Below are 54,633 nucleotides of genomic sequence, written 5' to 3' on the forward strand. Positions count from 1 at the left end.
TCCCTGGAGTGAGTTGTGCAAGAGCTACTGAGTGCAACACCAGGAACCCAGGTTGGAGAAAGCTGTTAGAAAAACAGTTGAAGAACAGTGCAAGACAGAAAGATATGAAATTATAAACAAGCTATGTACCAAGCCATGGTCAGTCCTATTTAGAAATAGCTACCTACCTACTAAGCACTTTTGGGGCCCCACAGCCACACCACTTCCTCTGAACTCCCCTCACCTGCCTAAAGACAGATGCTCCAAAAGGAACTCAGTTGTCAGAAATCCCCTCCTCAGGAGTTTCACTAACCAAGGAAGACTGACTCTTACCATAGGAGAAGAGACTACAAGTGGACAAACTGTCACTATCACATCTCCCATCTATGGGCTCCTCTAAGGGCCCGTTTATCATTCCTAAAAAATCTAAGAGGCCTACATTCCCCCCTTCCCATTCCCTATTAAGATGGTATCTCATCCCAAGTTCTAAGCCACCTTGGGGAGCTATTCATCTTCCCCTGGGAATCTCCCATGTATACATGATATATACATGTCAATAAACTTGTTTGTTTTCCAGTTGTTAATATGTCTTTTATTACAGAAGTTTCAGCTAAGAACTCAGAAGAATACTTAGGGGGAAAGTATTTTTCCTCCCCTATATGATAGTAATTTAGTAAGAGGGTTTCCAGAATTCTGAGGCACTCAGTGGAAATACTGAGTGCTCATGGAGGCTCTGCAGGAAGCTGGATATCAGCACACCAGAACCTTTTCCTTGGGGCCCACAGAGCTCTGAGAGGCAGAAATCCTGACATGCATGGTGCAGGGAGCGGGCGGAGGCAGCACAGTGTCTAAGCGCCTAGTCCTTTACCTGTGTGGCTACTTTGTGAGCAAGACACATGCCCCCACTCCAGTTGAGGAACCTGAGCCAAGTTGCCTGGAATCTTCTCTTTGCACAAGTGCTCAAATATTAGTCACTCATCAATGCAGCCTTAGCTCATGCTAGTCCTTCTGCTGGGAAATGCTTCTCCTCATTAGACTCTGCCTATAAAAATTCTACCTGTCCTCCAAAGTGCAGCTCAAAGGAGGCCTTCTTATTCACTTATCCAAAAATATTTTCTGAATGCCTACTTATTTGAAACAGACCTTTTTCTGGGGATACCGAGAGGTATAAGGAGTGCAAGCAGTCAGGCAAATAAACAAATATTGAAATTCAGTGAGATGGAAGCTACAGTAGAGGCATTTACAAAGTATAGAGGGGTCTTAAAGTACTCACCCTGCAGGGAAGGCAACTGACCACAATTAAATGAATAAACTAATTTTGAGAAAAGCGTTAGGAAGAAAATAAAGTTGGCTAATGCGAACGAAAGTGGCTGGAAGGTTGGGTGTCAGAGAAGGCCTCTCTGAAGTGGCACTGAGCCAAGAGTGGAATGGTGAGGAGAGCTCAGTCACGGTGGGAGCAGCGAATGCAAAAGCCTGAAGAGTGGGACTGACGTTGGTTTTGAGGAACAGAAAGAATGTCATGTGTCTGGAATGCAGTGAGAGGGGAGCCAAGATGAGATTATATGTTATACTCTGCCTTTTTCACTCACTGTTACAATGTAAGAATGTTCTTGCTTATGAAAAATGACTTGCAAACATTTTTAATGACTATTAAAACATTTTTTAATGGCTGTATTAAAAAATCATATTTTTAAAAAGTTACTTTCTGCTTTAAAAAAGTCATCACATGAGGTACGTTCCTGATACAGAGACAGCAGAAGTCAGTGGGCAGAAGGGCATTTGGGGATCAGGCACCACCTGCGGGTGTCCTCACTGCCACTTCTGGGGCCCTGTGGTCAAGGCTCAAGCGAAAGCCCCCCTGACCAAACCCTGGAGACTGTTGATGTGTACTTTCCCAACAGAGTGTCTGAGCTCCAGAAACTTCTCTCCAGCCTCCTTGCCCCCTCCTTTGTATTGTTCATTCTGCTGTAACTCATGGCTTGAGGAGAAACTCTGTAAGTTCCCCTGCTAGAGACCACTTCTTGTCTCCCATTTGCAAGGAACAGGCAATGCTGACAAAGCCCTCCTCCAGAAGCTTGCTCTCCTTTCTCCTCTCTTATCCTAGCTTTTGGCTTCTGGCTTCTCTGGAAAGCCAAAGGACTCCTCTAGCTTCTCTCTGCCAACATTTTAATCTTCAGGGCTTGAACTGCAGGGTCTACGGAATTCCTGTCCATACTCGTGTATCCACTTGTTGGCCACTGGGGGAGAATGGGGATGAAGAAGAGCAGGCTCAGCAGAGCAGAGGGCAATGCTCACACACACAGTGGTTACATTTCACACCCTCGGCAACTCATTTACCTCACCCTGGTCCCAGCCCTGCTATGGACTACAGGATGTTGCTTCAGCAGCAGTAAATAGCAAAAAGGACAGTGGCCCCTAGAAGAAGTCCCTGACAGGTCCTGTCTACTACAGATTTTTCAAACCCATGGGTACTGTGGTCACTTACCTGTCATGTAGCTCCTAAAAGCCTACCTCCCCCGAGGTTCCATTCCAGGGTAATGAGAGAAAAGGGATGGATTCTCCTGGCAAAGTCCACCTCAGCACAAGAGTCCCTCTTCTACTTCTTTTTCTGTCTTCAGAGCTAAGTGCTCTTAGACACATATATGACATAAACACATCCCCTGCTTATTTATCTCTTCTTTGACCATCTCCTCGTGGGAAAGCATCTGATGGTTCTTTCTTTGGGATAGAGGACTGGGACTTAGCACCATATTCTTCCTTAGCTGTGCTCCAATCTGGTCAGGCCAATAAACTTTGACTGACACCTGCTCTATGACAAAATACATTGGGAGCCTTTATGGGCTCCCAATGTATTGGTGGCAACTAATCCAGAATCTGATCACCTCAATACAATGTGGCACTGTTACGAAGCCTTTGGATTGAAGAGGCTATGTTGTTTTCCATCCACCCTCTATTTCACTTTACCCCTCACCCCTCACCCAGTTCCCACGCCCAGCAAGGCAGGCCTTACCCCACTTATCTCCTATCAGGACAGGACAGCCAGCATGAAGTGTGTCACCATCCCCTTCACCACTCCTATGTAGGTTCCACCAGAATAGTGCTGCATTCTGAAAACAAGCAGACCCCACCCCAGGGAAGGTCAGCTCAGAATCTCAGTCCTTAGGAAGCACTTGACTGATGACAGATGCATGCATGTCATTAAAGAAGAAAACTGTCCATGCAGACTGGGGGCAAGGCATGCACAAAACGGCACAAAATGGTATAAGCTGCCATTTCCTCATTCACTCAGGCATTGCTTATTGAGGGCCTGCTCTACTCTAGGCCCTGAGGATGCAGAGACAAATCATGTCCAGTTCCCTCAGGGAGCTCATAGTCTTCTGGGAGAGACAGACATAAAAGCAGAGCAGGATGAGGCAGTGTGACAAGTGCTAGGGGAAAGGTGAGCACAGGGTGTCATTGGATCACTGAGGAGAGGCACTCGACAAAAAGCACAAGGTGGAACAAAATATTCCTCACACAACTAAGAACTTAATTCAGCCGCTTCCCCTTCCTTAGGCACTGCCTAATAACACCGCCAGCAAGCAGGCATCGACATCATCCCCACCTCCTCAGCAAGGAAGTTGAGACTTAGGGGCTTTAAATAATGCAACTAAGAAGTAGCAACGTAAGGACTCAAACCAAACCCACGTGTTCTGACTCCAAATCTCACATGTTCTTTCCGCCCCCACCCACCCCCCACCCCATACCCAGCCTTTCTTCCTATACGCTTACTTTAACCTTGGCCAACCCCCTGAGTTTTGACAGATACCCAGCATTTACTCACTGAATGCTTAGGATGCTGGGTACTGTGCTAAGTGCTATGAGACATGATCTCAATTATTTGTCTTCATTTCATTTCTGAAGTAAGGGCTGCCATCCCTGATTGATTGATTGATTGATCTGAAATTTGGGGGAGTATTCATTCATTAAACAAACCTCTTACCACATTGGCCCTCCTCTATGCCTTGCTTGACTTTATAGCTCCTACTGCAGTACTGCCTATTAACTTCTCTGTGAGCTCCTGGAGGCAAGAACTATGAGTTTTCCTCTGTACTCTCAGTGCCTCCAGCCCCCAACATTTACTAAACGAATGACTGAAGGGATCAGTTGCTGTCAAGGATCCGAAGGGGAATAAAACAGAGTTCTCACCTTTGAGGAGTTCTATTGTAATGGGAAGGCAGACATATAAACATCTACTTGTAATATATGTGTAAATAGAATAAAAAATAGAAGCACAAGTAAATGCAGTAGTCGAAATTGAGGGATTATCTTTGATTCTGGTTATCAGGGGAAACCTCTTTCTATCCCATCTCCCAGGAATAAGCTTGCAAGCACAGGCAGCATGAAAGCTGGGGTGTTAGTTCTGCACTCCTAAAACCATCTGTCAGGATCAGACCCCCACTCACCTTGACCACAGGCACGCTAAAGTTGCCGTAGATGAAGGCTGTGGCTCCTCCAGCTTCCACCGAGCTCAGCTACAAGGCCAGAGGAAGAGCCAGAGTTGAAACAGACCAACTGCCCTACTCTTCCTCATGTGACATCTGATCTCATCTTTCCATATATTCCCTCCTGTGTGCCCCTATTTCAATTCTGAGAGAAATACTTGTGGAAAGACAGTCACCCAATTCAGGAATAGAGAGCGCCTACTCAGGGGCATCAGTATTTGCCTGCAGGGCCACAAGAGGACAACGTTTAGAAATCCCCCCTTTCTTTACCCTTCCAGCTAACATCCTTACTGAGGGTTACCATAAGTAGTTCAAATTCTGAGATCCTCAGGAAGAAATACAGTTTATGTCACAACCCAAGACACACAGACACGTCGCTGAAGTAAGCTTCATAAAACATTCTTACTGCATCAGATACCCTCTTATTTTCCACTTTACTCTGTTCTAGTTCAGATTTCTTAAATGCTGACCAGATCCACTAAATGGATTTCACAGCCCACTAATGGATCATGACCAGTGGCGTACAGAACACTGTTTAGATGACGACTATTTTTGAAACATATGCAAATGTTTAATACTTTAGATATTTACTACTAAATTATTTTCTCACCAACAGCATGACACAGCATGCCAGTCTTACCTGGCTAACTGTCTACCAGAATATTCACAGATCCCACCATAGTCACCTGTGTTACAGAGCAAGGGCTATGAAAGTTAGGATGTTAGCATTTTGTTAGAGGAAACTAGACTGACGTGGTGATTCAGAACCTGGAAAAGGCAGATTTTTTAGCACATCTTGGCTCCCCCTGTAACCCTCTGGGAACAGCGATGAGAGCAACAATTTTGTTCCTTGTGTTCAAGTAACTAACAAACTGGACGATTCTGTTCAAACCCTGTTGTCAGCCACTGTGGGTGTAAGCAAGATACAAGGGAGGGAACCTGGACTTTCCTGCCTTCCTCTACCTGTGGCTTCATAGCACAGTGGGAAGGAATGACTTACCCAACAAACTGAAAAGAGAATCGGATCTGTGTGCTGTGAAGCTCATGAGCAGGGCATGGATTGTGAGATAGGTGGAGGGGAGGGAAATCTTCCACTGTAAACCTTCCACTGTTTTGTACTGGGACTGCTCTTATGCTCAGTCTGAGCAGAAAATCACTAACTTGATTTCAACTCAATCCTCCACTTCTTAAAGATTATTTTCTCCCTACAATATTACTCTTATGTTCCCCAGAAACCTTATCTCTTGTCTTCAGAAATGTTTATAATGGTCTTAACCCCTCCCTGAAGATGAAAGGACTGGGCATAACCTAGCACTTCCTGGGACCCACAGTCCCACTTATGGGTTCCTATACTTGCTTTTTGGGATACAACAATAGAAACATACTGTATGAAACTTCACAGAGAGATATCCCCTTACATTATTACATCAGATTCTCATGACAGCTCTGTGAGGAGGCGCAGAGCAAGAAAAGAAGCTCAAAGAATTGATGTCATTTGTGCTGAGGCCACATGTTAAGTGGCAGAAACAGAATTAGACCAACTGACTCCAAACCCAAAATGCATTCCATTCCACTGTGTATCAAAGGCTTAAAATCCAAACACATACACACTTTTTTTGCATTTGCCTCTTAAAATTGCTGGGCTCTTGCATCCATGCTATCCTTACCATAGTAACTGGGCCTCTGTACTCAGTGAGTCAGCTTCAGAAGATACTACGGGGATAAAGAACAGAGAGATATTGGCTCCTAGGTGTCCTATTCTTTGGTTGATATCAATGTACTTCACTGCCTGTGACCTCCCGTGCCAGCTTGAGCCATCCACCAGAGATGCAGCAGTTGCTGATGCAAGCCGTGTCCCTGCCCAGAGAGCTGACGTCAGCCATCCCTCTGCCTGTCAGAATGTTCAGAATGACCACGAGAGGCCAGACATCATTGGCAGTGGCAGCCTTTCCAGTTCTGCATAAAGTGAAAACTGAGCCACGTGAAGGAACACGTTGGGATTGCGAGCATTAAGACTATAGAGTGCTGGCCTCTGCTTGTCCTTTCTTGGCTGCACTGTGGAGACCACATACAGCACTAAGGAAAGAGGGAATGCTAGGGTGGGGGTGTCTGCTATTTTAATGAGCCTGAAACCAGGCCTTCATCTTAGGGTGTTAGGTAGAGCGCTTATATTTGGCATGCTTATTCCTTCATTTAACAGTAATACACCTCTTATAATTTAAGTGACAGATAACTGAAATTATGACTTGTCCATAGAGAAAGAGGTAAACCCACATGATCTGAAGGGAAGCGGATAGGTGAGATAATAAAGACTGGGTCTGAATTCTATAGGATCAGGTCAGAAACTAGGAGAGGAGGCCAATTTATTTCAGGGGGTGTAATACAGACTGTACTGAAGAATTTATGAGGAGATAAGGAAGCAAATTTTCACTACATGTGAGAGAGCCACACTTACTGAGTTTCTCTGTGGGGATCTCTGCTCTTTCCTCTCATAATCTCAACTGCTTCATTTCTCTTCTCTTTCCCCTCACAGTTCCACAACTTCATCTATATGTCCATGCTATTCAACACCAACTAGTCTATGGGACCTCAAAGAGAGAGACTCTCACATCCCCTTCCTGTGTTGTTCAGGTCCCAGGATCTCTTGCCTTCAGTGTAACCCCACTTCCATCCTAATCACTGCCGATGACAAGGTCACATTTAGGTCTACACGCTCTTTGAGGGCAGGAGCTGACTTGTATTTCTTTATATCTCTAACAGTGCCTAACAAGAATGCTATATGAAATTCACAAACATCCTAGATATTTTTCTTCTGTGAATGTCAGATAAAATCAGTATCTGATATTGCTTTGAAAAACCATAAAATAAAAGAGATATAAATCGTCATTAAGTAAACAGCCCTGGTCCCTCCAGAGCAAGACTCACATAGATCATAAATGTTGCGACTCGGTTCCCAGAGTTCATTCTGTACAGTGGGCTGGTTGGTGACTGAAACAAAAATAGAACATATCATTAACTTATTCAGATGGCACCAGAGTGACAGCCAGGATTCCACCATAATACAGGGAGGAGAAAAATGAGGGAGTCACAGATGGGATATAGCCTTGAGCTATACCTGTCAAGTATGTGCCCATCTTTGCTGGCAGGTACTCAATATACTTTTTTTTCTTTTATCAACTTATTAGATACTCATATAAGTGAATTGTAATCAAACAAAATTGCTTGTTAGTAGTGGAAGTATTATGTGAGGGGTTAACTGCACCTTCAGGGGACTTCCCTGGTGGCGTAGTGGTTAAGAATCCGCCTGCCAATGCAGGGGAGATGGGTTCAATTGCTGGTCCCTGAAGATCCCACATGCCACAGAGCAACTAAGCCCGCGTGCTACAACTACTGAGCCCATGCACCACAACTACTGAGCCCATGTGCTGCAACTACTGAAGCCCGAGTGCCTAGAGCCTATGCTCTGCAACAAGAGAAGCCACCACAATGAGAAGCCCGCACGCTGCAAAGAAGAGTAGCCCCCAGTTCACCACAACTAGAGAAAAGCCCCCGTGCGGCAACAAAGACCCAACACAGCCAAAAAAAAAAAAATTGCACCTTTGGGTTCTTGCTGAAATAAATTAATACATAAAATATTACAGATAATTATTCTATAAAAATACTAAGTCATAAGACTGTAGTCCCAATTATTTGCCAAAGAGACACACTCTTCTGTCATAGAAGAGTTTGATATAATTTGTCATAAAATTCAGTCATTTTAAGAATGTTTTTCAATGAGTTTTAGTAAAAAGAAGAGTCAACAACAATCAGCTTGAAACTAAGGCTTTCAGATCTACCTAGAACAAGAACCTTTGTTCTAAGATATCATTTAGTATTCCCCGGGGGCCCTATCAGAGCTCTGCCTCAGAGAAATAAATAACACCCTCATTCCCTACCCCAGGAGATTGGTGACCGACCCCATAGTTACCGTAGCATGGTCAAAGTGAGGCTCATAGTGCCCTCCAATTCCATAGTTTACCACCTGGAGATACTCTGCGTAGGGAGGCTGGACATCAAGGCCTGTGAGGGCAGCAATGCGATGGTCAAGGGTCACCAGCATTGGGTCAACGGTATCCTTCAGCCAGGCACTAAAACACACCACAGGTTGCAGCATCAGTGATCTGATGCCAGAAATGACTAAATATCTGTGAGTGAATGAATGAATGAATGATGTCAACTGCCAGAAGGAAGGAAGGCAGGCAGGCAGGCAGGCAGGGAGGACAGGAAGATAGACATGAATACCTAATTACCTGCTCACTCCTCCTGTTAAGTCAGCTCAGTCCATTTTGTGCTCTATCTTAACATTCATACGTTCATTCAGCAAACATTCTCTGAGGCCTACTGTAAACCAGACCCTGTGCCAGGTGCTGTGAAGAGTGACGGTTCACATCACCAGGCACTGGGATGCAAAGAGAAAGAATACAAAACCCTGTCTTTAAAAATGCTATGTTTAGCAACATAATGGAAGAAGCTGGGTGCAATGGGAAAACCTTTGGATTCAGAGTAGTAAGACCAGTCCCGGATCCTCTGCTTGACCCTATGTCAGGTTAACCTTTAACCTCTCTAAGGTTCAGTGTATTCATATATAAAATGGGGATAATAATAACATCTACTACACAGACTTACGAAGATTGTGACAGACAATGCTTATGAAGATGCTTTATAAGCTGTACACTGGTGATTGCTGCAAAACACAGAAAAATCTCTGCTCTTCTGCTCTACTCCAAGACAAACCAAGATAGGTCAAAGACCAAAGAGCAAAGTTCGTTCTCTTTTCCTGTATGTCTTGTTGAGGTTCTAATAAAGTGGAGGATTTGGGATCAGAATGTAGGTCCCTGGGAAGTGGGGAAGTGCTCCCCAAACAAAGCTAGTGAGCTCCTAGGGAGATGATGAAGGCTCTTAAGGGAAGCACCTTGGCATGTCTGGGAAGACCACTTCTTTGGTCTATAAAGGATGGATTAATTTGTTCATTCTTTTGTATGGAGTGCATGCATAGTGCTATGCTGTGGGCTCTAAGGTTTACAAAGATACCCAAGACAAAGCTAATGTGTTCAAAGAGCTCATGAGAGGAGACACACATATACAAAAATACACCTGAATACAAATCAAGGTAGAGTGAAAAACAAGAACCAGCCTTTAAAGTAGAGGTCTGGGGAGCATAGAGGAAGGAGATGTTAATTCTGACTGGGGCACTGAGGTAAGATAGACATGTGGCCAAATTTTGAAGGGTGCATAAAATTTTAAAAGATGGAAAAGACACAGGGGTATTCCAGACTGAAGAAACAGCATAAGCATAGGTGTGGTGGGCTGACATAATATAGTGTGTATCAACCTGAAAGCATTTGGTCTACAAGAGAAGTAACAGGAAATAAGGCTAGAAAAGCAGGCTCAGGGCATGTTGTAGGAAGCTAAAGCACTGTGGTTGGGAACCTGGTCTTTGTGGACAACAAAGAGTCAGTGTAGGTTTGTGGGCAGGAAAAGAATTTAGTGATTAGGAGTTCACTGGTGACCTCTAAAGGACCAGTTCCAGTGAAGTTGTGAGGACAGAACCAAAATTCAAATGGGTGTAATGTGTTGGGGGGGGGGGGGGGGCGGCGGGTAGTGAGAGGAGGCAATGAGGGTCTCAGTTTCTTTACCTGAAAAGTAAAGAGAATATCACCTACTACTCTAAAAGCAGTGAATCTAAACAGAAGGTTGAATTTTCTCCTTGACAACACCATGTCAGAAAGGTAAAGCAATGAAGCTGAGGTTATATGGACCTTTCAAAACTTAGAAAATAACTTCCTAACGTAAAAGGTCCCAAAATGTACCAGACCAAATAAGTTAGGCCAGATGATTCTGAATCAAAGCTTTCATCACTCTTCCCAGACAACAAAATCATCCACCCAGCCTGAGGTCTGGCCTCTCCCCAAGGATGCTGTCACCATCTCCCTTGGCTCCAGTGGGGACCCTCCTCTTACTGTATCATCCATCCTGTCCTTACAGCACAAACTAAGGGCTATAGTGGGGGTTACCAGGGATGGGGGGGCGGGGGGAGGAATACACCTCAGCTCTCACAGCTGAATCTGCCCCTCTAGAGAAGGCATCAGATCCAGAGGTTCTGGCCATCCCTCTTGCCTGAGTGATGGTAAGTCATACTTTGAATATGAGTCAGGAGGTGGGGCTGGAATCTTGTAAAGTCAAATTCCGAATAGAGACAGGACTTTTTCTCTGGAAAAGCAATCCTGGTTAGGAGAACAACTACACACTTATTTTTTGGTGTAGGGCATAGGAACTTTTTCGAGTCTTTCCCTAATGGCCTCCTAGTTAAGTTCTCAGACCATGTAACAACCTGTGAAAGGCCCACGGGTGAGGGGAGTGGAAATTGCTCCTTCTCAATAAGAATGTACAGATAAAAAGGTGAACTACAGGTTCTCCAGTGGCATCTCTGACAGCACCTGAATAGCTGTTGCTGACCTTCAGTCACCTGTGTCACAGGCCCAAGGGTGGCCAGCAGGCATGACCAGAGTCCCTGCCAAGGAGGGATCCCTCTTACCTTTTGCTGATGCGGTACTCCACTGGTAACTGCTTTTCGCCTGATGCCACCACGGATCTCTGTAGCTAGTGTGAAGGATGTAAGAGAAAGTCCAAGTAGTTACGATGCAAAGGGAAGGGCTCTCATTTCCATAGACAAGACCCTCTCTTAGCATAAACCTAACAATCACCCATTTCTCCTTAATTAAAGGATACTTTGCACATGCTACTAATTTAGTGATAGCTATTAATCTTGAAAATAAAAAATAATGTGACATAAAAGCTCAGCGTTGAAAATAACCTTTAGCTTCATATCTGGTAAATAGTAAATGCTCAAAAAAGTCTGTTGAACTGCAATAAAAGTGATATTGAATCCCTTTTGCATCTGCAAGGCTGTGAGTTCTATAAGAATAAGGGCTGTTTCTTATTCATCTTTACATCCCACTGTCTGAGGCAGGACCTGACTGATGGTAAGCTAAGCTCTGACTTAGTGTTTGTCAAATTAAATGAACACTTCCAATGACAGGACACTTTCTGCCCTCAGAGGCAGCCTGCTCCTTCTGAACAATTCTGATAAAAGCCCTTCCTAACAGAGAATCACAATCTGTTTTGCTTGCAGCCGCCTTGGTTTGGGGAAAAAACAACCAAACAGGTTTGAAGTCACTAATCTAACTGAATGTATCTATTTTGTTCTGAATGTCGATATAATTTTAAATTATTTTTAAATAAAGTGGTCTGTAATTGTGAAAGTATTGTACCAAGGATAGAAAGAGAAATATTATTTATTTACATAAAGATGTCTACTTCTGCATCTGTCATTAGATTGTCAGCTCCATGAGGGCAAGGACTTGGTCCTCTTTCAGTACTGTATCCCCAGGGTGCAGAGAAGGCCTGGAAGGGAGTGGGTGCTCAATATGGTGAAATGTACCCAGGAGTGAATGAACCAGAGTCCTGTGCCTAAAGACGCAGCCCTGGCACATCACACGCAGTCAGAGTAAAACAGAGCAACAAAGGGCACGTGACAGAAACCCTTTCCCTTCTCGAAGGCTTTACAATATTATTGTTCCTGCTGCTAAATCGGGTAGACAGCCTTGGAAAAGGCTCTTCCCTTCCTTGGACCCGTTTCCCCAGCTATAAAATGCAGCATGGGAACAACATGTTCCTGGAGTCCTTCTCAGCCTCTCCCTCTACAATACTAGGATGCAGGGAATCAGTAAGTGACTGATACTGTCTCTAGTCCTCTAGCCAGCATCCTCTCCTGAGCCTTGACAGAGGAGCGAGGAGAGATTCATAGAGAGATAGTCCCTTCTGTTCTTTCAGGACAACATCAATGGTTTAAAAACAAATCCTAGGGAATCTCCCCTCCACCCTGCCCACTCCCTCCCTTAAGGAGCCAAACTGCATTTAATTCCTTTAACAGTTATTTATTGTGGACCTACAAGTCATTCATTTGGAGGGACAATACTTATTGGTTGTCCTCTGTGCTAAGCATTGTAACTACAACATAGGAAACCAGATATAAGTCATCCCATGGGGCCCTAATGGGCAAGTACAGGGTGATATGGAAATACAGAGAAGGAGCATCTCACCCATTCTCATGACGGACAGGAAGGTCTCCCAGGATACCCAAAAGACAACTGGAATCACACAGGTGAAACGAGGCCAAGGGAAGAGTATTTCAGGCAGAGAGAAGAGCATGTGGGGAGCCAGCGAGAGCACTGCCTGTTCATGGAGATGCAAGTTGTTTAGTGCGGCTGGGATGTCAGTATAACGGGGACATGCTGAAGAGTGGGTGGCAGCAGCCAGGCCAAGGAGCTTTGTAATCATTTGAGAGTAAAATGACCCATTAAAGAGTTTAAGCAAGGGCTTGACTCAGTTGGATGCGACCCCTTGTAGACTACTCTGGCATAATACGCGGCCAGGCATTTCAAGGACAACGTATGACCCCTGCTAGTTTACAGTCTCGTTGGGGGGGCGGGATGCTAACACATGAAACTGTTAGTGACTCCAGACAACACGTAAATGGCAGAATAAGTGAAAGTACTAAACAACTGGAGATAAAAAACCCGAGTTCAGAGGAGGGAGGTTATTGTATGTGGCCCCAAAAAGTGCTCTGAAAAAAATGTTCCTACTGAAAGAATCTATGAAAGTGGGCCAAAGTGGTCAGGGCTAGGGGGCCAAGAGAGGCGCAGGGTTTCAACTGAGTCTTCAAGGATGAGTCGGTTGCAGATGGGGGAGGAGTAATGAAAGAGCAGAGAAATTCTTCGTTGAGAAACAGACAGTGAACAGGAGCAGACAAATTCAACACAAGCCACTGAGGTGGCTCGATTCCAGGAGGCAGCCACTACCACATACATCCAGGGCTTAGTCCTGGGTGAGCCAAAGACCAGACAGGGATCAGAAACCCCAGCAAGAGGCTTCTGGGGAAAGGGAGTGCGGCAAGGTCTATGCGTGCCAGATGACCTGGCCACGAGGGATTAAATGGACATCTCTGAGTGGGCCGCCTGTCCTGTTACCACAGCAACAGAGTTGTCCTGAGGAAAAAGAAGCTGCCAACCAAACGCTGCCACCGGCTCACTGAGAAACCTAAGCTACTGAAAATACATCATTCCAATTCACCAGGGGAGCTTAAACACTTCAAAAACCTTCTGTACAAAGATTCCAGATTTCTCTGAGGGGCTTTTAGATGAAATTATTATTGCTACTCTTCTCCCTCCAATCCACGTCTGCTGTCAGAATCTTCTTCAAAATCTGCAGGCCTGATCAGGGCACTCTCCTGTTTCAAACTGTCCCACTGCTCCCCCGCTGCCTTTGGGATAAAATCCAAACTCCCCAGCATGGTACTTCTGGGGCTTCTAATTGTGTCTCATGGGACTTCCCTGGTGGCGCAGTGGTTAAGAATCCACCTGCCAGTGCAGGGGACAGGGGTTCAAGCCCTGGTCCAGGAAGATCCCACATGCCACGGATCAACTAAGCCTGTGTGCCACAACTACTGAGCCCACGTGCTGCAACTACTGAAGCCTGCACTCCTAGAGGCTGTGTTCCACAACAAGAGAAGTCACTGCAATGAGAAGCCTGTGCACAGCAACAAAAAGTGGCCCCCACTCGCCACAACTAGAGAAAACCTACACACAGCAACAAAGACCCAACGCAGCCTAAAATAAGTAAATGAATAAATAAATAAATAAATAAATTTAATTATGTCTCATGTTACAGCTCATCTCTTATCACTTCCCACCCCCTACCTTGTACACCTCAGCCCCCGAGCTTCCCCCTACGCTCTGGACGCACCACACAGCAGGCCCATGCACAGACTGTCTTCCTGGAATACCCTTTGCCACCTTTCACTCTGATGAATCTCACATCCACAGGCAAGCCATCTCTGTTTCTTCCTCTTCCCATCTGCTCTTTACCCAACTGCCTTTCCCACAGAGGAAGGCTCCCTTCTTTATGCTGCCATAGCACAACTCTCACACACCTCTATTACAGCACGTATCACAGTACATTGTAAATATCTTTTTCCCCCATTCTGCAGGAAACTCCCAAATGGGAGTGAGTAATACTTAACCTCCTTGTAACAGTCCAGCACCTGGTACAGTGTCAGGTGCACAGCAGGCTCTGTTCTGCTAATGAGTGACGGACTGCCTGCCGTGTGAACAGCACACTATGAAAGGCACAATGCCTGCTTTGACACAGTAGTTCTGAGACTCTTAACATGCCTTTTGTAAAGAGGCAACATGCTTATAGTGGCAACATCGACTGCATGATTTTTCTCAATGTTTGCCACACTTCCTGGAGGACTAAACTCCCCTCCCCATCAACATCAAGCTTGGCGCGGTGACTGCAGAGCCTTCCTCATGTAGAATTAGATATACTCTCCCTGTTGACTGCAGTGTTGGCTGCATGCTTTGCCTTAACCGGGAAAACGTGGATGGAAGTAATGCCTGGCAGTTCCAGGAAGAAGCTTTAAAAGCCAGCTAGTAGTTTGCCATCTCTGCCTTTTTCCTCTCCCATGAGACAGCAATGTTCCAAACAGAGGCTGCTCTGTCGGGCTGGGTCCCAGAATGAAAACAGCGTAGGGTGGAGCTGCAGCCAGCCCAAGACACACAACATGAGGATGAAGCTGACCTCCACTGGTGTTGTCCTCCCTGAGATTTGGGGGCTGCTTGTTACCAAACATAACTTAACCTCAGTTAACTGATACATGAAGGCAGAACAGCAGAGCAGCCATCAGTATACCCCTGAGCTTTAGCTCTGGCTCTAGCCATATATGTGACCTTAAGTCCCTTCCCCTCTCTGGGCCTCAGGTTCTTCTTTAACCAAATAATGAAGCTGAACTAGATGATCTTTCCATTGTTTTTCTGTGCTAGGATATCATTCCTTACCCCTGTCATTCATTTCACCCTTTTCTTTTCTTTCTTTTTTTCCTTTCTTCCTTCCTTTCTTTTTCTCTCTCTCTCTTTTTCTTTCTTTCTTTCTTTCTTTCTTTCTTTCTTTCTTTCTTTCTTTCTTTCTTTCTTTCTTTCTTCTTTCTTTCTTCTTTCTTTCTTTCTTTCTTTCTTTCTTTCTTTCTTTCTTTCTTTCTTTCTTTCTTTCTCTTTCTTTTTCTTTCTTCCTTCCTTCCTTCCTTCCTTTCTTTTTTTTTTTGATTGTGCCATGCAGTTTGTGGGATCTTAGTTCCCTGATCAGGGATCAAACCCGGGCCCTGGCAGTGAAAGCGCTGAGTCCTACCACAGGACCGCCAGGGAATTCCCTCACCCTTTTTTATTCTTCTACCACTTATAGAGAATGATTGATATTGGGGGGGGGTAAATTTTTTTTAGGTTAAATTCACAATGACATGCACAGATCTCAAGAGTACTATTTGCTGTTTTGACAAATGCATACAGCTGTGTACTCTACATCCCTAACAAGATATTGAGAGCACATTTTCAACACCCCAGAAAATCACCTTGTACACTTTCCCAGCCAATCCTTTCCCTCCAGAGGCAACCACTACTGTGATTTTTTTCCACCACTGATTAGTTTTATGGAATGGTTGGTATTTTGAACTCCTGAACAGATGAAGTATCTAGTTGTTCAGACTGCCTGTTCTCACACTTCTGAACACCAGTCATGTAAAGAAACAAAGGGAAGTTCTTGGCAGGCCTTGGGGACACTCACCCACGGTTCTGCAAGCTCTCTGATTTTCTGAGCCTCAGCGTCACTGACAAAGTCATGGTAGAGAACAACATAGGGTTCCAGGTGGATGACCTCCTTCCGGACAGGCTGGAGCAGCAAGTAGGGACTGGAACTGGTCTCATAGGAGCAGTAGAGGCTGGGGATCTGGTAGTGAGTAGGCTGAAAGGAAAGACTAGAATCAGCTTAAGAAGAGTCTAGGAGCGGAAACCAATTTAGGGGAATTACAGCATAAAAAACCTGGAATGCAGGAGATTCAGAATCAGTCACTGATGCTGTCCAAGTGAGCTTTATTTATTTTTTTAAAATGCATCAGCCTTTCCCCTCACATTGTCTCAATTCTACCCTTCTCCTTCTATTTAAGCCTGTTCCCACTCTTTCTTTCCCTGAGAAATCCTACCTGGGAACCCAAGGTCTGACATAACCCCTCGTAGGTGTCCCTAGTCTGCAGGTGGGGCACGTTGGGCCTCTGGATGACAGCCTCAGCTACAGCCTGGTTAGGGCTCTCTGCCAAGAGCTCTTCATATTTCAAGACATTCCTGGCCATCCTCTTATTATCTGGGCCTGGAAGAAACCAGAGCAGGGAATAATACAGATTAACAAACAGTGGTCCCAGGTAGTGCTGACAAGGTTTCCTACAGCTTCACTGTCACACATGACCAGCACTGGACACCTGAATAACTCCCTGTGTCCATGCGCAGGAGGCTGTAAGGCCCTCACTCCCAGAAGAGTGCTTGATATTAAAAAAGACTGAGTAGGGCCTGGTAGACCTGAAGGAACACTCTTAGACCAAGGGATCATGAGGATGTGGCTGCAGGAGAGTGTGATGGTCAGTTTTATGTACAGGGAAGAAGCTTCAATCTTTTACTCTTTCATTCACCCATCCATTCAGTAACTCTTCAGGGAACATCTACTATGTACCAGACACTGTGCTGGAAGCTAACCTCCCAGAGTTTAGAGTCTTATGGAGAAAAGACACATTAACTAACTACTTACAACACAACAAGGAAGTGCTACGAAACAGAAGTCCAAAGAGCCAAAGCCTATAGCAAAGGGACCCAGTCTATTCTTCCCTGGAGAACTAGAAGCTAATTTATTCCCAACTCTACTAGATTCTTCCAAATCCCTAGACATAGCAAAGTAGTATGTGACAAAGGGGTTCTAGACTTCGGTTCTAGCCTAGGTTCCTACAGGGGTCTTGTGTCTTGTTGGTGCCCACTTTGGCTGCACATCCCCCATGGGTTGGCAGCTACCCATGGCCTGCTAGCCTCTGTGCATGACTCTTAGTGCATCTCCAAAGGAGATGCTGAATTGTTGTAAGGCTCACAAAGCATCTTTCCCTGAGGAACTCAGTGTGCTTCTAACCACCACCACCACCACCACCATTACTCTGGCAAAGGAGGGCACAGAAATCACCATCCTTTTTTAACCAGAGGAGGAATGAAGTTCAGGGGACTAGAAATGATGAGCCCAAAATATCAACAAAAATACCATAAAACCATTTATGGAACCAGAAATCTCAATTTGCTGTGTCCTACCTATCCACCTATAATAGTACACAAATAGGTTCTCTGGGAGAGGCAGAGATTTTAATAGATAAAGCACAAAGAAATAAAGAGGGGTTGGGGGACTTCCCTGGTGGCACAGTGGATAAGACTCCATGTTCCCAATGCAGGGGCCCAGGTTTGATCCCTGGTCAGTGAACTAGATCCCACATGCTGCAACTAAGAGTTCACATGCCATAACTAAGGAGGATATGAGCCACAACTAAGGAGACTGTGTGCCACAACTAAGGAGCCAACATGCTGCAACTAAGGAGCTGGTGAACCATAACTAAGGAGCCTGTGAGCCACAACTAAGGAGCCTACCTGCTGCAACTAAGACCCAGTGCAACCAAGTAAATAAATATTTTTTAAAAAATAATAAATAAATAAAGAGGGGCTGGATTATCAATTTGTCTGTACCACTAATTGTCCACATGTTTCCAGACCATACAGCTACTTCCTTATCCTACTGTTTGCCAAATTATCAGAAAGGAATAACATTACTAAATGGATTCATTAAAAGTGATAAATACAATTGTGCAATCCTACACAAGATACTTCATAAATATTAAAACATAATAGTGATTATGTATCTTACTTTAGTATCTAACTATCTTATTAAAAGAAAACCTGGGAAGCCATCTACCACCACCATTTTAAACAAAAATATTCTAGTAGAGCTAAGGTAGGAAATCTTTTTCCCAGTTTAACTCTGGTGAGGTACTGCCTGAAAAGGGCTGAAGCTGAACTCTGTGGCCAACCAGGCAGGATGCTTGCATAGCAAAGTGAGCTCCAGTTTAAAGAGAAGAATTGCTATCTTTCTCTGAGCAGCCAAAGTGAATAACCCTGCCGAGTCGCTCTTCTTCTTGCACACACAGCTCTCATTGATTGCACGCATTCCCAGGGCTGCTCCCAAAACCTGGATCTTCAAATGTCCCTAAAGAAACTGGCTCCCCATCTAGGAGAGCTGCTTTCATCATTTCTAGTCCCCTGCTTGTTCCCCACTGAAGCAACACTAATATATATGACTGGATGGAGGTGGAAGAGGAAGGGAACAGGCTGATATCTTTTTCTTGGCATTTCCAAATAACTTAAAAACTTCCCCCATGCATTGATCAGTATGTAAGAGTTAATCAAAAATTAGAAATGTGCCTTGGATTATGAAATTAGAAAAACAAAAATAGACATCTGTGTTTCACTTGCAGGTTCTAAAGACCAAGAGCAGGAGGGAGTTCCCGGTAAGTCAGAACTGTGGTTATCTTTTATTATTACATACTGTACAGAAGAAACTCTCGGGAGAGGCTGAGGGCACATGAAACATTTCCCGCCTATAAAAAAAGAAAGAAAAGGAAAAGAAAGTTAACTGCATTGAGGGTATCGCCTCTGACCGACCATTAAATCGATTTCTTAAAAAAACTACAAAATATTCTTACCAAGAGTAAATAGTAAGGCTCACTGAAATGAGCTGCAGACTAAAATGCAGAGGTTCTCTGTCCTAATTCAGGATTTGCAGCCCTGAGGCAAAGCAGCTCTCCTCAGTTTCCTCACCTATAAATGACTTATTACCACCCTTACCAGGGAAGGGAGAAAAATAAATAAAAATAAACGTTCTTAGAATGCCCTCAAATCTTTCAAAGTATGTAAAACCATGTAATTGTACGGTGTTGTTATTTTGGTATATTTTATTATTAAACTTAACATAGAACTATAAAAACCCTACTAAAAATATAATTTGTTCTCCAGGCTCAGTACTTCTAAGCGTCCACAAAGTTAGTGAGAAGAAAGCAAAGGAGGAAGTAAACTTGAACCATTCCCACTGTATAGTAATGACTCTCCCTGCAGCCATTCAACCTTGGCCTACACGTGGTCAAAAGTCAACAGGGTCTTTCCAGACAAACCTTGGGGACAGAACCTGGGTGGGTGGGCTGTGATCCTGCTCTGGGTGCCATGGAATGATGACGAGCTGCTAGAACTGTGTTTCCTTCTGATCATTTTATTTTTGCATGTGAAAAAATTCATTTTTAATGATAAAAGTAACAATAAGCACACTATAAAACATGAGAAATAGGGGGGAAATGTTCCACTGAAACCCAGGCACTTCAAGCACTTTGGGTAATATATAGTGTTTACATAGTTACAATCATATTTCCTATCTATTTTCATATCCTGATTGTTTCCCTCTCCAATGTAATCAGGAGTACTTTTTATATCTACACAGTCTTCAGAGACAGCATTTTTTAATTATATTTTTCATTGTGGTAAAAAACACAAACATAAATTTACCATCTTAACCAATTCTAAGTGTATATACAGTTCAGTAGTATTAAATATATTCACATTGTTGTGCAACCAATCTCCAGAGTTTTTTCATCTTGCAAAACTGAAACTCTACTCATTAAACAACAACCCAATTTTCCCCTCCCCTCAGCCCCTGGTAACCATCATTCTACTTTCTGTTTCTATGAATCTGACTATTCTAGATCCCTCATATAAATGGAATCAAACAGTATTTGTCTTTTTATGACTGGCTTTTTTCACTTAGCATAATGTCCTCTGGGTTCATCTATGTTGTAGCATGTGCTAGAATTTCCTTCTTTTTTAAAGACTCATAGTATTCCATTGTATGTATACACCACATCATCTGTTGATGGATACTTGCATAGCTTGCCACTTATTAGCTGCTGTGAATAGTGCTGCTATGAACATGGGTGTACAAGAGAGAAAGCATTTTTAATGGCTGTATTTTATTCCATCTAGAAGCTCCATCACAGGCAATCTAACCATTCTGCTATTGTTAGGCATATAGATTGTTTCTAATTATTTAATATCATAAATTATTCTGTTCTGTACTTAACAGAGGGATAGTTAAGTGATCTACCAATATCTTATACTGGCAGATATTAACTTAGGGTTATAGATTTTCAAACCCTTTTGAGATGAAGAGAACTAAAATACAATTTGACATATTTTTAAAACTTAAGGGCTTTATCATGAGATATATTTTATCAAGAACAAAGTTAGAGTTACTTTTGATGTCCCAGTTAAATTCCTTTGGAAATGTGTACACTAAATAATGTTAAATGAAAAAGGAGAACATACACTGTGTATAATATAATAATAGATTACATTTATCGAGTGCATAGGTGTCATAAATTGTGTTAAGGGCTTTACATGTATTAGCTCATTTAATCCTCATGACAACCCTTTTAGGTGTGCATTGAAGGGCACCAGAATATGCCACCCCAAAATATGCCTCTCTGGCATAAAGATTATTTTGAGCTAATTATTTTGAGAAACAGCATATAGAGGAGAAGTTTTTTAAACCAGAGTAGAAGTTACTCTTTTGTAAGGGAAATTTACATTTATAAAGGAAATCTCCATTTGTGAGGATGTCCTCCCCCTGTGTACCTGCAAGAGAAGGATGACTCTATATCACAAGAGAATCTTATCAATGGAGAAGGCACCCACTTAAATGTACATAACAACCCTACCCTTGCTTGCTTTGTCTGGTCACCTCCCACACTTTCTTTCTTTTGTCTTTAGCTGGATACAGTAATTAAGGTGGAGGTTTAGATCCCCTCAGAGAGTTACTCATCCACACCCCCCTCCCCAATATCTCCCATGTATACAGGAGGTATATATGAGGGTGAGTCAAAAATTATCCATATTCTGGCTGTAGAATTTAATTAACTTTTAGTAAAGACAAATACATCATTCTTCGACATAATCTCCTTGCTTTTCAATACACTTTGTCCATCTGTCAACCAGCTTTCATATTCCCACATTAAAAAATGTTTTAGGCTGAGTTGTGAGCCACGAATGCATCACTGTCTTCACTTCTTCATCAGAAGTGAATCTTCATCCTCGTAGGGCTCCTTTCAGGGGACTGAACAGGTGAGAGTCTGATGGAGCAAGATCAGGACTATAGGGAGGATGCTTTAACACCTCAAAATGAAGTTTCTGCAGAGTGTTGACAGTGTGGACAGAAGTGTGCAGACGTGCATTGTCATGCAAGATCACAATGCCTTGGATAGCAGTCCTCTACATTTAATCCAAAGTTTAGGCTTCAGCACAAACTTTTTGAAACCTAACTCTGTCATGGATTATTTCAAAGGCAGAGCCATGGTGATTTGCAAGTGATTTGCCACATAATCCACTGTCACTTATCTAGTCGACAGAATCATTTCACATGTACGCTCAATGTTGTCATCAGCCATGGACATGGACAGGCGTCCAGCTCCTTCTTGATGGCTAACACTTGTGTGACCTTCCTTGAACTTCTCTATCCATTCATACACATTTCTTCGCGACAAAACACTTTCTCCATACTGTGCACAAAGTCTTCAATAAATAAGGGCACCAGGTACACCCTCAGACCACAAAAAATGAATCACTGCACGCTGCTCTTCTTTTGTGCAGATCACAAGTGGGGCATCCATTTTTGCTCACACTGCAGTTACAAATGAACTGATGTAACACGTTCACACCTGCACAGCAGTGACTGAGGAGAAAGTAGCCTTGAACAGAGAGCACTGATAAGACAGTGCAGCCAACAGAAGTTTTAATATAATTGGAGTGCAGATAATTTTTGACTCACCCTCGTATATTAGTTAACTTATGTTTATTGTTCCTTTTGTTAATCTGTCTTATATTACAGGGAGGTCTCAGCCAAAAACTCATAAGGTTATTGGGAAAATTACTTCCACATTCCTACAGCATCATTATTATTCCCTTTTAAAGACAAGAAAAGTAACGTCCAGGGAGGTCAAGTAACTTGCCCAAGTTTTCACAGAATTTGAACCTAGGTCTGCCTGGCTTCAGAGCTTATGGTTTAATTACTACACTCTACTATCTCTCATTATTAGTAGTTACTGAAATAATTTTTCACTAAAATATATCATGAAAAAGTATTAAATAATAATAGTACTATATACTATGATATTATATATATTATACTTTTCATGGTATATATAAATATATAATGTTACATGATAATGTAATGTCCATGGAGGGACATTTATCCCTAATTTACTAACAGTAAAAAGGGGACCAGAAAGTGTCTATAAGACATACAAAAAAAAAGTGCTGTAAGAGCACAAAGAAGGAGAGTCTGAGGAGTCTGAGAAGAATTAAGGGAGACTTCACTAAATAGGTAACATTTGAGCTACACCTAGTAAGAGGAATAAAATTTACCAGACAAAGCATGACTGGAAAGAGAGAGTCTACAAGTGAGGAGAGGAGAAATCTAAGTCATCATGGGGGCAAAAACAAAACTATTAATCATGGGGAAAAAAACAAAACTATTAATCAGACACTGTATTTAAAACTGTCTTTCAGGGTGAACTGCTTCAGTTCATCTTCCCTGAGTCTCCACATCAATTCTCCATTTCTTCCTCTATTAAAATTCAATTACTTCTCGCCCTTTGTTGCATCACAGTGATTCTATTACAGCTTCAATATGTAGCAATTAAGCAGGAGAGTTAGGAAGAGCACTCTGGAAAGTTTTACAACAAAGAGCCACTTACCAGGAACTTCCATGAGAGGAACAGGACCATTTGCTGCACTGAGAATAAATATGTTTTGGCAGCAACACATAGGTTGGGACCACCCACATCCTCCTCCCTTTTCTCAGGACAAGGGGGAAAGAAAAAGGAATGTATAAAGTAGAAATGGTTTATTAGTTTTGGCAACTCTAGGGAACTGGCTCTGTAGTGACTTTTCCAGTGCATTCTTGAAGACTGTACAACTCTGGTGGGAAATGGGATTAGCTATACAAAGGATGGCAGCTCCTACATGTAGGGAAACAAGCTTTCGCAAGGGGCACAACAGGTCATAGATTAACAGTGCCAAAGAAAAACAACACATGGAGGAGGCACTGAGCTGATGCTCTGGACCAATGACGCCAGCTCTATATCTGGACACTATTCATACCACAGGTGGACTTGACTACAGATGGGAAAGGATAACAATCAAACTTCTTCCTTGACGTTGGCAATATCATGGCATAATATCTGTGAAGAGTTATGAAGTGTTGAGAATGCAAAACAGTGATCTGCATTGACTATGAAGCCATTAAACATTTGCGGATGCCGCTGCTGTGGCTACAGGTGAGAGACTGCCTCCCACGTGGGAGACAATGACTTTAAAGTAGTCAGTGCATTGGAAAGAGCACTAACGAAGTGTCAGACAGACTCAGGCTCTAATCCCAGCTCTCTGAACTTTGTGACAAGTGAGGAATCCTTTGGAGATTCAATTTACTCACATAAGAAATATGGAAATAACAAAACAACTGCCCTGTTTGACTCACATTTGGTCCTGTTGGGAAGATGAAATAAATTAAGAGACACGAAAATGCTCAGAAAATTGTAAAGCAGATATAAAGCATCGCGCTTATTGTGATGAAAGCAGTGAGCCTCCTGCTTACTCCCCTACCTGGAAATAAGCGAAGGCCAAGTGATCCAAGGCATCCTCTAGACTCGCCTCATCCTCTGTCTTCCATTCTCCATAAGAGCCTCGGAAGAGACTGACAGCCTCCTCCAGCCATGGAATGGCATGGTAGTAATCCCCCATGTCGTAGGCCACCTGTAGGCAACATAAGTACCATCACTAAAGCCTTAGTTCATGGGTGGAGAAAGGAAACGACACTGCAAAGAGTGGAGGGCCTTTGGAACCCAAGAAGGCAAGTTTTCTAATTCATTTAAATTAAATGTATTAAGCATCTATTACATACAAGACAATGTGCTAGGCATGGAGAATACAAAAGGGTTCTTGCATTTAAAGAATTTGTAATCTGGGGAGATGTGAGATATGAACTCAAGTAATTATAACATTGAGCAGAATGGCATGAATGCCGAAGGAAATATGTATAATGTACTGCAGAGGCATACAGAGGGAGGAGACTTGAAAAAAGGGAGGAGACTCAGAAAGCTTCATGGAAGAAGTGCCATCTGAGATGAGCCTTCCTTGAAGAAGGAAAAGAATTTCAATGAGCAGAGACTGGGATGAAGGGTGTTTTCTTTATGATGAGGGAATGGTAGAAACAGAAGCCAAAAGCAAGAATATGTCCAAGTAATATATTGTGGCTATAGGCTAAGGTGGAGAGAAGCAGGAAATAAACATAAAAAGGCAATATGGGCTAAGCTAAGTAGAACATGACTGTCTTGTTTTTAGGAAGATATTGTTGGTAGCAATGTGAGGAATAGATTAAATGCATTCATTTATTAATTCAACATTTACTGAGTATTTACAATGTACCTGGTGGTCCCTGCCCTTAAAGAGCTTACAATCAATCAAGGGGCACATGAGTAAACCAATAATTGTGACATAATGCATCAGATACCTTAATGAAGGCAGACATTGGAATGCTACGAGAGCTCAGTGGATCTGTCCCATATTACATTTTGGAATGTGGGGAATATGGCAACATGCACTAGACATAGCTCCTGTCTCCTGATAGTTAACTAGAATACCAGAACTGTGGGTGGAATTTCCTGGAAGTTGATGATGTTGAGGACAGCATGGAATTATCAAGTCACAGATTTGGAAGGCCTCTGGCAAAATGATCTAATTCAGGTATAATTTGCGGCAGGCAGAAAAACAGGGCAGAACCTAGAGATACTGCAACTCTGCTGCCTAAACAGCAAGTCCATTCCTATCTCCCATCTGCCATTAGCCTGCTGTGTTATCTTTCTGGTCCTTAAATTTCCTATTTGTAAAAATGTTGAGTTGAAGAATAACAATAAGAAATGGCTGAAATTTTCCTGCTAAGTTAACAATCTATTTAATTAAGATTTCCATGAGGAACCTTAAGTCTCAGCAATATGGCAGATTTAGGTAACTGGAATCCTTCCGACCATGAAGACTTAGAAATTTTGAATAAAATATAAACATAATTTTATTATATATTTTTAAGAAAGACTGGAAAATACCCAGGTACCAGAAACAAAGAAGGAGCTGAAAATCCAAGTAATAAGCTTATGAGCAGATGCTAAAGCTGCCTAGGATGGGGTGGGTGTTAGTTCCAGTAACCTTGGTACTTAATAACCTTAGGTTATAATGCCCACATGAGGACAGTTATATGAGCCTTCTGTAGACCTCCCAAAACCTAGGAACTGGAATTAAGACACACTCATAAAACTGAAACCCATGAAAAACTACACCTTAAGGGAAAGAGTAGACCAGAAAAAAATCTAACCACTGTCACAAAGAGACAAGAAAGTTGGTTTGTTTCTGTCTGGCCTCTATTCAGAGAAATAGATATGGAAACAACCTAAGTGTCCATCAATGGATGAATGAACAAGGAAATATAAATGAGCCATTAAAAATAATGAAATCTTGTCATTTGTGACAACATGGATGGAACTTGAGGGCATTATGCTAAGTGAAATAAGTGAAACAGAGGAAGACAAATACCATATGATCTCACTTACATGTGGAATCTTGAAAAAAAAGAAAAAGAAAAAGAAAAAAAAAAAAAACCCCAGAAACAAAAACCAAAAACAAAACAAAAACCCCAATCCCATTGGTTGCCAGAGGCCAGGGGCAGGGGGTAGGCGAAATGGGTGAAGGGGGTCAAAAGGTATAAAATTCCAGTTATAAAATAAGTAAGTCATGGGGATGTAATGTACAGGAAGGGAAAAAAAAAGGATCTAAGGCTAGTGATACTACCACAGTACCTGGAAGAAGAAAACCCCAAACTCTATGAAGGGATATTCCCACAGCTCTGGGCAGAAAGCATCTCTTAGAGAGGAAAAAGTCCTGCTAAAAATAAGCTCACAATCAAATATGATAAACTAAACTATATCAGGAAATAATCAATCACGAACAAGAGTCAACCAACACAGCACTAGCATAGTAAAACTAGACAGTCAGGAATTTCAGGAAATAGAAAGACTGATCTGCTTTAAAATAATCCATGGAGGAGGGAACTGGGGATGAAACGATTTTGTCTACATGCTAATACTTATCAAAGCTCATTCTTTGACCCAGCAATACCACTCCCAGGTATTTAACCAAGAGAAATGAAAACAAATGTCCACAGAAAAATGTACATAAGAATGTTAAGAGCAGCTTTATTCTAGCCGATGCTGGAAACAAATCTAAGTATCCATCGACATGAGACTGGATAAACAGTGTGTGGTATATTCAAACAATGGAATACTACTCAGCAACAGAAAGGAAGGAACTACTGATAAATGCAGCAACATGGATGAATTTCACAGATACAGTGTGTTGAGTGACTCAAGAGCACTTACTATATGGTTTAGGACAGTGGTCATCTAGTGCCTGGGCAGGGTGAGAGTAGAAAGGGTGGGCGTGGTGAGAAGGAAAAGGAGTAGGGCTTTATTTAGCTATCTGTAAATTCTTTCTTAAAAATCTGAAACAAATATAGCAAAATTTGAACATATATTTCATCTCGATTATAATTGCTTGTTATTTTATGTGTACTTTTCTTATATTTGAAATGTTTTATCTTTCAAAATAAGTAAATAAATACAGAAATAATGATTGCCAGTGAGACTTTCAGGAAGCAACTTACTGAATTTTCAACATATGGTTTTAGTCTCAGAAAAGCCTCACTAAGGAAGCATATATTGGTACCATACATGGAACTGTTTTAACTGGCTTCAATTTAAATTAGCCATGTGGGACTTCGCTGGTGGCACAGTGGTTAAGAATCCCCCTGCCAATACAGGGGACACAGGTTCGATCCCTGGTCCGGGAAGATCCCACATGCTGCGGAGCAACTAAGCCCATGTGCCACAACTACTGCTGAGCCTGTGCTCCAGAGCCTGCAAGCCACAACTGCTGAGCCACAGATATTGAAGCGTGCGCAGCTAGAAGCCCATGCTCCGCAACAAGAGAAGCCACCACAATGAGAAGCCCGTGCACTGCAACAGAGTAGCCCCCACTCGCCACAACTAGAGAAAAGCCTGCACACAGCAACAAAGACCCAATGCAGCCAATAAATAAATAAATAAATAAATAAATAAATAAATAAATAAATAAATAAATCCCTTAATTTCCTAAAAAAAATTAAAAATAAATAAATAAATAAATTAGCCGTGAACATGACGATTGAGCTCTGATTCCATTCAGGATTTCAGAAAAGGAAAAACGGCACACAGAGAGGCTTAGGGCAACCCACTCTACATTAATTTGGAAGACTGATCCTCAAAACTTGGATTCAGGACACAGGAGACCCACTCTCATATCAGCTAATGAATACTGCAGGGTCTGGGAAAAATTTACTTTCCTGCAATATGCATCTTCAAAATTAAAAAGGATTTACTCCATTACTTCTTGGGCAAAGGCTAACAAAGAGTATACTGTAAAATAACCTCAAGTGTGTTTAAAACTTGTGATCAAAGATCAGTTAAATATCTCACATGGAAGGTTCCTGAAGTCTATTTTCTCAAGCAATGTTAAAGCAATGTTTTTTTCCTTTGGCTGCCAGTGCGCAGCTTGCAGGATCTTAGTTCCCTGACCAGGGATGGAACCTGTGCCCCCTGCAGCAGAAGTGTGGAGTCCTAACCACTCGACCACCAGGGAATTCCCAAGTGCCTTGTTTTTTGGCACTACTTCAATTTAGTATTTCTAAATGCCTAGGAAATGTTGCAAGGGATTTCACAAAGTCTCAGGAGGCTGAGTTTCCGTGATCTTACCTTCACATTACCATTTCCTTTCCTTTCCCCCACCCTTGACCCTGTTTCTCCTTTCCACCTGGCTGTTCATCTGCTGGAGGGGTGCTATACTTAGGGTAACCAAAGGGCCATTTTTCCAAGGACAGTCCCATTTTATGTCTGTCATCCTGATTAATAACATCTTCACTCTCAAGAGCATCCTCAGTATGTGATCACCTTAGCTGTTATGGAAAGAGCATGGGATTCAGAGATAAAAGATGCAGGTTCAAAACTTAGTTCTGCTACTTAAAATTGTGTAACCTTAAGCAAGTTATTTACCCTCTCTGAACCTCGGTTTCTTCATCTGAAAATGGGGAATAATACCAAATTTCCAAGCTTGCTGTCAGGATTAGAAATATGTAAAAGCAATCGGGATACAGTGATTCCATCCCCCAGAAAGAGAGCTGAGCAATTCGCCCTCTCTCTGAATATCATTACCTTGCCAACCTGGAAACAGTCATCCCCCGTGAGGGAGAAAAGCCGTCTGGGACTGTACAGGTCAGTGACAGCAGAGCCAGTGACTCTCTGGAAGACACCTCGGGCAAGTCCCTTCACATTGAGCATGTACACGTCCTGCAGCCGCATCAGGGCCCTTGCTGCTCCCTCAAGGTCCTCAAAGGCTGGCAGGTCCTGTTCTACCTTCTCATAACCATCCTTCAGAGCTGTAAAGGTCATGAAAGCATCAATCCATCATTCAAAGAACAGGTGGTGAGCATTTAACACAGCAAGGCATCATCACCTTAATCACCATAATCACCAGGCTCATAATATTTCATGAGCAAAGATAATGTTTTATCTGTTTTTGTTCCCAGGGTACCAAAATCTTCTGAATAAGGAACAAACACTCTAGAGTAAAAACTAAGTACCTTTATCACATTGTTCCATCCTATCTGTCTCCAGGAGTCTCGCCTTTTGGGGAGACAACTCTTCTTCCTCTTAACTTCCAAAGTCAACAAACTTCTTCAAGTACAAACAGTAAATTAGGAAAGTGATCTTACTACAGATCACACTGTAGTGGCAACTTAATAAAATAGAAATTATTAGAAGACATCACTTTTACACATATGTAAATGAGTTGATACAACCTATAGTTCTTCACAGGATTGGAGTGAAGATCAAATGAGATAATGGATATGAAAGTTGTTTATAATTATAATCATATAAACATATTAACAAAGGGACCTAGTTCTTTGTAATAGTTAGAGCTAAGGAGATCAAGTAATACCTACCCACTTCATTATCCTTCATCACATCCTATCAGAATCTCTCTCCTTTCCACTGAGTCAGGAGACAGAATCTTCTCTTACCCTCCAGCCCTCCTCCTCATTACCTCGGATGTTTTCACTGGCCTCCAGACTATGTACCACATTCTTCCAGTCGGACTGTAGGCGTTTGATGAGAGTAAATGCAAGCAAAGGGTTGGACACAGGGGTTGCTGAATCTTCATGCAAAGACAGCACCTTTTCATAGAATCTGAAAGAGAGGAGTAGATTTAAGAACAAGCTTAGGGGAGAGTACACAGAGGGGGTGACTAATTTGGCCAGAGCAGGTCAGAGAAGGTTTCACAGAGGAGATAATAAACTGAAACTTGATGGCTAAATGCAAATAATGAGGAAGAGAAAAGCATGGCTCCTTCCAGGCAGGCAGAGACAGTTCAACACATGCAAAGGTAGAGAGAAAAACAGTAGGGAAATTACAAGCCATTTAGTATTGCTGGAGCACAGGGTGTATTGGGAGGATGGGGAGACCAGACTGGAGAAGTTAGGAGCACCTCATAGACCTTGCTGAGAAATTTGATTTTTACCCGGAGTGCAATTAGGAGCAGCCAAAGGTTTTTAAGTGAGAGTGGGATGCACTATGATATGTTACATATGTAAATCTGTGAGAGGGTGGAGAGGAAGGGTTAGAAGTGGAAGTGAATGGAGGCAGAAAGACCAGTTAGGAGGCCATTTCAAAACTGTAAGCAAGAGACAGGAGAGTCTGAACCATAACAGTGACAGTGGGGGCAAAGAATGGGATGGTTTCAGGAGAGATATTTAGGAAGCAGATCAAGTGGAAATTGGTGATGGCTGTAATGGGGAATGAACAGGTGGGTTACCCAGCATGCTTCCAACCTTCCTGGTTTGCCAGCATTTGCAGAAAAAGGCCAGAAATGGTGGGGCTAGAAGTGATTATCTTTCTCATTAATTTCTCTCCTCCTCCAATGTCCTACAAGAGTGTTCATACAAGCAAAAGATGCTGTTTCCTTTCCTAGCGTAGTATGGTTATCCCATTTCTAATCTCCTAATGGGACTTATATTATTGAAATTTATTAGTTATAATAAGACAAACTTAAGAGTTCTAGTCCTGCCCTCTAAGACTTTTTTTTCCTTTGTTTTAAAATTATTAATTTTGAAAACAATGGAAGTAAGAAAAAAGTGTGTGCAAAGTGAAAAGGATATGGATTTATATGAATGTATGCAAGAGCAAGAACACATTCTTGAGAATAGAAGAGTCCTTTGGCCAGAGTGGAGGACTTCAGTGAGTGGAAGGGGATGGAAGTGAAAAACAGAGGGAGTGGCAGAGTGGGGTGGATTTCAATCCCGTGAAACAGTCAGACCTGAGGATTTCTCAAGGGTGCGGCCTCAACTATAAACAGAGCCTGAAACAGAATACTTGCTTTGGGTAGAGGTGCTTCTAGTGAGCCAAACATTCAATTCAAGCAGAAACTAAGGAAAAAGAATCTGTCCCTGGGGGTGCCCCAGGGAGGAAACAGGAGCCTGTCAAGTCCCAGGATGTCTCTGGTCTTCAAGACAGGGGTAGTGGAGAGCAGCTACTCTAGGATTTTGAAACTAAACCAGCCTCCAGAGTATGGGATTTTTGTTTTTTTTACTACTCATTATTTCCTGCTTCAGCTCCATATGGAACTACTTAGTGAAAGATATTCTACTGCTAGACAAAAACACTTACAAGCAGAGACTTGGGCTTGAGTCCAGTGTGAAGGGTAAGTGTCCAGGGACAACTGAGGCTAAGTGGGCAGAGATTTTATAAGACAGTTGGATGAGGAGGAGCTGGGAGGAGACCTGAGAGGTATCCTGACCCAGCCTCCAACTATCTCTCAGTTTCCTCCTCTATAAAATGGCAGAACTGGTCTAGTCTAGAAGATCTCTATGAATCCTTTTGGCACAACCATTCTATTATTTCTTTCCATCACTTTTTCCACAACTGAATAAACAGATTCTTCATCTGGTGCTTGAGAACTAATGTATAACACGCATCAGAGGAAACTGAGGCACAAAGGGAAAGAAACGAGGCAGAGAGGTGAAGATCTGTCCCAAGTCACCCATCGGATCAAAGGCACCATCTCCTTGTTCTCTTCACATCCCACTTTGTATTATGGAGTCAATTAATTTAGGGCAGGGGTTTGAACTCTACTGCAGCACATAATTCAATTCAGTGTTCAGGTACATCATCTTTCTGTCACACACACACACAAAAAAGAAAAAACCTACCAACTAATATCTGAGGCTGGTTTGGAATTCAAGCATTGGCCCTATGCCCAGCCTCTGAGCAAATAGCTGATTTTCAGAGACGGAGTTAACTGGATGCTGAACTCAAACCTCAGGGTTTCTTAAACAGCTTTTTGCTTTAACAAATGCTGAGTGGAAAATCAGATCCTTTCCTTCAAGAATCTGCACATAAAATTTGCAACCCAATCCCTGCATTAAACATAGCCTGGACAGGTTACCCAACCATAATACACGGGCTATTTTAATTCAATATGTTTCTCCTTTGGAATTCAGAAATGGCTTTGTCTCAGTTCTTCTGAGACATTCTGAATGCTTAATTCTTAGCACAGAAATAATTGCTGCTGATACTCTTTTTAAATCTTGGTACTTTTTAAAAACTGCAACAACAACAAAAGCTAGGGGTTGACTAAGTATTATGTAACTAGTATACACAGTACTATACTAGGATACAACTATATATAACTAATATAATTTTTATTCATTAACTTGGGTAAGGAGCAGTAGTTTCAACATCAAAAATATTTAACAGAAATTCACAGAAGAATATCAACTTAGGCCCTTAGAAATAACACCTCAAGTTACATTAGATCTCCAGATTGGGAATATAAGAAAATGAGCAGGAACTGCCGAAATTCTTGTTTTAAAAAGCAAACATTTCACCAGGTTTTAGAGCAGTGGCTAGAGAACAGTCTCTAAAATGTCAAACTAAACTTTCTGAAATTAAATGTTCGTAAGTCATATGAGAAGAGAATCTAGAATTTTTCTGATTCTTTTTTATTATCTGGGGTCTCACAATCCCAGTTACTGCTTAGAGCCAAAAGTGGGGCCTAGTTTCAGCAGCCAGTCTTAAAATAAAAAAAAATCATAAAGAACTAACATTTGTTGAGCAATTATTACATTCCTTTACATGGTAGTTAATCCTTCCAACAATCCTATGATGGTAGATACTATTTTTATTATCATTTTATAGATTAGGAAACTAACACTTAACGAGGTAAAGGAACTTGCCCAAGGTCAGAGCCAAGCACTCTAATAGATGTTTGTTAAATTCCTGAATCCAGACTCTTAACCACTATGTACTCCAGCTGCTCATAAAACCTCAATAGCTATGAGGCTTGGTCTGGGTCCTGGCATATTGTATAAAGCAAGCAGTAGGGATATTGCAGCATGATAGAAAGAAACAATCAAAAGAACTATGTCCCGAGGATGGAAGATGCCTTAGAGGACTGGGGCGGGGAGGGTGGGGGGGACTCAAGGGGGAGGGAGTCAAGGAAGGGAGGGAATACGGGGATATGTGTATAAAAACAGATGATTGAACCTGTGTACCCCCCCCAAAAAAAAAAAAAAGAACTATGTCCTATGGGTGGGGGGGAGCAGAGGAGGGGGAGGGGAAGCTGGGACGAAGTGAGAGAGTAGCACTGACATATACACACTACCAAATGTAAAATGGATGGCTAGTGGGAAGCTGCTGCATAGCACAGGGAGATCAACTTGATGCTCGGTGACGACCTAGAGGGAAGGGATGAGGGAGGGTGGGAGGCAGGCTCAAGAGGGAGGGGATATGGGGATATATGTATAAATATAGCTGATTCATTTTGTTGTACAGCAGAAACTAACACAACATTGTAAAGCAATTACACTCCAATAAAGATCTGGGAAAAAAAAAAAAAAGAACTACGTCCTAGTCTTGGATTTGCTACCTACTAGATTTTATAATCTTGGATAAGGTACTAAATTTTAGTTTTCTGACATTTTAAATGATTTCTCATTTGCTTAAGAGAGTAATACCAACCTATTTCAAAGCATTGTGTGTGAGAGAGAATCAAATGAGATAGGTTTGGGCAAGGCCTCCCACTGTGACAAAGCTGTGACAATGACAATGGTGAGAAGACAGTAAAGAAGACCAGCATGCAGAGGTGGGCCCCTAGCCAGCCACTGTGATCAGCGGGGTGAGCTCTCTCTTCTGAACCTGTTCCCTAAGAGGCCCGGCATCAGGATTCTAACCCCCATCTCCATCTAAGCCACCAAATAAAGAGATTAGTGGTATGAGAACAAGTGCATGGGTAGCAGGGAGCATGATGACATCTTGAATCAAAGAGAAGAGTCTGTTCTATTTCCACCAATGATCTTGGACTCCAGCGAATCTGGAGCATGGGCCCATAGAACACTAGGCAACTATGCTACTCCAAAGAGTGACAAGAATTATTGAAATTATCATTGTTTATTGTTATAATTAACACACACATACACTCTATATATGTGTGTATCATCATGTTATTTAACTAACAGTAGATCTAAACATGCATACAACTGCTTATATGCAAGCTACATACTTAAGAGCATGTACCAAATTACATCATCATTCAGTCACCACTGAGTAACAAACAAGATCTCTCACATACACCTCCTCAAACAAACTGATTCTCTTTTACATGGGCTCTCCCACACAGTCATAATGGCCCTCACACATTCTTCCCATGTGCCCTGGAAACAGTATTACTACCACATACACTCTCAGTTTTATCAGCAGCACATTGTGAGATAGCCCTCTGTTGTCTTAGCTCAGCTGAGGGCCACAAGATATAAATACAGTATTAATATCTTCACATAACTATGTGGTTACACCTCTGTTTCTCACATTGTGAGCTTCGGTGTCCCAAGAGAAGATGCATAGCACATATGCATACACATGGTATCATATCCAATCATTCATCTTTCATTGTTTGACACTGACACAGTCAATACATGATTACAGTGCCTCGGTATTCCAAGTCTTACAGTAGAGTTTGTTGACTGTATAGCAAAACAATATTGCCTGAGCATCTGCTGGTGTGTGCTGCACTTAGCATCCCCCAGCATCAAGTATGGTTTTGCCCAGTGTTTCCTTGGTGTCAAATACTTTCATATACATATAACATCTCAGCTACAGTATTTAGAGCTCTTACATGTGCAAAGAGAAGGGAGAGCAGAAAGCAAGGGGAAGGCATGGACATCTCAGATTAATAATCATGATGTTACAGACTCCAGGCTCCTAGAGGGCAGGGTTTGGTCTTGTTCACCAGTCTCTCCAGTGCCTGGAACAGTGCTTGGCTCACAGTAGGCGCTCAAACACACGTGTTGAATAAACTGATGAACACAAAGCATTATCCACACAGTGACCTGCACAATTACCTGGCATTTTTCACATGCAGATTATGACACCATAGTGTCATGCCTACCCAGTCTCAGTGATATGTAAATCTCATACATGGTTGCAGAATGTCACCCCATTCTAAACATCAGTTCCTTGGGTCACATGGTCAACACACGTGTGGCTACTCCGTTTCACTCTTGCAATGTCGTTGTGTCTCTGGACACAGAGCCTGGGGGCCAGTACCTTGTGAGGCCCTGCCGCCTCAGAGTCACCCCACCACACTTTCCACAGTGCATCAACTTGGTGGTGTGATGCTGGATGCGGGTGCCACTGTGTGTGTGTGAGGGACGGAGTCGGAGGTTCTGCACGGTGTGACACAGCGTCTCGGGGTCCCACACTGGATGACGATGGATCTGGGGAGTCACACCGGGTCATGGTATCGCAGTCTCACAGTGAGACACCGCGTCTGAGGTCCAAGCAGGGTGACAATGAACCTAAAAGTTACCCCCCACCCTGTGGCACACGTCTTGGCCTCGTCCTCTGACTTGGTCTCCCCTACTCAGACCCCACCCCCATACCCTCACCTGGTCAGGTCCCGCAGCCGCGCCTCCTCCCCGCGCAGGTAACGCCGCAGCAGTCCCAGCAGCCGGCGCTCGGGCGCCAGGGCGCGAGCCACACTGGTCAGCGCCGAGAACGTGTCCCCGCGCTCCGTGACCGCGGCCGGGTCCCCTGCCCGGAGCGCCAGCACTGCCAGCAGCGCCGCCAGCCGTGCCGCGGGGCCCATCGCCTGCGCTCGCGCGCGTCCCCTCTCACAGTCCGGCCCGGCCCTGCGCCCGCCCTGCGCCCGCCCTCCGCCCGAGCCGGCCCCTGGGCCCCGCCCCCTCGGCCCCGCCCCCGACTCCTCCTCGCTCTGACCCCTCCCCTCCCTTGCTCTCCACCCGCTTGCCCGCTAGCTCCTCAGACTGCGTGTGGGCTGCCTGCAACCTGTGTCCGCCCGCCCTCCGCTAAATCACAGCCCTGGGAAAGCATTTCCACTGTGCCTATTTCACACTTGGGGAAACTGAGGCAGCGGGTGTGGTGAAGGATGAATTCACCAGTGTATGGCTGTACAACGCCATCCAAAAATATTCATCCCTCTGGATCAAGGGGTGGAAATACAGAAACATCACAGGACTCTGATGGAGAAAGCAGGAGAGTAAATGTTGTGGTATGGTAACAGTGGTGCGGGTAAAGAGCTGTGACAGACCGAAGGGGAAGAAAATACTTCACACAGGACTTGCCATCTGAACCAGCTTGAAGGATGAGTAGAATTTTGGCTGGAGGTAAAGAGGGTGAAGGCCATTAAGGTCATTGCATGGCAAATCTAGGACCTATACAACCAAAAACTCTGGGGTCCTGGGTCACTGCTCTACACGACGTACCCCTGATCACTTAAGCAAACAAAAATATTGTTATTATTATATCCTACTACTTAGTCTTTCCCCCTCTTTCCCAGGCAGTGTTTATTCACTCATTCATTCCTTTAACAAATATTTAGCACCTGTTCTACTGTGCTGAGGTCAAAGAGAAATAATAGATCCAACCCTGGACTCACAAGAGAGACAGAGGTGTAAACAAATAACCACTAAGTGCTGTCAGGGTAACCGAGGGTTGTGCAGTGAGCAAGGGCAACCCGGAGGAGAGAGCCCATCCCCATGTATAGACGGTGGAGAGGGCTTCGCAGAGGAGGTGATGTGTGCAGGTCTGAAAGGATGAAAGGAATAGTCTTGAAGATGACGGGCAAGGGAGGAATGTGCTTTCCTGGAGAAGATGCTATGTATACCAAGGTTCGGAGTTGGAAAATAGTTTGAATTGCAGAAATGATGAAAAGTTCCTTGTTAGGACTGTCAGATGGTGAAGGGTTTTTGCATGTCATACTAAGAAATTTAGCTGTCCATTATGAAAATCCAATGGAAGTTTTTAAGGTGGCATTAATACTCATCCAGTGACTGAGTGAGGTGAGGGAATAAAGGCCCAGCCATTAGGCCAAACATGTGATGGCTCGAACAGGCAATACTAGCTCTAGCTTTCCTGCCACGTTGATCAATGTTTTGTCAAGCCTCTTTGACCTCTTCCTCTGCCCTTCCCTGCTTCCTGTCCCTTTTACAGATGTTGATTCCTAACAAATATCTTGCACCTCAAACTCCATCTCGGCGTCTGCTTCTGGAGAACCCAATCTGTAGCATCAACGCAACAACATACACAGGTGGTAAGTGTAGAGCAGGAACCTGAACCCAGGTGGTGTGGATCCAGGTGCCATATTCTTAATCGCTACCAGAGGCAGATTTACCATGAAGGTTTTGAAGCTTAAGCTTCAAAGCCCCTAACTTGCACAAATCCTTTCCAACACCCTCAGGATGGAGGGGTGGCAGAACTCAACAATAGATTCACATTGTTATATGTATTTGTAAAATTTGCAAAATAAAGCTATTTTAACCACAATTGGTTAAGTTTTCTCTTTCCATTCCGAATTCCTCTCCATTAGACTTCCCCTTATGGTGGGAATGGTGGAATGGCCAAGGCTCTATATTTGCAGCTGAGTAGTCATCTTAGCCTGCTTTCTGCCCATAGAAGGTTGAGGGTTGTAGTAGGAAGAATAATGGCCTCTGAAAGATGCCCATGTTCAAATTACTAAAGCCTGTGCCTATGCTGCCTCACACCGCAAAAGGAACTTTGCAGGTGTGATTAAGGATCCTGATGCCCCATTTATTTACTTATTCATTTATTTTACATTAGTATGGGCTCATGAATTTTATTGAGTGAATTATAATTCATTACTTTGCTTATTTTGAATCTCATATTTCCCTAGAGTTGGTCAAAGGTAGCTCCTTCAGTCTGGCTCCTGTGTCCTTTTGATATGTCCCCTTCATTCCTTGAGCACTTCTGTACTTTGTTACTTCCAAGGTATTCCAAATCGTCATGTACTTTCCCTGCTTCTGTCTGGAATCAAGCATTTCCCCCATGAGCCCTGGTTCCTTGTATTCAGAAACCAAGATCTGGATGCTAGGTATGCTCATTGCAGTTGGAGTGTCTCTGCTCCCAGGTCCTTTCAGCAGACAGAACTAGGTAATTATATATAACTTTGCTAAACTTTTCCTAAGTATTTTTTAATTGAGATATAATAATTTATGTACTATAAAATCCACATTTTAAAGTGTACAATTCATTCATTTTTATGTATTCACAAGGTTGTGCAACCATCACCACTATCTAATTCTAGAATATTTTCTTCACTCCCCCCCCCAAAAAAAAACCCCTATACCCATTAGCTGCCACTCTCCATCACCCTCCCATGTGATGACCACCAATCTACTTTCCATCTGTATGGATTTACCTATTGTGGGCATTTCATATTAATGGTTTCACTTTTGATACTATAATAAATGGAATTGTTTTCTTAATTTCATTTTTAGGTTATTCATTGTTAGTATATAGAAATACAATTGATTTTTGTATATTGATCTTGTATCTTGTAACCTTACTGAAATTGCTTATTATGTCTAATCATGTTTTTATTTGTTCCTTATAATTTTATAAGTAAAAGATTAAAACAGTGGAAAATGGAGAGAGTTTACTTTCTCCATTTGAATTTGGGTTTCTTTCTTTCCTCCCTCCTTCCCTCTCCCTCTCTCTCTCTTCCTTCCTTCCTTCCTTTCTTTCTTTCTTTTTCTCTTTCTTTCTTTCTTTCTTTCTTTCTTTCTTTCTTTCTTTCTTTCTTTCTTTCTTTCTCTCTTTTTTTCTTTCTCTCTCTCTCTTTCTTTTTTTCCTAATTTACTTTGCTAGAACTTCCAGTGTAATATTGAAGTGACAAGAGAGGATATCCTTGTCTTGTTCCAGATCCTGGGTGGAAAGCTTTCAGTCTTTCACCATTAAGTGTGATGTTAGCTGTGGGGTTTTTTTTTTTTTTTTTTGTCAATGCTTTAACTAGGTTGAGGAAGATCTCTTCTGATCCTAATTTTTTAAGTGTTTTGATCTGACAAGTACATTTTCTGCATATATTGAGATTATCATGTGGTTTTTATCCTTTATTGTCTTAATATTATGTGTTATAATGATTAATTTTTGTTTGTTAAACCAACCTTGCATTCTGGGATAAATCTTGTTCATGTGTTGCTTGGTTCAGCTTGCTGTTTGTGCTTCACTGAACTTCTTGGTTTATGTCTTTTGTCAAATCTGGGAAATATTCATATATTATTTCTTCAAATACTTCTTTTTCAACATCTTCTGGAATTCTGATGACATAAATTAGGTACTGGCTCACAGGTCATTAAGGCTCTGTTCACTTTTTTTTTTTTAATCTTTTTTTCTCCCCGTTGTTCAGATTAGATAATTTTAGTGAATTTGTCTTCAAGTTCATTGACTCTTTCCTCTGTCATGTCTGTTCTGCTGTTGAGTTCATCAGTGGTTTTTTAGTTTGGTTATTGTACTTTCATTAGGTTCCTCTTCATATCTCTTCTTTCTTGACACTTTCTACCTTTCCATTCACTTCAAGAGTGTTCACCCTTATTTGGAGGATTTTATAACAATCTTCAACAATTTAAACATTTGTGTCATCTTTTCCTTGACATTTGTTGATTGTCTTTTTTTCATACTAATTGAGATTTTCCTGGTTCTTTGTATGCTGAGTAACATTGGATTAAATACTAGACATTTTGAATATTACGTTATAAATGTCTAGATCTTATTTAAATCTTATGGATAATAGTAATATTTTTTGTTTTAGCATACAGTCCATCCAGTTTGAGTCAGAAGTACTGACCTGCCTTCTCTGGTCATGGTTCCAGTGTTGGTTCAGTTTTCAAAGCTTTTGCAATGCTATTCAGATCTGTCCCAGTTGTATGCTGGGACATACAACTATTCCATACCTCAGTACTCAAGTATATGGTATACTATTTAGCATCAGATCCATGTCTGCACAGTTCAGGGGTGAGGTCAGAAATTATGGGGTTACTCTCCTGAATTCCCTCTCTGTGATTTCTCTGATACTTTCCAGTCTTCTGAACCCCCACTTTCAGTCCTCTGGCCAAAAACTTGGGGATTCAGTTACTCTGCTGCATCCTTTTCATGATTGCATGTATCTGGGGCCAAGTGGCAGGAGGATAGAAGGAGAAAAAAAATCACTGGGGGTTTGCCCCATCCTGTTGGGACTGTTGAAATAAAAAATTACAGCATTATTTCATATGGTTTCAGTGTATGTAGATGTAATACATAACTTGAAGTTTTAGGTGGCCATAGGCCCTCACTGCCACCACTGCAGGATTGCCTGGAGGGAGGGGTGCAGGAGAACAGACGACAAAAGACAAAAAAGTGGGATGTTACCCTCCCCGCCCCCATACCTCAATGTGAGAGTCCTCTTTCCCTCTTCTTGAGCCAACTCTAGAGGGCTTCCCCTGCAGCTTTCCCAGTCTTCAACCTGGGGCCCACTTACAGGTTTAAGGCTACTCAGGATCAAAAAGAGGAAACTCACTACCAGTTCAGTGTGGTGCTTCAAATTCTAGTCTTTTCCCCCCAGCCTAACTGCTGTCATTTACCTTGCAGAGTCCTCAAATGGCTGCTCCATGGGTTCTGTCCAGGCTTTAGAGCTGCATTCAGTGGGCAAGATATCTTCCCACAACCAGAATTTCCTACACTATAATATTTTGTTTTATTCTGCATCAGAGAGGACTTTAAGTCACTCTAAGTAACAACAGGGTTCCAACTAAAACCAAACTAAATTTTAACTAAATTATGCTACAAGTACAAATAATTATGTGATCCTAGAATAGATACTTTCTAAGAAAACTAAGTTTGTGAGGCTCAACTTATGTTCCTGTTTGGTCAGCAAGTTTTTTTTGTTTATTTTTTGACCTGTATTATTAGACAATTTCTATTTCTGAATGTTAAAAACTAAAAACTGCATGTTAGCTTTAAAGAAACATTACTATTACTATCAGGTTTTATAATGCAAAAATGGAAAATTTAAGTAGAAATAAAAGTGTTGAGGAAAAGGTCACAATTTTCAAATAAATATCAAGGCAGAGGAGAGAAAGGCTTTTCCAGAAATAATCAGCAGCAGCAGCTTCATGTCGTGCCACGTCCCCTGCTCACTCCACATCAGCAACACTGGCCTCTGGCCTTTTCATTTCCTGCTCCTGCCAGGCTCTTTCCTGCTTCATGCGTAACTTCTGACTAACCCCTACTCAGCCTTTGAGTCATTTCCTCAAGGAATTTTATTTGTCTGCAGGTTAAGTTCAAATCCCCATAATATTCAAAACACCCCCTATATTTCCCTTGGTAGCATTTATTACAATTATAATTCCTTATTTCTATAATTCATATCAATCTGCTTTACCAGATCATAAGTTTCATGTAGGCAGAACTGTGCTTAGCAGAGTGCCAGGCAATAGTAGTGTTGCAGGAAGGACCCCCCCCCCCACTTCCAGGGGCTTTTCCAGAGAGTGGGCTCTTATCTAATACTCGGAAATGAATTGTCCGAGGAGACACACGTGCTGACAAAGCAAGAGACTTTATTGGGAAGGGGTGCCCGGTGGGGAGAGCAGGAGGGTAAGGGAACCCAAGAGGATTGCTCTGCCACATAGCTTGCAGTTTTGGGTTTTATAGTGGTGAGGTTACTTTCCGGGTTGTCTCTGGCCAATCACTCTGTCTTGGGGTCCTTCCTGGTGGCACACGCATCACTCAGCCATGATGGGTTTTAGTGAGAAGGATTCTGGGAGGTGGGTAGGACATATGGACTGGTGTCTCCTCTCTCCTTTTGACCTTTCCGGAATTCTTCCGGGTGGTGGTAGCTTATTAGTTCCACATTCCTTACCAGGATCTCCTGTTCAGGATAACTCCCACAAGTGGTTACTATCGGGCCTGGCCAGGGTGGGCAGTTTCAGTCAGTGGTTCCCCTCACAGTAGGTATTCATTTAAAAAGAATATGTAGAGCAAAAAGAGCATTCAAAATAACCCCTCTAATCAGATTCTTTATTGAGGGTCCTCTATGTGCCAGTCCTCTGCCAAGGCTTTTCTTTTTTTTTTAAATAAATTTATTTATTTATTTAATTTATTTATTGGCTGTGTTGGGTCTTCGTTGCTGCACATGGGCTTTCTCTAGCTGCTGCGAGTGGGGGCTACTCTTCGTTGTGGTGTGCAGGCTCCTCATTATAGTGGCTTCTCTTATTGTGGAGCACAGGCTCTAGGCGCATGGGCTTCAATAGTTGCAGCACACGGGCTCAGTAGTTGTCACTCACGAGCTGTAAAGCACAGGCTCAATAGTTGTGGTGCATGGGCTTAGTTGCTCCACGGCATGTGGAATCTTCCCAGAGCAGGGCTTGAATCCATGTCCCCTGCATTGGCAGGTGGATTCTTAACCACTGCACTATCTAGGAAGTCCAAGTCTTTTCTAATATTTATCTCCTTTATCCTCACAATAAGCCTATGAGGTATGTATTGTTCTTTTGCATTTCATGATTGGGAAAACCATAGCTCACTGAGGTGAGTGATTCAGCAGCAAGATGGTAAAGCCTGAAATTAAACCCAGGGTCTCCAGCTCTCAGCTGAGTGCTCTTTCCACTGCATCATTACTTGGGGTTGCTCATTACCAGCTCCTGGCTCAGCCTCCCTTCCAATATTCAAGAACAATTTCTGGGATACTCACTTCTCACTTCTCAGTTTTCTTCTTCTCTGTATTATGAAAGGATTAAACCAATGGATTCGTATTTCTAAAAGTCTGGTCCACAGTACATCTGCAACAGAATCATAGGAGGAAGAGTGGATGTGCTTATGAAAAATTCAGTGTCCATAACCCTACTAGACTCACTGAATCAAAACGGGGGGGTGGGGATGCAGAGTCCAGGAATCTGCATTTTTAACAGGCTCTTGAAGAGATGCTTATGCACATTTCAGTTGAGAACGCTTCCTTAGGTGATTTCCAAAGTTTCCTCCATCTTGACAGTCTTTTCTTCTAAGACATTAAATTTGGAGGGCATGCCTTGGTATCTCTATCATCTTTTACAGAGCTGTGAATTCAAAATATAGTATTTTTATTTATTTATTTATTTTAAAATTTATTTATTTATTTATTTTATTTATTTTTATTGGCTGTGTTGGGTGTTTGTTGCTGCTCATGGACTTTCTCTAGTTGTGGCACATGGGGGCTTCTCTTCATCATGGTGCATGGACTTCTCATTGTGGTGGCTTCTCTTGTTGGGGAGCACCAGCTCTAGGTGCTCAGGCTTCAGTAGTCATGGCACTTGGGCTCAATAGTTGTGGCTCATGGGCTCTAGAGTGCAGGCTCAGTAGCCATGGTGCACTGGCTTACCTGCTCTGAGGCATGTGGGATCTTCCCAGACCAGGAATTGAACCTGTGTCCGCTGCATTGGCAGGTGAATTCTTAACCGTTGCACCACCAGGGAAGCCCAATATATACTATTTTTAGTGAATGAATACATTTGAATTTGGAAGACAGATTCAAGTCCTTGCTTAGGTGTTTACTAGGTGTGATTCCTTGGGATAATTGCTTCAACTCTTGACCCTTAGAGTTATCTTTTTTTTTTTTTTAATATTTATTTATTTATTTGGCTGCACCTGGTCTTAGTTGTAGCATGCAGGATCTTTGTTGTGGCATGTGGAATCTTTAGTTACAGCATGCAGGATCTAGTTCCCCAACCAGGGATTGAACCTGGGCCCCCTGAGTTGGGAGCATGGAGTCTTAACCACTGGACCACCAGGGAATTCCCGAGTTATCTTTTAAGACGAAAATAATAGTAACAGCCCCTCTTCTGGCTTCCAACAGTTGGTGTGGAAGATGAATTAAACCAGGTTTTTGAAAGCTCTTGTGATTCCAAGTTGAAGAAACACTACAGGTAAAAAATGGACACCAACAGGGGTTGCTTAAGTCCTCAAACTCACAGATGGCTCAATTATAACTCTTTCAAATAGACAGAATAGGGAGTTTATTAAAACACAAACAACCACCACCTTTGAAAATCTTATTTCTTTGGAAAGACGCTACTTGCTTTTTTTTAAGAAACCTGATTTTTTTTAGAAACCTGAAGCTTTCCTGTAGCGCCCCCTGGTGGAACTTAGAAGCCAACTCAAATCCACCATCCTTGTCAAACACTTGTTTGCTTAACAACAAGGATAAAATTATCAATGTATATATCTGTTCTCCACCTAGACTAGGAGCTTTTTGTGGAGCTTCTCTTTGTCCCCAGAGCCTACCACTCATCCATCCATTCATTCATTTATTCAGTGGTTACTGAGCATTCATGGTGCCAGGTGCTGTTTGTGGCACCAGTGATACAGCAGAGGAGCCAGATGGTGTCCCTGCCCTCAGAGTTCTTACAGTCAAGTATTAGAGACAGACAAATAAACAGCCAATAACAATGGTGATATATGCCATGTAGGAGGAGGTGCAGGGAACTATGGAAGTCATTTTCTTTGGCCAAAATCCAGTGAACAGTTTTGAGGAAAAGCACGGCATGCGGAGGGACGGGTGGCAAAAATGAGGCATGAAGTAAAAACAGGAGCCAGATGATTAAGGGCCTACTCTATTCAAAGTTTGCTTTTAGCCTAAGGTCAATGGGAAGCAACTGAACAGTTTTAAGTGGAGGAATGATGTGACTGGATTTCTGTTTTTTAAAGATCATTCTGACTCTAGTGGGTAAAACTGATTGGAGGAGGCAAGACCAGAGGGAGAAAGGCCAGCTAGGAAGCTGCTGCGTAATCCAGGTGAGAGATGAATATTTAGTTAGGAGGACCACACAGGAAGCTTCAAACGTATTGGTAAAATTTCATTTCTTTCTCTGAGTGGTAGGTACAAAAATGTTTTATTCTTTATATCTTGCATTTACATGATACAAATTCTTTAGTATATAAGAAGCCATTCATTTAAAAATGTATAAAACTGGCAAAAAATACTTTATGTATGTATGTATATATGTACACATACATAAATTTAAAAATATAGAAGGGAAGGATACACACAAAATTCATGATGAGGGTGGCCTCTGGGGAGACAGACTGTAAAGATAGCTGTGATCCTCATTCCTCCCTGTATCCACACCCTTTGTGGTGTGACTTTGCATCTCCCTCCACTAAGAAGTGGAGTCAATTTCCCCTCCCCTTGAACCTGGGAAGACCTTATAACTTTCTTTTGCCAATAAAATGCAACAGAAGGGACAGTGCCAGTTTTGAGCCTGTGCCTCAAGAGGCCTTGCGTTCTTGGGCCCTGTCCTTTGGAACCCTGCTCAAGCACCCGTGTGAACAAGCCTGGGCTCGCCTGTGGGAACATGGGAGCTACGTAAGGCAGAGCTCGGCCGACCCAGCTAAGGCCGTCCTGAACTAACCAGCACCCAGGCAACTTGGCCGCTGACCTCCATCTGGTAAGTGTACCCAGCTAAGACCAGAAGAACCAGCCTGCTGACCTCAGTCCAACTTGCCAAACTGCAGGACTGTGAGATCTATAAATACTTGTTGTTTTAAGCCACTGCATTGTGGGGTAGTTTCTTGTGTAGTAAAAGTTGACTTACAGAAACTGGTGTCTGAAATGCTACCTTTAAAAAAAACCCCCAAATTCATGGCATTGGCCTTGGGATCAGGGATGGGTGAAGACTGGAAAAATGGTAAGCAAACAGTGAAGTCTGGGAAAATGGTGAGGAAATTTTGACTGGAGGTTGGAAAAATGGTAATCTGTGTTTTATAGTGGCAAAACAGTTGGCAAAACTGTAGCCTATGGTAACTTGGAAGATGGGGGAAAAATACTCAAAAATTCTTGGTTTCACTAAGGAGATTTCTAGGCAGAATGTTGAAAGTGTCAGTTGGGTGCTCCCAGCTGGGTGTGATAACTTTATAACGGGAAGAGAGGTATGATCTAAATAAAGAACTGGACTGCCTGAAACATGAATTTAGAGACACTAGAGAGGGGCAGGACTTACTATGTTAAAAAATAAAACTTTCTTCATCTTGAGGCTCTCTAGCCAGCAAAGAATTCTTACAGGGACATGTAGCTTGCAGATGTGAATCACAACAAAGGTGTGGCTGTAAAACACTTTATAAGGATGTTTGAGAGAATTAAAGTGATGTCTAGTAGACTCCTAGACAAAAAGACTTCTTGGAATCTTAAGAACAATATCCACAGAAAACTAATTCCAAAATAGCAATGATAAAATTGAGAGAGATGTCTCAAAAAACAATAGGTGTGTGTCATTTGGAGTATGGAGTGGACTATAATCAGATACATAGAAAACCCACAAAGTTTTTAAATGAGTTGCACATATGAAAGTACTACCAGCCAGGACTAAAAGGGACTGAAATAATTCAAATTGCCACTCAGCTGCCAATATGAGCCACTTCTTCAGAAGTAGCCAGAGAAGGTGATGGACAAAGGATAGTCCAGAGGGCAGAGCCAAGAAGCACAAAGATCAATAGACTAGGGAACTACTCCAGGGAGGAGAATTTAGGCCTGAGCAACAAATATTCCCTCTCCCAGGATAGGGGACCTGACAACCTTCATTTACCTGGAGTCCAGAATTGCTCTGTTTAAGGATGTCTGTGTACCTTTCATGCTTCTTCTTTTAAAAAAAAAATTCTATTTATTTATTTATTTTTTTGTTTATGGCTGTGTTGGGTCTTCATTGCTTCACATGGGCTTTCTCTAGTTGTGGCCAGCGGGGGCTACTCTTCTGTTGCAGTACGTGGGCTTCTCAGTGCAGTGGCTTCTCTTGTTGTGGAGCATAGGCTCTAGGCACGCGGCTTCAGTAGTTGTGCGTGGGCTTAGTTGCTCTCCAGTATGTGGGACTCTTCCCGGACCAGGGCTCAAACCCGTGTTCCCTACATTGGCAGGCAGATTCTTAAGCACTGTACCACCAGGGAAGTCCGCTTCTCCTTCTTGAATGGAGATGTCTATTGAGGTTATCCTGACTGTCTCATTGTGTACGAGGTGTGTAAGAGGGAAATAACTTATCTTTTAAATTCATAAGTATCCAGGTCACAAAGAATAACATTCATCAAGTCACGTACCAACCTGATATAGATGATAAGATCCTAGACTTTGAACCTGATGATATAATTGCAAGAGACTTTTGCGGGTTCTGGAATGGAGGTAAGCATATTTTGCCTGTAGGAGGAATGTGAATAATTATAGTCAGAGAGTATATACTGCGGTAGATTACAAAAATGGTCACAATCCTTCAATCCTCCCTGAATCCATACTCTTTGAATTGTGACAGTGCAGTTCCTCTCATCAAAAGATGGAGACTGTTTCTCCATCCCTTAAAGCTGAAGCGGCCCTGTGACATTTTTGGCCAATGTAATGAAGCAGAGGCACGCTTAAGCCTCAAGATGCCTCAAGAGCATGTTTTGCCTCTTTTTCTTGAAATTCTGCCCCACCACCCATCTGAACAGATCTGACCTAACTGCTGGAAGACAAGAGAGCACATGGAGCAGAGAGGAGCTATCCCCGCAGAGGCCATCCAGCTCCCAGCAAACCTGGCAGCTGACTTCAACCCATGAGTGAACATAGCCGAGACCAAATGAACAACTCAGCTGAACTCAGCACAAATTCTTGATTTGCAGAATTGTGAGCTATACAAATACTTGTTCTAAACCATCAAGTCCTTTGGGGGTGTAGTTTATTATTCAGCAAAAACTAACCAATTAAAAGACATCTAACCAATATAGGAGTCAAGGCAGGGGAACTGGATTTGGTAAGGGTTTTAAAGGAAAGGAAAATATATCAGACAAATGAGAAAAAGTATTGATATTATTTGTTCTAGGTAGTGGGTACACGGGTGTTGGCTGTTATCTTTCTCTCTACTTTATTTTAAATAAATTAAATTGTAACTTTAAATTTAATATAAAGAGAATAAGTGTGGAAGTTCCAAAAGGCAAAGACTCTCTCTTCTTGCCATACTCTCACTAGGGGATCGCATTCATTTCCATGCCTTTAAACATGTTGATAATTTCTCAATTTAGATCTCCAGCTTAGACCTCTCTTCTGAGCTCCAGACTCATATTTCCAGTTGCCTACTCGTCATTTACACTTGGATGTCTCTCAGGTGTCTCAAACATACCTTTTCCAAAATTGGTCATTTCATCTTTCCATCTGTGATAGCCAGTCTCCAAGATGGCCCTCCGGACCCCCACCTCCTGTGTAGTCTCTCGCACACTATGTCAGGATTGATCTGTATGACTGCAGAATTTTGCAGTAATGACAGTGTGTGACTTCTGAGGCTAAGTCATCGAAGACTGTGGCTTGTGCCTTGCTCTGCCTTTGGGTCACTCATTCTGGAGGAAGTCAGCTGCTTCGTTGTGAGGACACTCAAGCAACCCTATGGAGAGGCCCATGTGGTGAGGAGCTGAGGCCTCTTGCCAATAGCCATGTGAGTGAGCTATCTGGGAAGCTGATCCTCCAGGCCCAGCTGATCCCAAACCTTTGGATGACTGCAACTGCAGCTGACATCTTGATTGCAATCTCGTTGAGACACTGAGCCAGAACCACCAGTTAAGTAGTACCCATGCTCCTTTTCCGCAGGAACAGTCAGGGTGCCCAAGCTCACACATGTGCCTCTCTATAGGGCTGCTCATGACATGGCAGCTGGCTTCACCCAGAGCAAATGATCTGAGAAAGAGTAAGACATAAGATACAGAGTCTTTTATAACCTGATCTTGGAAGTAGGATGCCATTACTTCTGCCAGGCAGGGATTATTGGGGCCCCTCTTGGAGGCTGGCTTTCTTATGGCTCGAGGTCTCATAGCTAGTAATTGATAGAAAAGGGGGGTTTGAAACCAGGCACTCTGAAATTAGAATCTGCGTTCTTAACTACTACAAGGTAAAGGAGATAAAGGGGGAGTTTTATAGACACTGTACCAAAAAACTCCACAACAACTGAATTCAGTTGACAAGTACAGCTGGATCTCAAATCCTAGCTTGGCTAGAGTTGTTGGAAGTGAAGGCAAGGCTCAGTGCGTAAATCACAAGACAATCTCATCTCTGGAAACAGGAAAGTAGAGAAGGGGTTCCCAGCATTCCCATTTTTCTACTGAGCCAATATCCCCATGTAAGCTGACTTTAGTCAACTAACCAGGCAAGTTTCAGAATCCTTGCTGCCATTCCAAAGCCCCAACCAGCCTTAGAACCAGGAATTGTTTCTAAGCCATGTCTTAGGCTGACTTAGAAAGGCTAGCTAGATCTGGATGGTACAACCAAATTTCCAGAACTCCAGGCTGGCTCCGTGACCCTAGTAATCATATGACTGCATATTTTACTCAGTATTAATGGAAAAAAAAAAAATCCTCACCTACATCCTGTTACATTAAGGGGCCAGGTGCTCATCCCAGTGTAGAGGAGGGTAGGGAGGGAGAAGAAATAATGAACAACGTCACACTGAGACAGTCCATATAGGAGAAGAAGCAAGCTTGCTGGCATCAGTGGGGGTTAGTCAGGCGTGAGAGAAAAAGCTTAGGCCTGGACAACTTAAGTGTGAAGTGCTGTGGGACACCCAGGTAGAGATGACTTGAAAACTGTTGTGTGGCTCTGAAGCTTGGAAAGAAGGTCTGGCCTAAAAACATAGACCTGTAGGCCGTCAGCTTCAGAGTGATGGTTGGAACTTCGGGCATTTTCCCCAGATAAAGTGTGTAAAATTGGAAATGTCATTGGCTGAGATCAGAAACCCACTATCCAGCCTCCAAAGGATGCGTCTTCCCGCTTTCTTCTTGCTGAGCCTGCAAGGCCTTTCCTCTTTTCTCTACCTGACAAGCTCCTGCTGTTCCTTCAAGGCTCCACTCTAGTCTCAGCAATTCTTTAGAGCCCTTCCTGGATCCAGCAGGCACCATTCTATACCTAGCTTTACTACCACACTTCTATTGCACCGTAATTGTTTTTGTTTTCTTAAAAATGTGGGTTACATCTTATCAACTTTCTATTCACTGGCCTGCTCCTGGTAGATTACTAACTATTTGTACAGAAGCGGAAAGGGACTACTGGTCAGGAGGCCTGAGTTGTTAGTCCTAGGTTTGCCCCTGAACTGCTTTGTGACTCAGGGGATCACTTCTCTTCTCTGGACCTTAGTTTTCTGCTGAATATAAGTAGGGAAGACTCCTCGTGGCTGAAGACTAAGATTGACTGCGTGAATTTTATCCAGGCATCCTCAGTTCTCAGGGGAGAAAGCAGCAGATTGGGAAGAAGATGACTTGGGTTCGGCAGAAATCCACTCTGTAGACTCAAGTGGATCCCCAAGCTTACCCTCAGGCCTTCCTAACTGTAAAGAGAGATGCTTACGTTGAATATGGGTTCCTTCCAGGGCGGGGGTTTTGAGTTTGTTTCATGGGACACGATCCCTGTCCACCAGGGGGAAGCATGCGCATGTGGGAATGGCAAACAGCTGAAAAAAACTCTGATCCAGTTACTGTTTTATTTTTTTCTGCCCTTGCTCCCTGCCCACCTGAGAATAAATCTCTTCCACCCCTCCCCCACTCCAGCTTTCCTGATTTAGCCTCAGGTTGGTTTCCACACCCCCATCCCCCCTCAGCTTATGACTTTGCTGCAGCCAAAGTCTGGCAGGAAGCTCTCTAGCAAGTCTCAAGTACTCCTGCTTCCCAGTCATCACCCATATGTTTCCTTTGCTTTGAGCTGAATTTATCTACGTACCATGTACACCTTCTCCCCTTTGCTTATTCACAGCCTACTTTCCTTTAAAAATACAGCTCAAATTCCAATTCAGTTGACTTCAGCTGAACATCCCCCACCACACTGCGCCCCCGCCCCGCAGGGCTCATTATCTGCTTGGCTCGGTTCTAGGCGCTGAGGAACTGCCCTGAGTCAGCCAATTCCAGCCCCCGGGGAAATCACAATTGACTGGGAGAGTTCGACACACAGATCATTTCCTCGTGGCGTGGAACGTGCTGTAACAAAAGGGAGCTGTGACAGGACAGAACGGGGGGTGGGGGGGTCCTGTCCAGCCTGGTTAGCGAGGTGGGGGGTGGGCGACAGGCAGGAAGGGCTTTTAGGAAGGAATGATGCTTGAGTTGAGGGTTAAGAGAGTTGTTTGCAAAGCAAAAGGTGTCAAGGAGTGTGCTGCAGGCAGAGCCATCTCCCTGCCACCTGTTGTGCTGCCCCCACATCAGGGAGAAATCCCACCTTTTTCTACTCTGGGCTGGCATTATATATATATGGTATTATAGTAACTCTGGACCCAGCTCTTTGAAAATTGTCCATGGGGTGATCAGGAAGGTGAGGGGGATTTAAAACACAGGTCACATAAGGAACAGTTGCTGAATTATGCATATTTAGACTGAGGGGAAAAGCTTTCAAGTGACAAAGAAATGGATTTTTATATAACACTGAGTTTCCAAGTGCGGCCAAAGAGTAGAAGCTGTAGGAGGCAGATTTCAGCTGAACACAGTAAAGAACTCTCTACTGACCTTTCTTTCAAAGAGAACAACTTGGCAAGTTGTCACTGGAGAGGTTCAAATATATATCCTCACTTGGTAGACATGTTGTAGAAAATAAGATTGGATAAGATGACCTTTAAGGTTCTTTCCAGTGGTGGATTCTCTCATACCTCCCCCATCTCCACCATCATCTCTTGGACTTTCTGCTTAAACCCTCCCGTGACCCTCATCACCTACGGACTGAAGTCCAAGCTCTGCAGCACAGCACGCAGGGCCCTCTCCCAACTCTCCACTCACATCCCTACTCCCAGCACTGCAATACCGAACTACTCATGGTTCTCTGCACACTCCTGCTGTGTTCTGTGCTTAAGATGTTCCCCTTCTTCCTTTGCTGAGCTTTTACTTATTCTCCATCACTCCATCTGGAACTGTAGCGGAAGTTTGTCACCTTTTGTCTGCACCACGATTTCCCATTGGTCAATTCCTCTCACTGTGTCTTGATGGAAGGGTAACTGCAGTGCCCTGTCTCCTGCTATCATTCAGAAGGAAGCTAAGGGGGTCAAATTCTTCCCTTACCTGGCTCTAGTTTCAGCTAGGAGGCAGGCATGTGACAAAAGCCCAGCCTGCTGGGCCTTCTCTCCAGGTGCTTTGAATCCAAAGACATCAGAAATAGATAAAGGTGATCTCATGGTGTGAGGGCAGTGGGAACAGCGTCCTGAACAGGCTGTTCCAGCAGTAACATGGCTGCTGTGTCTTTTTTCCTACTTCTTAGCCTTCTGCAGTGCCCTTGGTTCCTACATATTTCCAGGTCAATAAATACTTATAAAATGAATGAATGAAGCAGAGGGATAAAGGTCAAAGACTTAACAAGCAAATTACATACAATATTGGACTATTTAATAATTAGAACCAGAGGTAAAGAGAGGGAAATAAAGATTAACAGGCATGAGGAAGTGCTAGTTTGGGGAAGACAAGGAGGAAGAATGGAAAATAAACATTTTTATTATACTTCCTCCTCCAAGACAGCTCCATTTATATACACATGAACTATTCTCCCTTGGGGATGATAACAGTTCTATTATTATTTTAGGTGAGATTAGCTTCTTGGTCCCTGTTTTAGGTGGGTCTAAGACCCATGGCCTTGCCCTTACTTTCAGAGACTGTTAAAGAACTTGTCAAATAGCACATATCCAGTGGCAGGAGAAATCAAGATGATTTGCAGGTTTCAAACTAGGAAGACACAGGGCCAGGAAAGCAGGAAGAAAATGCTGAGCTCGAGACTTCAGCCAGACCTGGGCAGAAATGACCCAGAGGCAGCAAGAAGCGGGTGTTGCCTGAACGAGATACTGATTAACGGGTTTATATATCTCTAAAGCTGGTGGTATTGCTGCATATTTCTCATCATGTGCAACCCTGTGCATATGCAGAATCAGTGCAGAATGCAGTGCTTTTCTTCTGCAGGCAGAAACATAAGATGGGCTCCTTCATTCAATAAACATTTACTGGGCACCTACTATGTGCCATGCACTGTTCTAGGCAGTGGTAAAGTAGTGAGAAAGCTATACTCGTGGAGACTAAGGAGACAGGTAATACTACTACTTTATTTGTTATACTGTTTGTGTGCTATGAATAACAAAGTAGAGGAAGAGGTAGCGATGGGGTTAGCATGGTTCTCAGAATATTCAATGTAGAAGGGGATAAAATGACCTTGCAGAATGTTACTCTCACTCATCTTACCTTTGAGCCCGATCAGAGTAAGGCAGGCAGTGGACACCAGGACTACGGAGTCCTAACAACCCTGGAAACTAATTGCATGACCACCACTCTATCACAGATATATAGTTACTTTTTTTTTTTTTTTTTTGGGCACACGGGCTTAGTTGCTCCACGGCATGTGGGATCTTCCTGGAGCTGGGATCGAACCCGTGACCTCTGCATTGGCAGGAGGATTCTTAACCACTGCGCCACCTAGGAAGCCCCTATAGTTACTTCTTTAAGGGATTTGCAAACCTTTAACTTTTTACTAACTAACATAGGCAGACAAATGAGGTCAACTGAAGGAGAGAAGGAGAAAAATAAGGTAGAAAGAACTTTAATGTTAGCTCTTTCTTCTGGGACTTCTGATGAACCAATCAAGAAATATTTACTGAGTAATGAGCTGTAATATTCATTTAGGGTCGAAGTAGCTTCTAGGTATGCCATGTACATATTTCAAGAACATGTTCAGTTTGGATAGCAAACTTTGTGAACTACACAGTATCTAAGATAATAAAAATTACGCAGAAACTCATGCCAATGAAGAGACCTGTTTATTACTGATAACACTTCATTTGGCTAAAACCACACAAAAACCACACACACAAATACTTAAAGTGCAAATTCTCATAGGCAGTACTCATGATATACCCTGGTGTTTTTGTAAGGAAAAATGAGAAGATGTTGACAGAAGCTATTGAAACAAGGGCACAATTTTGAACTACTGCTATACAGAAAAATAATAAATTCTTAACTGCATATATTTTATCTGGCATATTCAATGATGTATACAAAGAGTTTGTTTTAGCCTATAACACAAGGCCTCATCATACACAGATGCAACTCTGGTTTGAGTGGCTCTTGTAAGATATATGATGAATCATAACAGTGGACAAAAATATACCAAACAATATCAAATTAGTTGACTCACTTGGAAGGCAGCACTAGTAGGCTCAAAATGGCACTAATACTAGTGATATTAAGTCTACACAGACACTTTCTTAGCCTTCTTGGCTAACATCGTGCTTTGAGTGTAAAACACTAGGCATTACATACAATTCTGAAATAGGAATATGCTCTGCTTCTCCAAAGAAACAGGGTATTTAAGGGTGTGCATGCTTAATAAACATTACTTACTGTAAATTTCAGTACTGAGAATTGTTTTAAAAGCTGAAATCAGAAAATTAATGTTTTCGATTGTTTCCTAAACTGTTTCTTTAAAATAAAATCCAATAATTCCTATTGTCACCAACTAAGTACTCTATAACAGGTACTATAATAGGTGGTGTGGATACGAAAAATAATAAACCATGATCCCTGCTCTCAGGGAGCTGATAGTCAGGTGTTCCTTAGTCAAGGAATGCCAAAGAATTAAAGAGGACAAACTGGCTGACACCTCTCACT

The 54,633-nt window shown here is 42.7% G+C and overlaps 1 protein-coding gene across 1 annotated transcript; it reads right to left on the reverse strand.

Annotated features, from left to right (window-relative positions):
* Positions 1 to 1,593: 1,593 nt before the first annotated feature.
* Positions 1,594 to 35,864, reverse strand: P4HA3 (prolyl 4-hydroxylase subunit alpha 3). The gene is made up of 13 exons (XM_057750370.1): positions 35,646 to 35,864; positions 29,750 to 29,892; positions 28,858 to 29,081; positions 24,170 to 24,319; positions 19,014 to 19,065; positions 16,594 to 16,757; positions 16,179 to 16,355; positions 11,038 to 11,102; positions 8,431 to 8,590; positions 7,389 to 7,451; positions 4,425 to 4,493; positions 2,990 to 3,086; positions 1,594 to 2,216 (listed from the first exon to the last, which is right to left on the reverse strand). Exons 1-13 carry the CDS (start codon positions 35,843 to 35,845, stop codon positions 2,146 to 2,148), a joined length of 1,635 nt encoding a protein of 544 aa, XP_057606353.1. The 5' UTR covers positions 35,846 to 35,864; the 3' UTR covers positions 1,594 to 2,145.
* Positions 35,865 to 54,633: the final 18,769 nt, after the last annotated feature.

The sequence above is a fragment of the Hippopotamus amphibius genome, chromosome 9 (genome assembly GCF_030028045.1).
Source record: "Hippopotamus amphibius kiboko isolate mHipAmp2 chromosome 9, mHipAmp2.hap2, whole genome shotgun sequence".
NCBI classification, from domain to species: domain Eukaryota; kingdom Metazoa; phylum Chordata; class Mammalia; order Artiodactyla; family Hippopotamidae; genus Hippopotamus; species Hippopotamus amphibius.

Coding starts and splice junctions, on each gene's coding strand:
- P4HA3 (XM_057750370.1), bottom strand. CDS start 35,845: ATGGGCCCCGCGGCACGGCTGGCGGCGCTGCTGGCAGTGCTGGCGCTC. Junction 24,320..28,857: donor ACTGTTTCCAGGTTGGCAAG/GTAATGATATTC, acceptor TGTTGCCTACAG/GTGGCCTACGACATGGGGGA. Junction 8,591..11,037: donor GAGTACCGCATCAGCAAAAG/GTAAGAGGGATC, acceptor GGTGTGTTTTAG/TGCCTGGCTGAAGGATACCG.